The sequence below is a fragment of the Arachis ipaensis genome, chromosome B4 (assembly GCF_059453495.1).
Source record: "Arachis ipaensis isolate K30076 ecotype BB chromosome B4, ASM5945349v1, whole genome shotgun sequence".
NCBI lineage: Eukaryota > Viridiplantae > Streptophyta > Magnoliopsida > Fabales > Fabaceae > Arachis > Arachis ipaensis.
In genome coordinates this window covers 137,751,590-137,823,678 of record NC_142439.1, presented here as the reverse complement: position 1 = coordinate 137,823,678, position 72,089 = coordinate 137,751,590, and the positions used below count along the sequence as shown (strand labels likewise).

Below are 72,089 nucleotides of genomic sequence, written 5' to 3'. Positions count from 1 at the left end.
AACAAAAACACCAAAATATAAGATAAAGAATCATCCAAATCCTAAGAAAAAAAACATCCAAAACATAGGAAAAAGAATCATCCAAAACTAATAAAAAGAATCATCCAAATCCTAAAAAAAAAAAACATACAAAACATAGGAAAAAGAATCATCCAAAAATAATAAAAAGAATAATCCGAAATGTAGAAAAACGAAACATAAAAAACTAGTTAAAAAAATAATTCAAAACCAAATAGGAGGAGGAGGAGAAGAGTCGCAGGGTGGTCGACAACGACGTCTTGGACGACATGGTGTGGACAGTGGGGAGACTCGCGGTGGTGCGTTGCGACGAGTGGAGGAGTCGCCATGGATCAGAGTAGTTGATCGCGCGTCGCGAATGGAGACCTGGTGGTGGCTGCATCGCGACGAATGGAGAGTCGTGGGGTGCAAGTGGCTAGCGATGGGGAGTCACGAGCGACGAGGGTGCGTCGGGCGAGCGATGGGGAGTCGCGATGGAACGCGAGTAGGGTGAAGCAGAAACGCAATGGTGGCGTAAAGTCGGTGCAGCGGCGGCGCTAGCGGCAGCGCTAGCGGCGCGAGGACAAAACCGCGGCAGCCTGGGGCATTGGAAAGAGAAATTAAGATTTGTGGTTTTGTATGGTAAATGGGAGTGAAAACTAATTAGAGTAAGTTTTGATTCAAAAATACCGTTAATGTCAATTAATCAAATTTTAAATTTAAAAAATAATTTAAAATTAATTATTATTAGTTGAGTTGTTCAATTCTTAGTTAGTAAACTCTTGACTTCCTATATTTTTCTTTAAATTATAAATAAATATTATTTAATTTAAACTAATAAATACGAATTAACAAATTTAAATAATAACACTGAATTTTAAATTAAATACTATTATAATTTGAATTTAATATAATTTTAAACGTTACGATATTGAACATTGACAAATAACTAAGTACTATGATTTGATTTGATCTGATTAGGATCATATCTAGATTTTATTAACATAAGATACGAGTTTAATTGGATATTAAAATTCATATAAATTGACAAATAAGTACCATGATTTGATTTGATTAGGATCATATCTAAACTTTACTAATATAAAGTACTAGTTGAGCTATTATATTTAATATTATTTCATTTTAATTCAAACACTATTTAATTTAAAATATAAGATGAAAAATATAAAAATAAAATGAAATTCAAACGAAAAAATTTAAATTCAAAAAATAAATTTTGATAGATCCACAAACATTTTAACATAATCGTTATTTCATCTTTATCTTTATATGGGTAGTAATTCACATAAACAAATAATGAAATAAAAGCTAATATTATACTAATGTCTTAAATGCAAATAAATTACATACATGTTTCGGTTGTATATTTATATAAATCGAATTAATACACTTTTTTAATATAAATTAAATCAATTGAATTTAAATTAGTAGATATATTTATAAATCGAATTTATTAGGTTCGAATTATTATAAAAAACGATTTTAGTGAAATAGTCCATAGTAAATCAAATCAATGAGTTTCGATTTAAAGTCCATAGTAAATTGAATTTAGAACCCATGCTAAATCGAATTGAGTAGATTCGATTTATAGGAAACGTAGCCCACAGATAATTGTGTGTCTATATTTTTTTTTTTTGTGAAATAGGAGTCGAAAAACCAAAAACAAGAAAAGAAAAATTAACAAGTGACTTATATTTGATGGGACAACAACAAAAATATGTAAGCCAAGGAGAAAATTCTGTCCCATTTTGACAAGATGATTCGCAACAATATTTCCTTCTCGAAGAGTGTAACTCCAAGCAATGGTGGGAATGCAACGGGAAAGAATTCTAATATCTTCTACGAGAGGTGCAAACGGATGACTATCAAGGCACCCATTATTGATGAGTTTTAGAGCTGCCAAGAAATTAGATTCTACATGATATTTACGTATCTATTTGTAACTGCTAATTGAAGACCATAGCTAATGCCCCAAAACTCAGCATGCATAATAGTACAGCTACTAAGGTTGCATGAAAAAGCTTTCAAGAAGCCTCCTAAAATGATTTCGAAAAATACCTCCGCAGGCAGCATTATTAGAGTAGCTCAAAAAGGAGCCGTCAACATTAATTTTAATGGTGTTCTCCTGTGGGGGCTTCTAGCAGATATATCGACTAGTCGTGTGTTTATATAAACAATTCCAATTCACTTCTTTCGAATTACATTTTACAACTACTTTCACCTCCAAACCACATCCAAGAGAAAAAAGTTAGGCAACACCACAAGATTCAAAATTACGGACATAGAGGACGATCCAAATTATATTTGTCAGTTGGATGAAATTGTCCATATTGCTGATAGCATCAATGAAGACATTAGTGAATAAAATTTATTTTCACCAGGATAGATCAAAAATATTAGTAATATTGAGTCGATTAGAGTATTTGTTTATAAGTGATAGGCCGATAGTTAGAATTTTTAAATTTTAAATATTAGATTAATTAAAAATTAGAATTTTAGTTAAAATTTAATTTAAATTATAAATATCAGTGATAATAGTGATTTAGAATCGTAATATATTTTACATTAAAATTCTTTTTATTAGAATTCTCCGTATATTAATTTTTATTTTTTTGAATTTGTTGGAAATATGAGTATTGTAAAATTATTTGTTTGAGTTTTGAGTATTTTATTTGTTATTGTTTGTTTAGTGAAGTGTTTTTATTAATTATTATGGTCCATAGAAATTGTTAATTGTTTTGTTAATTATTACTTGCGGTGGTGAATTTTTGAATTATTTGAAAATGGAAAATAGAAAACGCTACCTTGTAAAGCCATAAAATGTTTTCTGTTTGAAACTAGAAAAAATGAAGTCCACGCTTGCTATTTCAATTGTTTTAAAACTGAAATACTATTCTCGCGTTCTTTCCAGGCGGTTACACAAGTATCGGGTGTAAGGAACTATAATTAATTAAAAAATAAAAATAATAAAATATTAAATTTAACGGCTGAGAGATCACATGTTATGTGAATTGTCACAGCTGACAACCCTGACCACAAAACAAAAAGAGAAGGAGCATGGAGAGGAAGCAACTGGGCATGAATGACATCCTCCCTCCCGAGCTCATTCACGGAATCCTTCTGAGGGTACCCGCCGAAGACCTGTTTCGCCTCAGATTCGTTTCAAAACTTTGGCACTCTTTCATTTCCGATCCAGACTTTGCGGAATCGCATTACAACCTCTACTCTGCCGCATCTTCCGGTTCGGTCTTGGTAAAAGACCATACTAATGCATGCTGTGTTTCCTTAGACACGCTATTTGATGTTACAGCAGCAGCACCACCAACATTCAAAGTGGTATCTCTCCCTTCCAAGAAGACGCCATGTTCTCTTTTTCGTCTCTTGGGATCCTGCAGAGGCTTTCTTCTCTTAGAGGAAAAACCAGCTAATTTTCTTGTTATATGGAATCCACTGACCGGATCCAGCAAAACAATATCTTACTCTCATATCGCCTCAGAGATCCAGCCCGATGATGCATTTCGATATGGATTTGGTTTCGATGCATCACGTGATGACTATTTAATAGTTCTATCTTGGCTTGATAACTACAACCAACACCGCTTAGTTTGCTTTTCGTTGAGAACCAATTCATGGATTAATCTCGATGCAGCACTTCCCAAATCCATCAGTAGGCGGAAGCAGCAACTTTCTGGGTGGTTCTTACATGGCGCTATTCATTGGTTGTGTTACTCTAGTAAAGACTGCATTGATGACGGTATTCTTATCTTTGATTTGAAGGAAAGGAGTTTCTCCAAGATATCTATGCCACAACAACTCGTAGGGGATTATCCCATCTATCTCACCATATTAAGAGGGTGCCTAGCCTTGTATTCGTATGACATTGACAACCATAAAACTGAGATATGGGTTATGAAAGAATATAAAGTGCCGTCATCTTGGATTCTAATGTATGAGATTCCTTATGGTAACAATTTACCTCTATGCATGTCCAATGGAAATGACATTATTGCGTTAAATTTTATTCCCCGGTATTGCAAGATAAGGTTTGCTAAATATAACGTCAGTGGAAAGCTTCTAAATTATTCTCCTCTACCTCTTTCTGAATATTATAACTTCCATAGAAGTTTCTCTGTATATACAGAGAGTCTCTTTCCATTCCCCTGTGACATTAAGGATAGGGATAAGAAGAAGAAAACTGGTATGTAAACTATTCTCCTATGCTTTGCACCCTATATCTTTGTGATTAATGAAAAAGTACCAAACAAGATGCATCATGCATAAATTTGCATTCAGATATGAGATTTGACTATTGATGGTATGAAATTATAATTTATCATTAATCACTTTCTTGCTTCTTACAGTACAGTCTTATGGTGAGGCTTAAGGTTTAGCTATGTTTTCATGTCTAAAGCTGTGACCTTTTCCCGCTGATATTCTTTGCAGGCCAAGAATGTTTTGAACAACATGATGATGTTGCCAAAGATTAGAATGACAATGGGGTCAAATAAAGGAAGAGAATATGGAGCAAGCATATTAGTGAACAACGAACATACAGGCCAACAACTTAGAGTTTGGAAGTATGATTTTCTTTCCAAATTTCGCATTGTTAGGTATGCTGCGGACACTAATAACAGTCTTGTGTCGCTGTTCCTTTTCCTGTTTCTTCTTGGCTTCTATCCAAGTAGCATTACAAAAAAGACTACTTAACTTACTAGCTCCTTCCATTTTCATTTTCATTTTCATTTGGTTGTTTAATAGCTAGAGATGAGGTAATAAATGCTTAAATGTTAAAGAACAATCATATGTCAGAATCTGCTGTCTCCGCATTGTATCTGAGACCTTTTCGCAGAACCATTTTTAATTCTATATCATAAAAACTAGTCATACGTTTGTATGAGAATTGAGAAGGATCTAAGTTAGTTTTATACTATCTGGTGTGAGGTGCTGCAAGGTGCATTGGCTTTTGGGATTTATAGCACACTAAGCATCAAGTTAATTTTGTTGAGATATTTAGTTTGAAATTTTTTGAAGTCAAATTTATTAAAAAAACACTAAACTTTCTTTTTTACTACACTTGTTAAACAACTATTATTTTTTATTTTTTATCATTATGATGACGATTATTTTTTAAAATTATTTAATTTGCATATTACATATAATATAAGGGATTTTACTGATATATATAATTTTAAAAATATTTTATTTAAATATGTAAATTATTTACATATATCAATAAGTAAAATATTTATTTTATTGATTTTTTTTACTGCGTTTAGAAGGAAGACTATGACTCAAAGATTGAAATTAAAAGACAAAGAACCTAAGATTGAATTATATCAAATTTATATGAGTTTATCGGTTATAAATTATATATATACTCAAATATAGAAAGTCCGCCCTGTTTCGCCAAAAGTCCGCCATCTAGTGGGCTGGCCCGCCCTGCCCCGCCTAATAAGGCGGTCCTGAATTTCTCTCCCACCCCGCCTAATGGTAGGCTGATGGACTCTCCTTTTTTTTATAAACCATTAAATATTAAACAATATATATAATTTCACAACCATTTTAATAAATTTATAATTTCTAAAAATATAAAAAAATTATAATTTTTAAATTCACACACATTAAAGTCTTTATAATTATAAATATGTAATAAACATAATTATAAACTAAATTTTTTGAAACAAAATAATAAAACCAACATTGTCTAAAGTAAAATAAATATTATCCAAAATATATAATTAAATATTTTCAAGTTTATAATCAATCAAACATAAAACATAATCCAAAATATAACTTAGAACATCTTCAATTATCATCTTCACCCTCTTGTAGATCAATAACATCATAAAAATTTACAAAAAAATGACCCTGACAAAATAAAAGTTTGGCCCAACGAAAAAGTCTGCCCCCCGCCAAAACCCATGATTAGGCGGTGCGGAGGTAAGCGGGCTTTTTAAGTTTGGCGATTTCAAATTTTCAACCCAACCCATCTTTTTGGCGGGTTATGCGGGTTAGTCCGATGGATTTCAACCTGTTTGCCACCCCTTGTCCCCATCCATTTTCGCATGGCAGGTCATGAGGATTTCAAGAGTCCCCAGTATGGGTGGCAATGGGTAGGATAGGGTAAGGTTTGGAGTCAACCCTAACCCTACCCGCGGGTTGAGATTTTTATATTAACTCAACCCTACCCTACCCGCGAGTTGAGAATATCTCAACCCTAACCCTACCCGCTCTTAACCCGCGGGTACCCGACTCTACCCGCGGGTTACAAAAAAATATGCAACATTATTAAATAACTTGATAATAATTTAAAATAGAACTGACTTTTATGTAAAAAAAGTTTATTAAATTATCAATTAATGATCTTCTTTTAATGACTAAGGATCTTTTGCACTTAGTGAGAGGTATTTGATTCAACATCTACTTAGAACATATTTTTATATAAGAATATAACATATACATATATAGGGTGCGGGTTGGTCGGGTAGGGTTGAGGCTCAACCCGTACCCTACCTGACCCACACGAAAATCCTACACGTACCCTACCCTACCCGCTGCGGATCGGGTTGGCAACCCTACCCGACCGGGTGGGATCGGGTTAGGTACCCGTGGGTAGGGTACATATTGCCACCCCTATGACCCCATCTAGTCCCAAAATGCGAGTAATCCCTGCAAATACCTGCTTTGGTTGTTTTTGTGATAATCCCTATTGCTAACATTCATTGGTTCGTGACGTGGAGCTATTCTAGCCACTCAATAAATTCATAAATAATCAAAGTTTAGGTTATATCATTTTTATAAAGTCACATGTATCCTTGTTATAACAATATTAATAGAAGATAAATGGATAAACACTAAGCTATTATTTGGATATAAGATAAAAAATAAGAGGAAAAAAAATGGAAAGAAAGAAAATGAGAGGAAAGAAAATGAAAAGAAAATTATATTTTTTTGTATGTTGCTTAGATGAAGAAAAAATGAATGGAAAAAAAATAGGAAAAAAAATTTCTTTTGCTTGGATGGAAGGAAAAGTAAGAAGAGAAAAAATTATAATAGAGTAAAATTATATTAATGTTTTTATATATTATATATAAATTATAATTCAAATGGTAACTCTGTACTTTTACTCATGTTTGCACTTCTGCATAAGTTTTTTTCGCAAATTTGAAGAGAAAAAATTTACATGAGCTCCACATACACTTTTATGTTTTCCATTCAATTTTTTTGTTGATACAAAAAATAAAAAATTGATTTTTTCATCCATTTTATTCTCCAACATTTTATTTTTCTATAAATTCTTCTAATCCAAACAATGCATAAATAACTCATATTTTTCATATATATAATAATAACTAATATTACATATTAGGTTATTTTACGTTGATAAACTAAAGTCACCCCAAAATTACTTGAATCACCCAAATCCCAAAATGTTACCTAGTTGTTTCCATTTACATTTTTATTTAGATCGAATTTAATGAATTCAAATTAGGGTAATAAGAAGTAAATCGAATCTATAGGATTCGAATTACTTGACATTGTAAATTGAATTCAAAGAATTCAAATTATGTCATCCCCTACTAAATCGAATCTATAAATTTTGATTTATATGGTCCATGCTAAATCGAAGTAATAAGGTTCGATTTATACTCACTTAGTAGCAATCCAGCTCATTGTAAATCGAATCTCCTTCATTTGATTTAGTAGCATAGATAGTATCCAAGTAATTCGAATCTTATAGATTTGATTTACTACGGAAACACATAATTCGAACTTCATAAATTTGATTTATATAGATATATAAATTGAGACATGCACATAGCCTTTTTTATTTTGGGGGATATACGTAAAATTGGTTTGTAAATAGTTTATAAAGGTGATTTATCCCACGTATTATAACTTGTGAAATCATAATATTTTGAGAAGTAATATATAGACAACTTGAATGTTGATAAGTCCGCAAAATTTTAGAAAAAAAATAAAAATATAAAAAAGTTACATATTGATCCATAATTTTTTTTAAAAAATTTATCCATAGTCTATGATTAATAACTTTAAAATGATATATGTGTTATTTATTTTAAATATATATTTTTTAGTTTATAAAGATTTATAATTTTGTTATCGGCGATATTAGTAGTTATAGAGAGATTTTTATCTTTAAATAAATTATAGAGAAATTAAAAATAAAATTGGTTGCTATTTTTCTGACAATCCATTTAGTTTTTAATTTAAATTAAAATTAAATTATATATTCAATTTATATTTGTTTATTTATCCTAATGATTGTATATAATAGATAATATATTTGAGCATGTTTTAAAAGAAACTATTGAATTTTATATAATTGAAAGTTAACAATGAAATTAAAATTAAGATGAAGTAAAATACAATAAACATATGAGGAGTGAAAGTAAAATAAATAATTAAAAATAAGGTAATAAGATAATTAAAAAAGTAAAAAAAAATAGAAAAATAATGTATGTAGTTGATAAAAATACACTGTAAAAAAAATTAGTATAATCAATGAATATAAAAGATGAAAGACAAAAATAAAGATATATTTTGTTAAAAAATTCAAGAAAAATATTGTGAAGAAGAACTTATTAATCAAGTTTTATGAAAATATTATAAAAAAAATTAAAATGTTAGTAAATAAAATAGTAACTTCTTTAAGAACTATTAACAAAATACATAAAAGCACATTCTGATTCCTAGGTATAGAAAACAATAAGAGAATAATTTAAATTAAATTCATTTATTTTATTTTTTATTTATTATTTATTAAATAATTTAATATTTATTTAATTTTATTCAAATCAGATAATATAATTGATTAGTTATAATTAATATTGTTCACCTTAATGCTATAATTGAAACATATTGAATCTCTAAAGGTAAAATTAAAACTAAATATTAAAGATAACATTAAAATAAAAATGTATTTGCTATCTTGTAAATTTTTTTTAATAAAAATCTCATTTATACATCTTTAAAATGTATCATTTTAATACAATGATATTTTTATTAAAAATAAAAATTATGATAAATATCTCATATATTTGTTAGTAGATTATATATAAATATTTTTTGAAAAATATCACTTTTATTATATGAAAATAACTTAAATACCTTTAAATATGATTATGATAATTTATTAAGTATTATATTTTTTTTTACTAATTTATATTTAAGAATTTACCTCTAACTTTTAATTATAGTAAAAATGTAAGATATGATGCCAAGAAAAAAGCTAAAGCGACATAAATTTTTTACTAAAAAAAATATATTTTTTTATTTTTTAGACGCATATTTATTTTTTTAAGTTATACATTTTATTTTATACAAATTAATGACAATTAAATGTACAAAAAATACTAATTAATAAAGAAATAAAATTTAAGATAAACATGTCCTGAACAAATTGAAATAAAATAAAGACTTTTAATTATGATCATTAATTTTAATCACATATATTTACTTTAAGATGTATACTTCAAAAACTTAATATATTAATATTTTGTATTTTTATTTCTCAATTTTAGACTATCACAAACATTAGTTACTCTTCAATAATGACAATGCTTTTAAAAAACTAAACATAATTAAATGATCTTAAAATTATATAATAATTTTTAAAATAACAAAAAAAAAATACAATTACCTAAAATATAATATTTGTGTAATAACTGAAATTTAATTACCAATATAAAAGTAACATATAAAAATAAGTGTTTAATTAAAGAATTTAATATTTATAATAATATGACAAAATAAATTAAAGTTTGAGTTTAACCATAGCAAGCGCTCAAGTTTAAATTTTCATAAATTAATTTATTTTTGTTAAAGTAAATTGCGCAATAAAAAATTCATAAAAAATTCATATAGAAAATAATTTATTTATAAATACAAAATTGAAAAAATTATTCTTAAAATTTGAATATGCAGATAAAAAAATAAATTATAACTTGTAAAAATTATCTCTAAAATTTATTACAATAAATAATAAAACTATAAAAGTCATGTATCTATATAAATTAAATTATATTAAATTATAATATATCTAGATATTTAATCAACCTAATTAATTAGTTTGTAACTGATTTGATTTAATAATTTAAAAAAATTTGAATAACCATTTTTGAAATATGTCAATCTAAATAATGTAGATTAAAGATAAGAAAAATATAACTATATTATATAATACAATATAATATTTCTAAAAATTTGTTTTATAGCAGATCTAATGCCAAGATATTTATCATCGTCTGTGGTATAACCTAATTTCATAATTATTTAAACGTTGTTTTTATGAAAAAATTGCATTATTTATTATGAAAAAAATATTTACGCACTATTATAATTTAAATAGAATATGAAATAGATATTAAACCGATTTCTCTTAATAATTATTCAATCACAAATATCCATCAAGGACATGAGATTTAAAAGCATACAAAGTAAATATAATAGAACTTTTACACCACCATGATAAGATGATTATCATAAGTCTTTTTAGTATAAATTAAACAGCACAACATATAATAATAAAGAAACAATCAAATTCAAAAAAGTTATAGAACACCTATCATACACTATGACTGTTAGTATTGAGAAAGTTTTAACCATTTATTCTTTTACTAGCTAGCTATCTTTTTATCTACTCTACACTTTGTCTACGAATATGTTAAGGACTAAACCTATGCTTTAACCTTTCAAAATCCTGTATATTCTTGCCAAACACAATATTATTATGCTTTTTTCTTTATAGAAACTATTGAATGGAAGAACCGTTGGTAAAAAGACGAGGTTCTCTTATAATATGTATGACTTTTTATGATAATAAAATAAAAATAAAAAGCATGAAATAATATTGTGTATATTTAAGTTAATTTTAATCTTTTTTAATAACCAGATTTATCATAACGTAACTGATAAACAATGATAGTTAATACGGATTGGATATGTTTTGAGTATGCTATTCATTTTATGATTTTGTACTAAATTGAGACATTTTCAAACTATAATATTTGTCAAACAAACGATTAATGAAACACTCATCCATACCTTCTCATTTTGAGTACATTTATACATAAAAAAAAGAGTTGAAATAGCAAAACCGATAAAAATGATGATTTTTATAATTTTGTGTGGCTATTTATATATAGAAGACCAGAAGACCATGATTATCTAACAAAATTAATTTTATTTATTGCATTCAATTTGAATAAGTAAAAAATTATCTTATTTTAATTTAGTCCTTAATTCACATGATTTAAATTTAGCTCAATAAATATGATTTAATTTGATTTAATTATTAGTAAAAAATATCTCGAGAACCAATTTTATATAGATTTATTATTTTAATGATTAATTAATTAATCTAATTAATTAATTAATACAGATAATTAGTATAATTAATTTGATTTAATAAATTAAAAAAATAAATTAAAAAATACTAATAGAACATTAAAAGAAATAAATTAAAAAATACTACCAAATCACATTAATATAAATTATAATAAATTATGTAATAGTTAAATATCTAATCAAATCAATTAGTTGATATAGTTAATTTATCATAATAAATTATATTTAATGAGTTAAAAGAAATAAATCGCTAAACACTCTCATAAGCATGTCACGTCAACTCCATCATTAAGTGCAAAACCTGATTTTTATATAATAGAATAGATAATAAATAGAATATATGAGAATATGATATGTGACATATTTTAATTATGAAATTGGTATTATATAATAGATTTTTTCTAAATCCTTATTGCTTGTTCGTTGCTAATTTTTACGTAATTACTTAATATTTTTCGCCTATAAAACTATCGACTACAAAATATTATGATTTAATTAATAAGAATGATGATATTAATATTTTTTCATAAGTCTTGTTATTATTTATAATTAGAAAATAGCCATAAATAAATTTATTTCCTTAATGAATGTTAATTTTGTTGCCAAATTCTATATTACCTTTAAAATTTTAGCGTAATTGAGTCTAATTTTTACATTTTGAAATAAATTTACTCGAAAAAATTAATATATAAATCACATTATTATTACAAAATTACTTTTTTAACATAATTAGTAGTGCTTATTTGAACCATTAAATTTAGCTTCTAATGATATTAAAGTCAACCTATTTTATTATCTTGTACCTTCAAAGAATTTACATGACTGACATAAAAATATAACAATTAAAAAAAATTCGTTACAATGGGTATATTCATTTTAACAAATATTTTTTATCTAATACTATAAAAAAATACATCGGCCACTTCGAAAAATTGAGATATATTCACCAAACAAACAATCAATAAAACACTCATCCATACTTTCTCATTTTGGGTACATTTATACATAAAAGAAATTATACATAAAGAAAAAAAAGAAGAAGAAAAGAAAGAGTTGAAATAGCAAGAGCGATAAAAATCACGATTCTTATAATTTTGTGTGGCCATCTATATATAGTAGACCAGACAATTATGATTATCTAACAAAATTAATTTGTATTTATTGCACTCAACTTGAATAAGTAAGAAATTATCTTATTTTAATTTAGTCTTTAATTCACATTATTTGAATTTAGTTCAATATATATGATTTTATTTAATTTGATTTAATTATTAGTTGAAAATATCTCAGTTGCCTATTTTATTCAAAGATTTATTATTTTAATGACTAATAAATTAATCAAATTAATTAATTAGTACACACAATAAATTTGGTTTAATAAATTAAAAAATACTAACAGAATATTAAAATAAATAAACTAAAAATATTACCAAATCAAATTGATATAAATTATAATAAATTATATGATATAATTGATATAGTTAGTTTATTGTAATAACTTATATTTAATGAGTTAAAAGAAATAAATTGAAAAATACTCTCATAAATATACTACGTCAGCTCCATCATTAAATGTAGAAATCCGATTTTTATATAATAAAATAGATAAATAAAATAAATGTTCGATTTGTTTGGTTTAATTATAACAAAAATAACACAATTTAATCTAATCGATTATATATGTTAAATTTTAATTATTAGAATCTGCTATTAAAACTTCTAGGATTGGATTCATAAGGTTTTGACATGAAAAAAGAAAAATACATTATGCAATCTGCAAAATAAAACATCTAAAGTTTTACATAACCAACTAAGAAATAAAACATTAACATCTAAAGTTTTGCATAACCAACTAAACTTCATTTGCACTTTTCAAATGTTCTTCCCCATGTGTCAAGCTGTTCACTTGTATGTTGCCTCCTAATTCTCTTTCTTTGTTTGATGCTAACCTTTAGCAACATCTTGTTGTTCAAAAGTATTCATGGTGAACTTGATGGCCTGCACAAAAAAAAGCTCAGTAAAAGACAAAGTTTTAGACATGAAAATAATCTAAACTTCAAAACTGTGCTACAAGCCCGGACTACAGGAAGCAAGACAGTGATCAATGACTCCTAAGCATTGATAAATTCAAATTTCAGCATACAGAAACAAAAGTTACATTTGATTGGAACTTGATGCAAAATGCAATGAAAACTAACAGGAATAGCTTCGTGCAAAGCATAGGAGAATAGTTACATACTGATTTCCTTCTTCCTCTTCTTCTTGTTATCCTTATCCTTAGTGTCACTGGGAGTGGCAAGAGACTCTCTGTATACACAGTATTGCGTTCACGGCAGGGAAGCTGACAACACAGACTTTTAAAATGCTTGAGCAGGTCTCCTCTGACATTATATATGAAGTATCCTGTTTTACCACACGAAGTATAACCTCTTCCAATTATATCCCTATTACTAGATAAGCACAGAGGCCGGAAATCCTTGCAAGGAATCTGATAGAGTGTCCAAGATGAGTGCACTTTATATTCTTTCATCACCCATATGTCAGTGTTACCGCAATCATCATTGCGAGAATACAAGGCTAGGCAGCCTCCGAGTAAGGCAAGACTTGGATAAGACAGTTGCTTCGGCGCAGATATAGTTGAAAAAGTCATTTCCATGAGATCAAAGATAACAATAGCATCCCTGTAATCTTTAAGATCGCGAGGCACCCAATGAACAGCGCCATTAAAGAACAACCCCTCATTATGCCAGTGATAAAAACTCTTAAAACCCAATAATTTGGGGACTGCAGCATCAAGATTAATCCATGAATTGGTTCTCAAGGAAAAGCAATCCAAATGATATTGTCCTTCGCAATCGCACCAAGCTACAAGAAGTAAGTAATCATTCTGTGATGGATCATAACCAAATCCATGCAGATATACATCGTAGGCAATCCTAGGGCCAGGGGGCTTACTACGATGAACAATATGAGAGTAGGATATTCTTTTGCTGGATCCAGTCAGTGGGTTCCATACCACAAGAAAATGTGGGTCTCGATGGAAGAGAATAAAGCCTCTGCAGAATCCCAAGACAGTAAAATGAGAACGTGCTTTCTTCTGGAAAGGGGGACACACCACTTTTTCTGATGCATCATTGTCGTCTAAGTAAACCAAGTAAGCCATAGTGTCGTTTTTCATGAAGAAGCATGCGTTGGTGACAGCGGTAGAGTGGTGAAAATGCAATTCAGCAAAGTCACGATCAGAAATGAGAGAGCACCACAGCTTGGAAACGCACCTGAGGCGAGCGAGATGTCTGATTGGCACCCGCAGAAGGATTCTGTGAATCAGGTCAAGAGGGAGGATGTCGTGAATGCTCTTGCTCTTGTCATTCATCGTCTTCTCCATGGTGGATTTCTCTTTTGCTTTGTTCACTGTGTGCTTCAGCCTCTTCTTCTTATGCATGCTTGGATTCCTGAGCTTTTCGCAATTCATATACCAATTCACTCAACTACGGTTCCGGGACTTGAAATTGCCTTGAAAACCTAAAACTAAAAGGGAAAGGGTTAGTTTTGGATTGGCTATTGGAAAAAAAATTATCTTCTTAATGGGTCCATAAAAAATATCGTATCGATATTTTTGTTCCAAACAAATTTTATTAGTTAAGTTTCTGAATTCAAAAATGCTACTTATTCTTTAAAAATTAGAGTTTAGCACATCTACATAACATTTATTTTTACAAAACTCTCAATCATATATAGTTGTGCAAGTAGAATTACCTTAGACGAAGAAGGATCGTGACGGTGGAGGAGACCTAGAATGAAAGAGGCGTGCGGGGGAGCAGCGGGTTGCCTATGGAACTGCGCATCGCGGATGGAGAAGTTCTTCGCAGGGGGAGAGGGAGCTCGTCGCGGGAGGAGGTGCGCAGTGCGGGAGAAGACGAACTTGGCAAGGAGAGGAGGCACTGCAGCTCTAAATTTTTAGTTACCACAATAGAGAGGTGACTAGTTAAAATCTGTGTTTAAAAGAATATTTAGAATTTTATTTAGGTGAAGTCTCTAGTGTTTAAAATATTAATGGCTAAAGATGGCCAAGAGTTGACCTTTAAATAAAATAATGACATTTGGTGGATTTAGTTTCACAACTTTTTAATATTCTTAAGGGTGGTTAGAAGTGTGCAATAATTATTAGAAAATTATCTTGTGGATAAAATTGTCATTTGAAATTATCTTAATGTGTTGTTGGATCTTAGACAAAAATATTATTGAATCATTATACAAAATAAAATCAAAATTGCTCAAGTATAAGGTCCAATAATTTTTTTGGCACAATTGTAAAATAAAGTTTATTTCTTCAATAATTTATTTTTTAATTTGTTTGTATTTCTCAAAAAAAAAATAACCGGAAAAACATTATGATACCCTAAAAATTTTATTACGGGAACAAAATTAGTATTTTTTTACGAGATATATTTGTAAGCTTTATTTTTTTTATATTTGTTTAAAAAATTGTTTGATTGTGAGAGTGTTCGTGTTTTTTTTAATAATTATACAAAAAAAAATAATAATGAATTAATATAAATATATTAACATTTGTAAAATATATGTTATAAACATTAAAGTCAGCTAACAGTATAAAATATATATTAGAATATAAATACATATTTATTATCTATTATATACTATTAATTTTACAATCAAAATATGTCACATATCACTTTTTCATTGCAATTAAAATCAAATTTTTCTCTCCAAAATTAAAGAGCTCTCTCTCTCTCTCTCTCTCTCTCTCTCTCTCTCTCTCTCTCTCTCTCTCTCTCTCTCTCTCTCTCTCTCTCTCCTTCACTCATTCTATCTCTCTTATATATCATTATCAATTACTAATTATAAATTTGACTGTACCGTTAAAATATACAACATGGCATTCGCTAATTACAGTCAAACAAAATTAAAATTTTAAAATTGAATATAGCTATATTATATATTATATTTATATATTACTAACTAATTTAATAATTAAAATGTGTCACATGACACTCTTTTATTAAATTTAGAGAAAATATTTTCCTCTAAAATTACTAAATCTCCTTCTTACATTCTCTTATCTACCTCTTTTTTTTTTCTATTGCTCTCTATCCTTCGCACTCTATATATAATTTATAATTTATATTAGAAATTTGACAAATTAAAATGTGCCACCAAATATTCTTTTATTGTAATTAAAATAAAAAATTTTTTAGCTTCCAAAATTAACAAACTCCCACTCCCATTCTTCTTTTTTATCTTTCTCTCATTCTCTATTTTTCTCTACCATTTTGTTCTACAAAAAATAAAATTAACAACATAATATAATTTAAATAAAAAATCTTATTATATATATATTTTTTTATTTAGCTTTAAATTTTTATTACTTATCTTTTTAATCTATGTTTTCACTTTTTTTTTCAAATATTTATTATATATAATTTAAAAAAATACTAATATTGTGATTAAAAGTTAGAATTGATATAAATTTTTTTATGCTAATATCTAATTATATTTATATATATATAGAGTAACAAATATTATTTTTAAATAACAAGCATAAAAATTAATTATTTTTATTTGTGTAACAAACTTAACACTTAATTAAATATAAGAGTATACAAGTTAAATTCTTTCAAATTTTAGATAACGAATGTTAAAATTAATTATTATTAAAAAATTAAACTCTTTCATATGAAATACTAAAAAACTTATTGTTAATTTTGGAAGCTAAAGAAAAATTTTATTTTATTACAATAAAAGAATATTTGACGGCATATTTTGATTTGTCAAATTACTAATATAAAATATAAATTATATATTGAGTGCGAATGATAGAGAGAAACAGAAAAGAAAGAGAGATAGATAAGAGAATGTAAGAAGGAGATTTAGTAATTTCGGAAGAAAATATTTTCTCTAAATTTTAATAAGAGAGTGTCATATAACACATTTTAGTTATTAAATTAGTTAGTAATATATAAATACAATATATAATATATAGCTATATTCAATTTTAAAATTTTAATTTTATTTGAATGTAATTAGAGAATCCCATATTGTATATTTTAATTGTCAAATTTATAATTAATAATTAATAATGATATATAAGAGAGATAGAATGAGTGAAAGAATGAGAGAGATAGAAAAAGGTGAGAGAGAAGGGAAGAATTCTTTAATTTTGGAGAGAAAATGACATGTGGCACATTTTAGTTGTAAAATTAGTAGTATATAATAGATATAATAAATGTATATTTATATTTTAATATGTATTTTATATTGATGGCTAACTTTAATGACTAATTTTAGTATACACATAGTATAACCCTTTATTTAGTGAAGTTTTAGTCTTACATGGAATGGTTAATTTCATTGAAAAAAACTTCTATTATAAATTTTACACAAAATCAATTCTGCAATCAAATCACAAAAATTTATTGAATGATTAATTTACAAAGAAAAAGAGATTTCATTATTTGAACCTAAATTTAAAAAAAAAAAATTGTGATTGTTTAGCTTGAATTTTGGTCTTTTTAAATTTATGTTTTTTTATCTCTCTCACACAATTACATATTGACATGTACTTTTTTTTTATATTATATAAAAGATAACCAATAAAATATAATGGCATAAAATATTTACAAAGACACTATTATTAAACATATTATAAACAATATTGTCAACATATTAAAATAACAAAAAAAATACTTTTTAATTATTAAATTTTCTGATATGTTAATTAAGTTATTAGAATTTTATTAATATACTTAATTTTGCAAATGTTAATATATTTATATTAATTCATTATTATTTTTTTGTATAATTATTAAAAAAAACACTCCCACAATCCAACAAATTTTTAAACAAATATTAAAAATAAAGCTTACAAACATATCTCATAAAAAATATACTAATTTTGTTTCCTTAATAAAATTTTTAGGGTATCATAATGTTTTTGACGGTTATTTTTTTTAGAGAAATAAAAACAAATTAAAGAACAAATTATTGAAAAAATAAACTTTATTTTACAATCGTGCCCAAAAGAATTATTGGACCTTATACTTGAGTTTTTTTATTTTATTTTGCATAATAGTTTAATAATATTTTTGTCCAAAACCCAACAACACATAAGATAACCTTAAATGACAATTCTATCCACAAGGTAACTTCCTAGTAATTATTGCATATTCATTTAACCCCTTAGAATATTGGAAAGTTGTAAAACCAAACCCACCAACTATTATTATTTCATTTGAAGGTCAACTCTTAGCCATCTTTAGTCATTAGTATTCTAGTCACCAGAGACTTCACCTTTTATTTATTATGTATTAGTGTTAGAAAATTTTAAATTTTAAATTTTAATTTAGTTATTCTATTTTTTAGATTTATTTTTAAATTGAAAAAATACTAAATATATTTAAATGTGTTTGTTCTAGTTTTTTTTTAAATTAATATTAAAAAAACTAAATAAATGACAATATTTATAGAATATTTAGTTGTATTATTTTAAATTTTATAAAAATAAAATATATAAGTCCTACTTTTAAGAAGTTATTTTGGAAAGTGTACAAAATAGTAAAGTTAGATTTATTTAGTATTCCTATTTAATTCAATAACAAATCACTCTAAATTAAAATTTTTTATTCAATATATTTTTTATTCTCACATTCTAATTATTGATGTGATTCCCTATTTTTATAAGATTGATTACGAAAATATATAAAAGTGTTTACTATGATATCTAAAAATTATTGTCTGATTACTACAAAAAATAAATAATTAATTTTAAATCTAAAAATATAAAAATTTAAAAACTTAAATATTTAAAAATAATTATAAAAAATAAATTAAATTAAAATTAGACGCTTGACCATCTATAAAATAGGAGATCACATGTGAATTGTCACAACTCACAACGCACAACCCTAACCAGTAACCACATAACAAAAAGAGAAGGAGCATGGAGAGGAAGCACATGGGCATGAATGACATCCTCTCTCGGGAGCTCATTCACCGAATCCTTCTAAGGGTACCCGCCAGAGACCTGTTTCGCCTCAGATTCATTTCAAAACTTTGGCACTCTCTCATATCCGATCGAGACTTTGCGGAATCACATTACGACCTCAACTCTGCCGCATCTTCCCATTCACACTTCTTCTTGGTTAAAAACTGTACTCATGCTTGGTGTATTCAGCTCGACACGCTATTTGATGTTGCAGCAGCACCACCAACACACAAAGAGGTATATCTCCCTTCCAGCAAGAGGCCATCATTCCCATGTTCTCTTTCTCGTACCATGGGATCCTGCAGAGGCTTTGTTCTCTTAAACGAAAAACCAGATTTTCTTGTTATATTTAACCCAGTGACTGGATCCAGCAAAACAATATCTTACTCACATATTAAGGTCCCGCACCATGATATAATTCGATATGGATTTGGTTTTGATGCATCACGAGATGACTATTTAATAGTTCTATCTTGGCTTGATAACTACATGCAACACCGTTTAGTTTGCTTTTCGTTGAGAACCAATTCATGGATTAATCTCGATGCAGCACTCCCCAAATCCATAAGTAGGTGGAAGCAGCAACTTTCTGGGTGGTTCTCATTGGTTGTGTTACTCTAGTCAAGATTACATTGATGATGGTATTCTTATCTTTGATTTGAAGGAAAGGAGTTTCTCAACGATATCTATGCCACAACAACTCGTAGGGGATTATCCCATCAATCTCACCATATTAGGAGGGTGCCTAGCCTTGTATTCGTATGACATTGACAACCATAAAACTGAGATATGGGTTATGAAAGAATATAAAGTGCCGTCATCTTGGATTTTAATATATGAGATTCCTTATGGTATGCCTCTATGCATATCGAATGGAAGTGACATTATTGCGCTAAATTTTACTCCGCTGTATTCCAATGTAAGGTTTGCCAAATATAACGTCAGTGGAGAGCTTCTAAATTATTCTCCTCCACCTCGTTCTCAATATGATTATTTCCCTGAAAGTTTCTGTGTATATACAGAGAGTCTCTTGCCATTCTCCAGTGACATTAAGAATAGGGATAAGAAGAAGAAAACTGGTATGTAAACTATTCTCCTATGCTTTGCACCCTATTGCTTTGTGATTATTGAAAAAGTACCAAGCAAGATGCATCATGCATAAAGTTGCATTCAGATATGAGATTTGACTATTGATGGTATGAAATTATAATTTATCATTAATCACTTTCTTGCTTCTTATAGTCCAGTCTTATGGTGAGACTTAAGGTTTAGCTCTGTTCTCATGTCTAAAGCCGTGACCTTTACCCGCCGATCTTCTTTGCAGGCTAAGAATGTTTTGAACAACATGATGTTGCCAAAGTTTAGAATGACAGTGGGGTCAAATAAAGGAAGAGAATATGGAGCAAGCATATTAGTGAACAACGAACATACAGGCCAACAACTTAGAGTTTGGAAGTATGATTTTCTTTTACAAATTTCGCATTGTTAGCTATGCTGTGGACACTAATTAAGTAATAACAGTCTTGTGTAGCTGTTTCTTTCCCTGTTTCTCCTTGGCTTCTATCCAAGTATCATTACAAAAAAGACTACTTAACTTACTAGCTCCTTCCATTTTCATTTGGTTGTTTAATAGCTTAAATGTTAAAGAACAATCCTATGTCAGAATCTGCTGTCTCCGCATTGCTATTGATCCTTGTATCTGAGACCTTTTCATAGAACCATTATTAATTCTATATCATAAAAACTAGTCATACTTTTGTATGAGAAGAATCTACGTTAGTTTTATACTATCTGGTGTGAGGTGCTGCAAGGTGCATTGGCTTTTAGAATTTATAGCACACTGAGCATCAAGTTAACTTTGTTGGGATCTTTAGTTGAAAATTTTTGAAGTTAAAGTTCTTAAAAAACACTAAACTTTCTTTTTTCCTCGGTTGTAGGAAAAAAATGTCTTTTTTGTTATATATCTTTTTTATATGATCTTCTTGTTTGGGGAAATTTACATAGATGCTTTTCTTCAATTTTTCTTCTTGTCCAACTAAGATATATGAATCAATATCTTGATTAAATGGCTGCATATTTTGATGCAAGAATGGAGCATTTTATTTGTCGTTTCAAGAGCTATAGATGAGGTGGAAAATGTGATAAAAACTATTTTTAGTGTGTGAAGGTAAAATTGGACTTGCCTTTGACAAAAAAAACTCCGGAAAAAATACATGTTCAAGATTTCAACTTATGATTATCATTTGTCAGCTAACTTTTATTAAAAATACAACTTAAAGAAGAAAAGTGATTGAATCATGTTATTGTAGTAATAGTAATATATGTGGAAATAGATTTTCTTAAAATTTTTATGGTAAGATGTAATTTTTTATTGTTTAATATTTTTATTTTTAATTCTACTTAAAAAATATAAAATGAGCAACCATGCTAGGTTTATATTAAAATCTAAGGAATGTTAGGGGCCAGCAATTTTGGTGTTTTGTAATCATTAATTGGCCATCAATAGTATTTTTAATGGTGTGAGATTACATCTAATGGTAAGAGATCACTCACTTTTATTTTGATGGTTAAGTGTTGGCCAAAAAACATAAAAATTGCTGGCCCTAGACTTTTCCTTAAAATCTATTACTAAAATTAATCACTAATATAGAATATACAAATACACACTTAAAATTAGTTAATCTATCTTCTATCTTCTATTAATCTATTAATATATAATAGGAGTGTAGTAGTGGTCTTTGGTTGACATGTGGAACATCATTTGCTTGACAAGTGTATCTCCTAATTCAATGACATGTGGCAACCTAATACAACACAACAAAATGAGTCAATATGTAGAGTAGTATACCAACCCAGCCCAACCTCAATGGATATAAATCAAAGATTTCAAATTATAGTATAAAAGGTATTGACAAATTATAGTATAAAAGGTATTGAAATAGTTTCTCACCAATAAACACATAGCAATTTAATTTTTCTCAAAGCTGCGTAAAAATGTCTGAAGGGTATGATATGCTAATGAATGTCAATGCCAAGAAGCTTGAATGGAAATTTCAGATGTATGTTGTTCGTATATGGGAAAATCCAAACAGGTACAACCAAAAGGAAATTAATAGCATAAAGATGGTACTTCAAGATATTAAGGTAAGCTGTTAATTTTATTTACTTCATTTCAGTTCGTTGTTGATCAATGAGATTCTTATGGCAAATGAATTTTTTTTCCCAGGGAGGAAGGATCCAAGCGTCAATCAATAAAGGTTTATTCAAGAAGTGGAGGGGTTTTTTTTTAGGAGTTTAAAATGTACACTATGAGTAACTTCATAGTTGTGAACAAGATGGAGAAGATTAAAACAACAAGAAATCGGTGGACTTTGAACTTTTCCCACAGAACAGTTGTGGTTCGCGTGGAAAATCCAAGTTTTTCTCTCGAACCCTTCTGCTTGAAGCCTATCCCAGAGCTCCTTGCTGCCGAAAAGCTTGATGATTCTCAACTATTGGGTAAGCAACTACTTTGTCTGTTTCTTTAGATAGTAACCATCCTTTCCAGTATCTTTCATATTGTGACTTATTTGGTATCATTCATTGTTCGTTAGACATAATCGGGGAGGTTGTTGGGAAGGATGACCCAAGGGATATAATCACAAGCAAAGGAAAGGAAACAAAACATATGGTGGTTGTGATAGCAGACCTAGAGTAAGTTTCTTGAATAAAATAGACAAGTTTTGTGTTGTTTGAAACAGTATACATCAGTTTAATGTGGATTTGTATGATTTTTGTGTTTAGCAGTAACAACAATCTTGATTGTGTGTTATTTGGTGACATGGTCGATCAAATAGTTCCCCATCTTGAAGATGGCAGGGTTGAACCACTAATAGTGGTGTTGCAGTTCTTTAAACCCAGCCGATGGAATGGTATGCATAAACATGTTAAAATTCCTAACCCACTCCATTAGTACAAATGGTTTGTTTACGAAAGTTGGTATGTGATAAACCCATGTTTACTAAAGGCAAAACTAATTCTTATTGTTCATGTTTTCAGATAAGGTATCGGTTCAGAGCCACTTTGATGTCTCTAAAATACATGTTAATCCTGACATGAAGGAAGTACATGATTTTCGAAAAAGGTTTGTCTAACAATCAATGAGAAGCACTTTTTTCTGTTGTGTTCCCAATTAACGACGTTGTTTAATGGAATGAATGTGCAGCTTGCTTGGCAGTGTAACCTCTAATTCGGTCAGGATTAGTCAGGTATCCGGTCATGGTGTGCAATCTGGTGCTGCAGAACTGAAAAGAGGAGGTGTCGTAGTGAAATCAATAGAGGACGCACTCAATTCAACAGAGGTCAAATTAGCTAACACTGTTACTAATAACTAAGTGTATTATGCATTCATTAAACACAACAATGATGGTTTGATACTTACACCTGGGCTTGGTGCAGGAAGGTCCTATATGGATTGGCGGAACCATTGTCTCTATCAATGCTGACAACAACGATTGGTTTTACAAATCGTGTAGGAAGTGTCCAAAGAAAGTAGAAACCCCAATTGGAAATCGATATGAATGTTCCAAGTGTGGTCACACACATGGCAGTGCATCCCTTAGGTGTGAGAGAAGACTTAATTTGGATGCCTTTAATAGATTTCAAAGAATAATGTTTTCAAGTTTCAGATGCAGTTTAATTAATATTAACTTTCTTGCATGAATTGTAAAGAATTGATCCCATTTTATTGGTCTACTAAACTATTTGGCAAGGGAATTTATTAAGAGGAAATCCTTTTTGACAATTGGTATTGCATATTTTATAATAGGTACAAGGTTGAAGTTATGGCCTATGATGGAACAGGAAGTATAACTATGCTAATGTGGGATAGAGAAACAACACAGCTTATAGGGAGGCAAGCTGAACAAATCAAGGATGAAGATGTTTGTTCAGCATATATCCCTTTCAGATATCAAATTTTTGGATTTTTTGTGCATATACACTAATTGTGATTTGTTCATTCTTTTAAATTTTCAGTGTTTGGAAGGGGAAGGTTACCCCCCAACTCTTGATAACATGATGGATAAAAAGTTACTCTTTAAAATTAATGTCAAAACAGCCAACATCAACAAGCATGACCAGGTTTACACTATCATGAAGATATGTGACGATGAAGACATTGTAGAAAAAAATTGCCCTATGGAATTCATCAGCAATCCTTCTGACGTCTTAACTGTATGTATCTTCTATATCTATTGCTGTATAAACTAATAAACATTCAAGTCAGAAATTGGCTACAATATCTAAGAAGAATTATTGTGTGCCTTTGTGTAGGAGAATGGGATCAGCAATTCAATGGATGTTTCAGCAACTGTGGCTAATCTCAAGTCTGATAATAATTCTCAGTGCTCTGTGGTGTGTATTTAAAGTTTTACATTAAACATATGAAGGACATCTATGGATAATTAGTTTATTGTCAACTAACCCAATATACACGTATGTATTCCACAGGATGTTGTGGAGGATTCTGTCACAAGCCTCAAGTGCAAGACCCCAATTAGGAGAGCTCTCAATGGGTAAAACATGCAGTGTCATTGAACATTGACAATGAAGAAGATTTCCAACTCTCCACTAACAAGTTAGGCCAAAAGGGTGGCAAGAAGAGGCAAAAGATGCAGACCATTGAATGTGATAATTAACCCTAATCAATATTTGAGTATAGTTGGGAAATTACACATGATGAGTTGCCTTTTGGTTATATAATATATCAACCAGTATTAATTTAAGTTTGCTAGCGTTTTGAGTCCTAATGTATGCCTTAATGAACAAGTTATTTGGGTCTTGCACAAATATTGTAATATGTGATAACCAGTATTGATTTATATATGCTAGCATTTTGAGTACTAATGTATGTCTTCATGGACAAGTTATTTATGTTTTTTGATAGTATTGCAGTATGTATTGTGATGGATTAAACACATGAATTAAGACTTTGGCAGGTACTAATAGCAAGTATAAATTATCAACAATGTCTATAGATTTATAAAATTCAGACGTCATACTACCATAAGCAAGGCTTCTATTTCATACTTGAAATCACAGATATAGCGCCTTATACATGTCTGATATAAATTGATCTGCATGACTATATAAATGCCAAATGAATTTTAATTGCTAGACCTAATGGATGTCTGATATAAAATGATCTGCATGACTATATAAATGCTGAATGATTTTTAACTAACACACAAAAATGAAACACCTAATCCATTTAGGACTAAATTTTAACAGGTTAAAACTTCATTAGATTTATATAAACCCAAATTGTAGTGAATAATAGTAGACTGCAATTTCCCAGAAATATAATTTTTTTCCAAAATCATGTCGTGTTTTGTTTTCTAACATTGAGAATAAGAAAGTTCACAATGGTGTGATCTGTTGACTTTATAAATCTTTGCAGGATACTCACTGCACATTGCCTAAGAACTAGACCCATGAAAGTTTTGAAGTTTCATCTATATTTCAACCTATCGATATAAAAGCATTGACGTTATTCATAGGTAGAGTGCATTTGATGTGTAAATGAATAGGAGGAAACACAAATAGATAGTCACCACAGTTAATGTTAGTGCAAAAAGTATAGTATTAGTTTAAATATGCAACTAATTTGGTAGAACTTACTTAATGCATGGCTTCCATTTAGGTGAATTAAAAGAAAAACTCCAGTGCCTTCGTCATGCCTGATAAAAAAAGGAAGGCTGATTGGTGTCATGAAAATTAATACTATCATGGGGTGGACCAAATTTAAATTCAATTAATCAATCCTGGTGATTAGCCAACAAATTTGGGCTCATCAATTATAATTAATGTATTTCAGTTACTTAATTAATATAATTAGCTTATACCATTTGATATCTATCTTAATAAAACCTTAAATAATTTCTGATATATTTGTCGTGTAGTAGATAAAACCTTATATCGTTATCTACATGTCCTAATGATTCAAACAAAGTAACATTGGATGTAGTAGATGTTCCATTACAATAATGATAGCTATTCATCTAACTTTATTACTTTCTGATATATTTGTCAGCATATACACTAGCCACTTAGCTTTTTTTGTATACTAATAAAATAATCATAACTATTTAACTTCAAATTTGCATATCCATACAATTGACTTTTGTTTTAGTCAGGTAATAATTTATAGAAAGCAATCAAGTATTCTAGGAATCCACATATGACAAGGCATCGATAAGATTGATAATCATCAATCTTCAAACTCTGGGGAAGAAATTTGTTCAACATTGACCAAGTCCAATAGTCAGGAATTCCTAAACATATGAAAGTATAGCTGCACACAAAACGTTTCCTAAATAGTGAATGGGATGCATGCATAGAACTTTGGATAGGGAGATCAATTTAGTTCGTTATGAGATATTAGAAAATTTTCCTAAATCTATGAAGCTAACTTTGAACTTCATCAGGTTCATATCTCGATGTTAGTCCTGCTACATGTGTCATGCCAATTATATTTTCTTTTTCAATTCCGAAATCAAAACATGGCTAATGACAATGAAGAATATAGCGACACCCCATGTACAGCAAAATATCTTCTCCATGGAAAAAATAGTTCGACATACCATAAATTTTTAATAAAAATATTACTTTTTTATTTAAAGGATTGATTAGCCATATTAAATTAGTTATACCTGTGAAGATTAAAATTCGTAGAACCCACTTAAAGAAACTTACTAAATACATCATGTATATAATGGCAGTTTAAGTATTACCATTTTTTTGATGCAACTGATTTTATTATTGACTTTAGTTAGCGTGTTCTCAATACATATGACAAGCCATCGATAGGATTGATAATCACCAAATTTCAAAAGCTAGGGAACAAATTTGTTAAAGTTTGACCAAGTCCAATAGTAAGGAATGCCTAAACATATCAAAGATCCCGCTGCACACAGACCTTTTCCTAAATAGTGAATGATCTGAATCTATATACCATTGGATAGGGAGATCAACTGTGTACGTTATGAGGAATTAGAAATTTTCCTCAAATCTATGAAGCTAAAAGTTTTCTCCAAATCTATGAAGCTAACTTTGTACTGCATCAGGTTCATAGCTCCATGTTAGTCCTCTGACATTTGAAGATTCAAATAAAATTGCACATTTCAATGCGAAAATCAAAACCTTGCTAATCTGAATGAAGAAGGCAGTGAGACCCAATGTACAACACAATTAGGATTGAATTATAAATAAAGTTGTGATTATTCCAAATTAAATTACGTATAAATATAGTAATAATTAAAAATAAAGTAGTTTTCAGTTTACGATTATATATCTATTAATATATAATAGTTCCTTTTTATATATAAGGTTGTGATTATTCCAAATTAAATTAATTATATTTTTTTAGATTGAAATTCGTAAAAACCCACTTAAAGAAAGTTACTAAATCCGTCAAGTATGTAATGGCAGTTTATATATTACTGTTTACCTTAGGAATTGATTTTATTAATGACATTTTATAAAAAAAATAACTCTTATAATATTGGATAAAAATATTATATAAGTAATAAATTTTATGTATTAAGAAAAGTGTTTAGGGTTTAAGTCTTAGTACTTAGGGTTATGTCTAAAATGCTTTATGGTTTATTTTTATTATTGACTTATGTTAAAAAATAGTCGAGCTGCATCATAGGTTTAGGAAGTACAATTTTTTTAGAAAAGTACAAGTTAAAAATTTTTCCTTAAAGAAAACCAGTTGTGGTTGCTGCAATTCATATGCTTTATAGGCAGCAGAACTTGAATATACAACAAAGGAAAATCTACTAAACAAGATAAACAATACCATGTTACACCATATTCAGCTAAGGCACTTTAAAATGAAACCATTTGCTAGGTTAGGGCTAGATAAAAAAATTGTGATTTAGCTTTTGAATTCCCAGTTAGGTACGTGTCCAAAAGTGCAGGTATCTATGCTAATGACCAACAGATAAACTGTTCACATGATGGGTTCACAGAGCTATGTGTCATTGGAGATGATGACACATACCTTATTAGTAAAAACATGTGCTGAGAATAGAGTCAAAGGATAAAGCAATTTTGAATAAAGCAGTTATTCCTAAATAATAATCAATTGTGAGTGATCATTGGTCAATAAAAGGTATGTGTGGATAAAAACTCGCATCAATGCAAATATACAACCGTTTAAGGAGGTTTATCCTAAGCAAATCATATCAAGTAACTGCTGGACAAAAAAGGTTTGAACCTTATTTCGAGAATTACTTTCATAAAAAATTTTCTTAAAAAAAAAAACGAAACTTAGGCTATACTTATATGATATTTCAACTAATAATTTATTAGGATGGATTACAACAGCATGTATGATATAAATTGATCTGCATGACTGTATAAATGCCAAATGAATTTTATTTGCTGGCTTCTATTTCATACTTGAAATCACAGACATAGGGCCTGGTGCATGTCTGGTATAAATTGATTTGCATGACTGTATAAATGCCAAATGAATTTTAATTGCTGGACCTAATGCATGTCTGATATAAAATGATCTGCATGACTATATTGCTGAATAAAATTTAATTAATAGTAGACTCCATTTTCCCAGAAATATTATTTTTTTCCAAAATCATGTCGTGTTTTGTTTTCTAACATTGAGAATAAGAAAGTTCACAATGGTGTGATCTGTTGACTTTATAAATCTTTGCAGGATATTCGCAGCACATTGCCTAAGAACTAGACCCATGAAAGTTTTGAAGTTTCATCTATATTTCAACTTATCGATATAAAAGCATTGACGTTATTCATAGGTAGAGTGCATTTGATGTGTAAATGAATAGGAGGAAACACAAATAGATAGTCACCATAGTTAATGTTAGTGCAAAAAGTATAGTATTAGTTTAAATATGCAACTAATTTGGTAGAACTTACTTAATGCATGGCTTCCGTTTAGGTGAATTGAAAGAAAAACTCCAGTGCCTTCGTCATGCCTGATAAAAAAAGGAAGGCTGATTAGTGTCATGAAAATTAATACTATCATGGGGTGGACCAAATTTAAATTCAATTAATCAATCCTGGTGATTAGCCAACAAATTTGGACTCATCAATTATAATCAACGTAATTCAGTTACATAATTAATATAATTAACTTATACCATTTGATATCTATCTTAATAAAACCTTAAATCGTTATCTACATGTCCTAATGATTCAAACAAAGTAACATTGGATGTAGTAGATGTTCCATTACAATAATGATAGCTATTCATCTAACTTTATTACTTTCTAATACATTTGTCAGCATATACACTAGCCAGTTAGCTTTTTTTGTATACTAATAAAATAATCATTACTATTTAACTTCAAATTTGCATATCCATACAATTGACATGTGTTTTAGTCAGGTAATAATTTATAGAAAGCAATCAAGTATTCTAGGAATCCACATATCACAATGCATCGATAAGATTGATAATCATCAATCTTCAAACTCTGGGGAAGACATTTGTTCAACATTGACTAAGTCCAATAGTCAGGAATTCCTAAACATATGAAAGTATAGCTGCACACAGAACCTTACACTAATTAGTGAAAACATGTGCTGGAAAAGGAGTCATAGGATAAAGCAGTTTAGCATAAAGGAGTTATGCCTAAATAATAATCAATTGTGAGTGACCATTGGTCAATATAAGTTTTTTATGGATAAAAACCCTAAACCCTTGCAAATACACAACCGTTTAATACGTTTAGTTTATCCCTAGGCAAATCATATCAAGTAAGATCTTATCACAAAAGGTTGGAACATTATTTTCAGAATTGCTTTCATCAAATAATTTCTTAAAAATTAAAGAGATATCAGGCTATACTTATATCATATTTCAACTAATATCATATTTCAACTAATAATTTATTAAGGTGGATTACAGTAGCGGTTTATTTGTGAAGAGACTAAGTCACCTATATTTTTAGTTACAATCACATTTTATTGGTCTGTTGAACTATAGAACATTGATTATAACAATAGAAGATTCATTAGTTCATGGTTCACTTAATTGCTTTATCAATCCCATTAGTAGCACACTTCTTGAAATATCCCAACTATGGTGGTGGATATCATATTAACAGAACTGCTATGCTATAATAATATAGATTATAATTAAAAGATTATGCTAAACCAAGTTGTTAAGTATTAAGCACTACTAATACTCCATATATTGAGAAAAGATATCTGCTAATGACATAACTATGAATCTAGCACCTTCAAGAAACATTACTTAAAAAGGACAACTTGGTGGGCTGAGTTTTCTCTTAAGGAATAATATTAGAAAAACCAATAATAATTATGTTTCTGCTTGAGTGGGATTCCAACATATTTTACCATATATCCCCTAAATTAAAATACATTATTCATATTAACTCATATTAATAGATGTTTTATATAGCTCTTTTGCCTTGCAATAAAAAAGTATTTGTTTAAAGTAACCACGCCCACGTCCTTATAGAAGGATTAAACAATTCTGCACATTCACACCATATAAACTAATTATATAAATAGGTTAGAGTAAACTGTTGTGTGGTATTCCAATTGAGTGACCATTCCTCTAAGTCACTAAACCCCATTAGCTAAACGTTCAACCCCTTTACAGCCACAATGAGTGATATCCCACCAAAAAGATGCGATCTTCCATTCCTGAGTGATGATATTATCTTGAAAATCTTTGTGAAAGCAGATCCAAAGACAGTAGGAAAGTGCAGAAGTCTGAGTAAAGCTTGGAATTCTAGACTATGCACCAACTTATTTATCAAGCAAAACTATAAGGAAACCAAAGACAAAGACTGAAGCATCATTGTTGGGATTGGGTCCCCCCCCCCAAGTGATCAAAACTCAATGTGGTTTGTTCGAGCCTCAGTTGATACTGGGCGGCAGTTTAATTTCAATGTGCCGATAGAAATCAACCATTATGGCTTCTACTCGATCATAGGCTCCGACCATGGAGTCATTTGCTTGAGGATTTCCATGGGGGTCTCAATTCTAGGCTACTTATGTGGAATCCCCTCACCCGAAAGAGGCGTTTTGCACCAGACGAAGCTAGCAAGCACTGCTACCACGTTGTATCTCTTTATGCCTTTGGCTATTTGGAAGATAGTGTGGAATACCGCATTGTGCATGTACACAAGCGACACTACTCTGACAGCACCATGTCTTGGAGTATTTATAGTTCAGTGGAAAGGGGGTGGACTCATGAAGGTTCATTTGAAAGCAATGTTCAGAAGCTTGGACCCAAATCTGTTGTGGACAATGGCGTCATTTACTGGATAGGTTGGGAACGTCCTAACTTTCCTGAGCCAGTAAGCATTATCACACTCAATCTCAGGCACAGATCTTTCCATGAGGCTACAATACCTGCAGAGGTGAAATCTGAATATCATTCCCTAACTCCCTTTAAAGAAGGTATAGGATTATTAACCTATCACAATGTTGGATTGTCAAGACAGATATTGGTTTGGGAAATGAAGCAAAATGGGGAACAAAATCTTGATTGGGCTAAGATGATCAAGGTTACTGGGCTTGGAATTCCATACAGTCCTTCTTTATTAGTTGGTAAGGATATCATATCCGTAATGGAGACTAGGAATGGTTCTAACTGTTCAAATGACACTGAGAGGACTGATCTACTTATAACAAAGCTGAGGTTCATGGAAGCAAGAAGAGTCCACCTAACGCACCGATTTTGGCAAGAGCACGTTAATGTAAAGACAATCACTCTGCACTCCAATGGACTGTATATGGTTTAGTATATCTTGATGAGGGTGGGATGAGAGTATAACGATTCCGGTTATTTTGTTTTGTGCCACTTTGTACCTAGACAATTTGTCTTATATGATAGGCTTTGTCCACTTTCTTTGATTTAGGAGTTATTTCCTTTTTGTTTACAAATTATAATGTAATTTTATCAATGGGAGGCAACCATGGTAATAGGAATGGTTTATCAATTTGGGATAGCCTGAAAGATTAGTAGCTTTATTTTGCTAGATTTATTTATGTTTTCAAATTCAAGTCAATATCTTATGTATTAGCAATATATATGTAATGGTAAGAGTGGATTGAAATGATATATTTATTGTTAATATATATCTTATTCTGAGAAGTATAGTGAAATGCAAGCTAACACACCAATGAATCTTGAATTAAAAAAAAAAACACTCACTAATCTATATATTGACATAATCTAATTAAGGAAATGATCACTAATCCATGTATGACAATTATAAAACATAAGTGTTCTATCAAATTATGTTGAAACAATAATTAAATAAAACTGTGATCATTACTATTATCTTTTAAAAAGTTATTTATAATTAGCTTTTACACACAAATCGATTTTTAATTTTCCATGACCATTACTCAGATTATTTACAAAATATAGCTAGGACACAGAGAAATTGCTGTGGTCCCAAATTGAGGGGTTATGCATATAAGGGTTTAGATTTTGGGGAACTCAAATCAAAACACGAAGTTTTAGCAATATCATGTAAAAGGCAACACCAATAAATTTATACTAAGATGAGTCAATAACAAAAAAATATCATTCAACTTCAAAACTAGACTTTGGAAAAATAAATGAAATAATGGTCTTTTTATGCAAATTCTTAACACAATGCACGTGAAGTTTGGCCACTCATGAAGTTATACTTCAAAATAAGCAAGAAAACAACCTTAGTGAAAACCTGTGAGAATATTTTGCTTCTGTGGACAGATAACAAAAAATGGAGGATAAGATGACCAGCTTACTTAATTCACAGCACCAGTCTCCACACGACATGACGACCAGAACCCCCCTTACAGAAATCAGGAGCAACTCTCATACAAAAATTGCAGGTACGTAAGATATACTCTCATACATGGTTATTGAAAAATATAGGCACAGGTCACTTAGTTTATTAGTAGGAAACATCAGTAAACAAGAGAGCAAATCTTTTTGGTGTTATTAATAATAATCTTTTCCATACCACCATGTGTAGATGAAGATGAATATGTATCTCTTAAAAATAAAAGGAAGATGAACCAGCATGACAGCAATGATCATGCAAACATCACAAACCACCAAGATGTGAATTATATACCAACGGAATCAGTTCTCCAGCAAGATGGCATTCAAGAGATCAGACAAGGTAACTAATTAATCAACCAAAATAAATAATAATGTAGATTCTTTGACCAATATAAGCCACTTGGGGGGTCAATCTAAACCTTAGTAGATTAAATTTTCTTGCAAGCTAACAACTACCTTAATATATACTTCACATAGTGCTCGCTCAAACAAATATAGAAGAGCCCTTTCATGAAGGAAAGGAAAACAACATTTGCCCAGATTTCAATGTCATTGGTATTCAAAGAGAAACCAATAGTCAGGTTGGACAAAGAAAATTCCAGAATACTGCTTACCTGACAGTTTTGGCAACGAATAGATGGTTAGTAGATGCAAAGTATGCTAGGAGGGAACGAGCAATCAAACTAGCTAAGAAAAGACAGCGTACTGATGGAGCATGTCAACAAGGTAATACCCTTTTAATACTTAATTTAAGTTAGAGACTTTATTTTAACGTCTTAGTTACATATACATTAGAGGCTTTAATTTAAGTTATATATATATATATGTTCATGTATTGGATTAGATTTAAGCTTAAGAAGTATATACTTATACTGAATGCATCTGGACAGTGAGGAATCTTGGACAAACTATGGGAATTTTCCATTAACTGCTGAATGTAAAAAGCAAAACACATTAAAACCTGGGTTATATAAACACATACAGGTGCCAAAAAATTAGTGCAGATTTTCTTAATGCATTTACTTTGTCATGTGGTCAAAAAAATTATTGTTACGATAATTTTCATTCATGAAAAATATGGTGGCAGGTCCTCCATTCAGGCACTGATGTTTTCATATTCTTATCTACAGGACAGTCACAATTCAATGGAAGAAGCATGGAGGGACTTAGCCAAACAAGGGGTTCTATACCATTAAGTAATTACTATTTAGATACAGATTTAAAAGGCTACAGAATTTTTTTCAAAAAATACTCGGGTTAACCTTGAATTCGTAATGCAGGCACTATAGATTGCGTACATAACAATGCAAAGAAAATGTATGAAGAGGATAAGGAAAACAGCCTTTATTTTGTTAGTAATGGAAGGAATGTAGACCTAGCCATAAGGGTGGGAGAGAATGTCAACAATGGACAGTATAATCTGAATGAGGTTCCCCTTCAATCAACCGATACATTAGCACAAGAAATTCCAATGATAGGTAATGAAATACATTGTAAACAATTCACCAAACACTTATCTACCAGTACATATCGGGTAAACAAATTAACTTTTGGATATTTAGACCTTGCAAAGCATGCTAGGATGAAAAGAGCATCGAAACGAGCTCAACAAAAACCTACCAGTGTATCTCAAAGTAAGGAAGGTAAAATTTATTTTGTATGACCAGATAACATTCAACCTGAATTGCTGAAATGATATATAGATAATCAGGTTTTTGGTGCTCTTAAAGAGAACCAATTTGTATCTCAATAAAAGAGAGATCTATTTTTGGTTAACAGGTACAGCAGATATAACTATATCGAACCAAAGCAACATGGATTGGACTGCAATTCAATGTAAGCTAAATGAATTAAATCTTTATATTATTACTTTAAATTATGCAAGAGATAATTATAGTTAATGATGGAGACAGTGCATTTCAAAATACAGATTCAAGTGGTCCAAGAATAATTCAAGATAGATTGGACTCAGTTCAATCTAGCAAGACAAAAATATCAAATACTATTAGTGTGAATAGTATGGCGGATAATAAAGCACAACAGAAGAACTATGCACGAGGTACATGAAACACTGACCATCCTTTTTTTTAAAATATAAATGAGGCCATACTTCTTTTTTATGAAGATAATGTTGCCTATATGTGTACTAAAACTATCAAACCAAACAGAAGAATTTAGAAATGCCAGGAGGAGCAGAAGGTTAAAATTAAATGCTTCAAGACAAAATGAGACCAGAATCCACAACCAAGGTATTCATAATTAATTCTTTTAAATTAGGAGTTAATAATATATCTATATGAAATTAAAATCATACCCAACCAACCACTTTTCTGTGTTGTGGATAGTATTTTTCAATGCTTAGGATCTGTTCGAAATTGGTAAGGACAATTGTTTGTTATTTTAGATATATCCTCCTATAACTATTCATAGCCAGTTTATGAGTAATTGACTAAGAATCAAATAAACATAGAAGTCAGTGTTCATTTTCTGATCATATTAATAATAGGATTAATGAACAACAGTCATTAGGTTATGAGCAGATTTCTACATTTCGTCTATTAGTAAGAATGTGTCAATTATCAATAAATTCATTAACATAAAACTAACATTGTGAAATTTCTTAAAATGATGTAGGTACAAGATCTGGCCTAAGATCTTCTAATACCACTAAAAAAAAAATCTAAAGAAGGCGGTACGTACTAGATAAAACATGTTTTACTGACACAAATATAAAAAATCTAAGACATTCCTAATAATATCGTATCGACTTAATTAATCCTTCTTGCTGCTTGCAGAGTATGTACACATGGGGGATGCAGTGTATGAATGTGAGCATTGTAATGCTCTTTTCTGGTATGACGAAAGGTCAAACAAAAATTAAAACACAGGCCAACCTAAATTCACTCTATGTTGTAAAGGAGGACAAGTCCAAGTTCCACTTACAAGAAGCTCCTAAAGTGTTGTATGAGTTGTTATACGGTAATGGTCCAAAGAGCAAGCATTTTCGTGAAAATATTAGATCTTACAATAGCATGTTCCAGTTCACATCCATGGGCACGAAAATAGATCGTGGCAGGAATAATTCCAGAGGACCACCAACTTTCATTCTCGTTGGTGAGAACTATCATTTAATGGGTAGTCTCATACCACCCGAAGGAAGTATGGCCAAATTTGCGCAATTATATGTATTTGATACACAAAATGAAGTCCAAAACCGCATGGCTGCCATCAGGTTTGTCATCTTTTGATTAACGCATTATTAATTAAAATTTTCACAGCCAAAACATTGTAATTTATATGCTGCTATTATAATATTATACTTGATTTGCTGCCGTAGGGGTGAAGAGAACAAGCAGATTCATGAAGATATTGTAAGAGATTTGAAAAAAATGCTTGATGACAATAATATTTTGGTCAAGGCATTTCGTACGGTCAGGGATTCAGTTGCTAAGGATTCAAATAACTCAATCAAGCTTAGGCTACTCGGCAAAAGAAGAAAGGATGGTAGAAGATATAACTTGCCCTCAACCGATGAAGTGGCTGCTTTGATTGTTGGAGATTTTGATATAGATAAGACTGATCGAGACATTGTAGTTGAGACACAAAGTGGAAGATTGCAAAGGATCAATAAACTCAATCCAGCTTATTTGGGATTACAATATCCTTTGTTATTTCCTTATGGGGAAGATGGTTACAAAGAAGATATACTTCTTAATAAGCGGAATCATAGTGGTGGGAAAGGACGACAAGAGGTGTCCATGAGGGAGTTTTTCGCATTTAGGATTCAAGAAAGATTAGCTGATGGATCTCCCCTCTTATATGCAAGAAGACTATTCCAACAATTTTTGGTTGACGGATATTCTATGATTGAATCAACCAGGTTGAACTATATACGTCAAGAGCAAGATAAATTCAGATGTGAAATGTACAAGGGAATAAAGGAAGCAGTTTTCAGTGGAGAAACAACACCATCATCATGTGGCAAACGTATTATATTGCCTTCTTCATTTACGGGGGGTCCCAGATATATGATACATAATTATCAAGATGCAATGGCTATTTGTAAGGTGGTGGGTTATCCTGATCTTTTCATTACCTTCACATGCAATCCTAAGTGGCCTGAAGTTGAGGACTTTCTAAAGGACAGAGAGTTGAATCCCGAAGATAGACCTGACATTGTTTGTAGAGCTTTCAAGGCAAAACTAGATACTCTAATTAAAGATATTAGAGCCAACAAGATATTTGGAAAAGTGAGCGCAGGTAAATTTTTACTAATCTTACTAATCACAGTCACTAGAAACCTTTCATGTTATCAATATACGTATTATTACACATACACTATTTAATTAAATTTTCATTAATGGATTTTGCAGTTGTTTACACAATTGAATTTCAAAAACGTGGATTGCCACATGCACATATACTACTATTTCTCCATAAGGATGACAAATATCCAACAGCAAAAGACATTGACAGAATTATATCAGCTGAGATACCAGATAAGAAGACAGATGCAGATTACTTTGAAGCAGTGGAGAAGCACATGATGCACGGCCCGTGTGGTTTGGTTAAGAAAGATTCATCGTGTATGGAAGATGGTAAATGCATTCGTCACTTCCCAAAGAAATTTGTTGATAACACAACCGTCGACGATGAAGGTTATCCGGTATGTAGACGTAGGGAAGATAGAAGAACAATTAAAAAGTCTGGCATTGACCTTGATAACCGTTATGTGGTCCCTCATAACAGGCTCTTACTTATGAGATATGGGGCTCATATAAATGTTGAGTGGTGCAACCAATCAAGGTCAATAAAGTATTTATTCAAATATGTGAATAAAGGACATGACCGCGTCACAGCCTCATTCTATAAAAGTGCTACATCAAACACCGAGTTGGATGAATACGATGAAGTGAGCATGTATTATGATTGTAGATACATATCTCCATGTGAAGCAGCCTGGAGAATTTTTGGGTATAACATCCATTATAGAGATCCTTCTGTTGTGAGATTAGGTTTTCACTTACCCGATGAACAAAATGTGATATTTAAAGACCATGAAAATTTAGATGATGTGGTGAAACAAGCATCCATCAAGGAATCTATGTTCATTGGATGGTTTCAAGCAAACAGGGATTATATGGAGGCTAGGTCATTGACATATGCAGAACTCCCTACAAAATTTGTATGGAAAGCAAAAGATAGGGTGTGGTTGCCTCGAAAAACACATAATGTTATTGGAAGAATCTTCTTTGTGCCTCCAGGTTCGGGTGAAAGTTACTACCTCAGACTACTCCTTAATTTTGTGAATGGACCAACTTCCTATGAAGATATCAGAACCGTAGATGGTGTTGTTTATTCCTCATTTAAAGAGGCATGTTATGCACGTGGTCTTCTAGATGATGACAAGGAATATATTGATGCAATAGAAGAAGTTAGCCATTGGGGATCTGGAGCGTATCTGAGAAAGCTCTTTGCTACACTTTTATTTTCTAATTCAATGGATAGACCAGAACATGTATGGGAAAAAACATGGACTCTACTATGTGATGACATACTTCATAGGCAGAGAAGACTACTTGATAATCCAGGTATCAATTGTTACTTCAATTCATGTTTATCATAATTAGATATTTTCGCTATCTCAATAGGTAAAAAATGATATTTTAGTAATTAATCAATAAATTTTATCACAACAGTTTTGCTATTCCAACCAACCACAATATAATAATGAAGTAATTTTCATGAATCTGTATATTTGTATAATTGTGTAATGTTTAATCAAAATACAGTTGCAATAAATTTATAGGAAAATAAAGTAAAAGGATAACCAATTGATGGTGAGGGATAGGAATTTGTGACAAATATATCACTAACTTAAAAAAGAAGGCTCTTATGCTAATTAGACTAACATTTTTAATTTGTAATAAATTGTCCTGTCCTGAAAAATTGTGTTATCAATTGTAAGTCAAATCAGATACTTAATATGGTCAGCTTGGCTATTACAATCCTTATATAAGTCATAGAGAAATTTTTCCACACATAGGTGAGTTATTACATTGCACTGATTTGGATTTTCCTGTTATGCACGCAGATTTAGTTCTTACAGACGATGAGTTGAAGGAGCTAACACTCATACAAATTGAAAATATGCTAAACAGTTACAACAAGAGCCTTAGAGACTACCCACCAATGCCAGTACCAGATATGAGTCAATGTTCGAACCATCAACTAATAGCAGATGGCGTTAACAGGTTAATTTGTGATGAACTGCGGTATGACAGAAGGCAACTAGCCGCGAATTATATTACTTATCTGCAAAAACTGACAGATGTGAAAATGATGGTGTACGAAAAAATAATGGAGGCAGTTCATAGTGGGAAAGGTGGAGTATTCTTCCTATATGGTTATGGTGGGACTGAAAAAACTTTTGTTTGGCAAACATTAGCTTCTGCATTGAGATCTCAATCACAAATTGTACTCACGGTTGCATCAAGTGGGATAGCATCACTTCTATTACCCGGTGGCAGGACAGCACATTCACGTTTTGCAATTCCACTCAATTTGGATGAATTCTCCACATGCAATATAAGACAGGGGAACGCCTTGGCTGAATTGTTGATAAAAACAAAACTAATAATTTGGGATGAGGCTCCTATGGTAAATAGGTACTGCATTGAAGCTCTTGACAGGATGATGCGAGACATTCTAAGATTCAAGAATGTGAACAGTGAAATGGAGCCATTTGGAGGAAAGACAGTCGTATTTGGAGGTGATTTTCGACAAATACTACCAGTGATCCCAAAAGGAACTAGGCAGGAAATCGTTAATGCCACAATAAACTCATCGTATATTTGGAATAGCTGTCAGTTGTTGACCCTCACAAAAAACATGAGATTGAGAGTAGGTGATTCCACTGAAAGGTCACATGACTTGAAGTAATTTGCTGATTGGATTCTAAGTATTGGTGACGGAAGTTATGGTACACCTAGAGATTCAGGTGAAAGAATTGAAATCCCAGATGACATTCTGGTAAAGAACTGGGATGACCTAATAGAGGCAATCTGTAAGGTAACCTATCCAGAACTATTTTCAGGGAAAAATCCTGATCAACATATAAAAGACCGAGCAATACTTGCACCAACATTGCAAATTGTGGAAGAAATAAACAATTACATGATGAGCTTAAATCCCACTGAAGCACATACCTATTATAGTTCTGATAAGGCATGCCCAACAGAGTCTAATAATGATTTACTGGCATCCATACACACTCCTGAGTTCCTGAACACAATCAATTGCTCGGGTGTTCCAAACCATCAGTTGACATTAAAGGTTGGAACCCCTATAATGCTACTTAGGAACATTGATCACTCGGCAGGATTGTGCAATGGTACACGCTTAGTTGTCACCAAGCTTGGAAAACACATCATAGAAGCACAAAGTAGCACAGGAAAAAACAAAGGACAAAGAGTGTTCATCCCAAGAATGATTTTAAGTCCATCCGATCATCGAATACCATTCAAATTCCAACGGAGACAATTTCCTATAATGGTATCTTATGCAATGACTATAAACAAAAGTCAAGGTCAATCATTGTCAAAAGTTGGACTCTTACTCAAAAAGCCTGTTTTTACGCATGGTTAGCTATATGTTGCAGTTTCTAGAGTCACAAACAAAGAAGGACTTAAGATACTACTAAGTCATGATGAGAAGAAAAAGAATGAGACGGATAATGTGGTATTCAAAGAAGTCTTCAGGAATGTTTGCTGAATGCATCAACAATGATCTTTGATATAAAAATGAGTTGAGTTATTTTTGAAATAATGTAACCAAACTGAATCATGGATCTTCAGCACTTTGTCTGGTGGTAGAGAATGTTTCTTTAAGATACTAATCAGTTTGAATCATCTCCGTGCACAAATCAGGTACTTAATACCATTTTGTCCGACATATTGTTAGTATGACCATTAGCAACATTTTCCTTAAATCCAATTATTCCTTGAAACTTTCATGTTTAGAAAACTAAAGAGGATGAAACTATGCCTAGGTTGCACATGTTAGATTATATGTCTTATATCTAAAAAGGATAAATGAATTATAATTGATATTTACTCGATAATAAGGATAACACCCTAAACTCAAGTATCATCACAAAAGAGATATAACACAACAAAATAAAAAACTAAATAGGTTAAACTAACCTCAATCTGTGTCATCCATCACAGAGGTTGCTCCCAACAAGATACTTCAGTCTTCAGTAATTAAAAAACCAGCTTATAATCAAATCTAGGAACTTGAAAAATAAATTCATATCAGAATTACATTTAAATATTTTCTTTGTCCGATCCCTAAGTCACAAATCATTGATTAGCAACATTGATTAGCAACAATAGCAACATTGTAACTAATAAACTTGCAAAAGCAATAGACTGCAGTAACCAATAATTTTGATTTCTAATGTTAAATGAATATATTTGTACTTGAAAGATAACAAAGATAAACATAAATAATATCAAATCATCAAAATCACTTTAAGGAAAATATTATCCTTATTCTTAGGTAAGTGAACAATGGGAAACTTGAACGTTGTCAGCCTAGATAGTTGCCTAGATTGTGATTTTGCAATATATATAAATTTTAAGCCACTGAATATTTTGAGGCCAAAAGGATTGACATTAAGAAAAGAAAAAAACCTAATGAATATCATGAACGGAAGTTTTTCACCATTGTAAATTAAGACTACTCATACATCAAATTAAAGAGCCTAAGGCCCAAAACAACAACAAAATGCAAGAAATATAATTAAGCGTATATTCTTATTGGAACATCTTGCTAAAACATGACAAAAGATTATATTCTTTAAAAAATATGTGGAAAAAGAATATCTTGCTAAACCAACCTGTTATTCTCCCATTAGTACCTGATTCATACAGAAAAAAAATGCACACTAAATTTAAGAAATGCTCACTAAATTTAAGAAGTAGAAGAATCTTTTTAGGATTTCAAACAAATTAACTACCATTTGTAAATTCTTATTGAAATTAAAAATATACAAACGGGCAGGATTCACCATATCAGAAGAAATAAGAATATTTCACAATGATTAAATTCATATGAAAGGAAAATCAAATGGCATATAAGACAACTCATTTTTTGAAGTTTTCATTTCCTCAACTGAGTAATAAATTGAAGACTAATTAGAAGATTGTCATTAAGTATCCTATTCTGCATCTAAAAATTCAATCTCTATCAACACGGCTTAGCAGAAGTTATCAAAAGAACACTAGAAAAATCATAAAAAAATTAAAATTAAAGCAAATGTGCTTTATAGCATTCCTAACACTTAACATAGTCAGGCCCAAAATGAAAAACATAGAAATCCAAAATTGTAACAAAGAAAATATACACAAAAAATAATGAAAATTAAATAAAATATAATAGAAAACCCATGAAAGGTACACCCTGTTGATATAATAGGCACCAATAAAAAAGCAAAATTGATTCCCTAACCAAGGATCAAGATACAAAGCTTTTAACATAAAGGCTTAATGCAAAGTTCAAAATAACATATAAAATCAATGTCCAAAACATCTAAAACTTTTGGATAAATATACAAATCACTCACTTGGATCTTAAATCTTCTTGAACATCTCAACTTCAGCCTCCAGAACACTATCTTCTTGGATTTTACTATCTCTCGCAAGTCCTCTAATCAGAAAAATATGAAAAGTCCCTGCAAAATTACCAAGCGCCATAACAGATTTTCACTATAAATAATAAAAAAATAAGCATATTAAAAGTGGCGCATATAATATTCACGACCTCATAGTGATTGGATTTAGTATAAGGGCTCAAATCTCTCCCAATTTGTCCGTGTTAGCACTTTGAAGTAAGTCAAGAATGATATGCATATAACTATACATTGAAGCTTATTACTGAAATATAAGTTCAAACTTCCATTTTTTTATTGGAGCAAAACAAAAAATATTATTTTAGTGTTGGATCCAATTAGTCAAAATAAAATGATATAACATTCAAATATTTTTATCCTTTCTTCTCTACATGTCATATTATTTTAAAAAATATTATTTCAAAATTCAATTCAAATTGTTTATTAATTTTATACAGTAGTTAATAAATACATATGTAATTTCTCAAATTTCTATTGAAAATAAAAAATTTGGTACCTAAAAACTCATAAAATTGCCACTGAAAATAATAGCTTAACAGTCTCCCATGAATACACCAACAATATATCATTTTGACACTTTTAAATGACTCTTTTTATCCTTATTCAAGTGCTATATTATATTATCTTTCACAATCCTTTACCTTTAAGGCATCTTCATGTCCAATTCTTCCATCCGGATGAAATGTTATTGAGTGCACCCCTGCTCATAAGAGAACCTTTATGGAAACATTCTTACAACTGGCACAAAAGAAAACAAATGTTTAAAACCAAGAACATACATAGAGAAAAAGATCATTAGCCTATGAAATGATATTGCCATTCCAATTTTATTATACATGCATATCAAGGAGAAGCTATGATCAGTACCTCTTCCATGGTAGTGCCAATATCAAGTCTGTGCAATTCATTCAGTGAATACTATGCAGTGAACCTTTGATGCCAGAATAATTTCACTAAGAACAATTTCAGCAGCCTTTGAACTTTCAATAGCCACACTGCCTTCAGTATTCTGACATCAACGAAAACTCTTTTAAATTCATATTATAGAGTGTTTATTTTGGAATCTTGAACTAGAGATGCTTACATACTGAGAGTATGCACAGATTAATGCACACAAAAATATTCAAGAATTTGGCAAGCATAGGCTAAAACAAATATTGTCATACGGATAATACAAAATCACAAGATGCTACAATTACAAATAGTGATGCAAAAAAAAATAAGCGATCAAATTCCCAAACAGTTGTAACATTACAATTCACAGATTATTCCAATCATCCATTTGCAAACTTCACTCATAAATCCTAAAAGAATATCTTCGCCGCAAAAATAGAGTGGATACAGACAGAAAATGCAAAACAAAGAAAAAAGAGAGCAACTTTTTAGCCACAGTACGGTGTTCAAAATATATATATTGCTCATAATCAACGCTATGAACTTCAAAAGTAAATCTAAAGAGGACGGAAACCTGAAATTTCAAAAATATACGACACAAAAGCCACAATTGGCCATCGACACCAACTGTTTCTTCCCAAACATCATCCATACTCTTAGCCTAAAATTCAAAGAAAAAATAAGTCTCAATAATTGTATATGTATATTTGTATTTCTACAACATACCTTGAGGTACATCAGTTATTCCGCCAGAAACTAATGTTTCAAGTCATTAAGAACTCTCATTGAGACTCTTATCTTAGAACTTTAGCCACATCAAAGTTTCCATTCAGATCAAGTAATAAATATTACAAGTAAAGTAATGAACCTCATTATGGAGATGAAATATAATTGCAGTTTTCTTTCTTTAAAAAAGTTTCTATTTTTCTGCAACTTCATATAATTTCAAAGAAAGCTGCAACTTCACAAACCTGCTAAATCCAAACCATTAATTAGTCATTTATTAGCAGAACCAGAATAAGATTAATCAACTTAGTATAGAGATTACTAATTATATTAACTATATTTACTTTCTACGGTGATTTAATATTACTTTTAAAAGATTTCTGAAATTATTCATACTATCTAAATATTCACGGTATCCATGTACAATCTACTTATACTCACAATTTAATGTTGAGCATCATACTATCATAAAGATAAATTTTTTTTCCTCCATAAATATTTAAAGGGAATCCGTTTTATAGTTGCATGCATAAATCAAATAATGGTATCCGTTTCAAATTAAATTTACCGTAAATTAAACCAAAATACAAACTTATCATCAGTTCTAAAAAAAATAGATATATATAACAAATAAAAAGTACGATCAATAGATAATCAACTAAAATAGAAAAAAAAAATAATATAATACAAGCTTGAGTTACTTCTGAAAAGTTAACCCATATTAAAATAGAAGCTCCATGCATCTACTTTTTCAACCCATTTTAAAATAGAAGCTCCGATGCATCTACTTCTTCAGGAAATTAAAAGAAAGGGGATTAATACGTTGAATAAACTATACAAATGTATAGAGGATAATAATATCATCTTTACGCAAAACTTCATTTACACAACTTTATTAGTTTACCTTTTGCCCAAATTCGAACTCTTTAAACATCTTCTAAGCCAACAAAGCTTCTATTCGAAAAAAATAGTCAGCAGATGAAAAAACCAAAGAGACGGAGACTTAATTTAAAGGAATATTTTAGCCTTTTTGTTTCTGAAAAAACCAAACATCTTTCTATGCCTTTTTGTTTCTCTTGATGGATGTAGTAGGTAGGATAATTAATTATGAAGGAATGCTTCTTATAAAGAGTTAGTGGATTTCAATAAAAAGGTGGATGAACCTTCTTCAACTAACAGCTATAAACATTTAAAACACATCATAAGGACAAGTGTTTGCTTCAAATAAATACAAAATTATTTAATTCTAACTTCACCCATTTTTTTTACTTTTGATTATAAATTTTTTTATTTCTAATAAAAAGGTGATTAATCAAAATTCAATTAATCATATCCTTATACATTCAAATACCAGAAACTTTTACTTATCTAATATTATTAAATATACCAAATTCGTAATTATAGTTTTTATATTACAATTTTTCTTAGTCATTGATGTGTATTGATGATTTTTGTTACAGTCTTGCACATGCTCTATTAACTACTTATTAATACTAATACTAATATATATAAAACCTTTAAGTTTTACACTAATCACGTCTCCACAAATCTCTATTATAAAAATATGTGTGTTCTAAGTTCTAAGTACCAAAAGAATAACTAAATAAAATAAACTAAATCTTATAATATTAAATAGATAAAACAACCAACACTAATAATTGTTTATGTTCAACATAACACCGTAAAATATTTAATATATGGATTCTTACATTAAATTTATTGATTATAATTAAAATCTTGAAAATTTATCATAATTGTAATTTATGATATTAGATAAAATTTTCAGAAATATAATATATTTTGAAATGTAAAAAATAAATTTGATTTAACAGGATAAGATTAGGTAATTTAAAAATTTTAAACTTTGAAAATGAATGATTTTATGTTAAAGATAAAAATTTTAATTCATAGATAAATATTAATCAATCTATTTCTCATATACAATTTTTTGTATATAATGATTTTACATAAATATAAAAAATAACAATTAATAACTTAATAAAATAATATATAAAATATACGTTATTTAAAAAAACTCCTAAAAAGCAAATAAAATTTATTATTTATATATAAACTTTTATGTGTATATTATATTGAATAACAAACTAAAAAAAAAACAAGATTATGGGACAAGCCGCGCGAAGCGCGGGGAACACACTAGTATATAATAAACAACTAGTGCATGTCTAGGTGATCGACAAGTGTCATGGCCATTTAAATGACACATGTCTCAGCAAGTAAAATTACATTATCAACTAACAAAGTAAAATGTAAACATTAAAAATAAAAGGGTAAAATAGGAATTGTAGCTGTCAAAATAATAGCTTTAAAAGAATATGTTTGACAAAAAAAAAAAAGTTAATCCGTCAGACAAAGTAGTAGAAACTTCGAGTTAAACACCAAAGTGGTCCTTGAGATTCACGAAATGCACCGATTTAGTCTCTGACTTCCCGATTGCACTAATTTAGTCCTCCAGATTGGAAAAAATGCATCAAGGTGGTCCCCCGCATATTTTCCGGTCAGATTCCTTACCGCCGGGACTGACGTGGCGAATGAGTGCCACGCTGGAGTGTCCAACGGTTGGATGATGTGGCAAATGAAACTTGATGCACCAATTTTATCCCTGATTCCTTTTTTAAACCCTAACTCAGAAATGGCGCAGCACATCTTCGTCTTCTTCTCTTCTTCGTCTTTTTCTTCTTTGTCTTCTTATTCTTCTTCTTCTTCTTCTTCTTCTTCCCTGTTCATTCTCGTACCCATTGCTTTGCTGGTTGGAGGATGGTTGGACGTGCAGATGAAGGAGAGGGAAGTTCTCTGCGATCAAGCACAAGGAGGCCAAGTCAGAGTAGAGGCACGCGAGTACCAGAGCGGTGTGGGTGTGGGAAACGTCCTGTGCTCCGATGGTCTGGAACGGAAACCCACCCAAATAAGCCCTTCTTTGGATGCCCGAATTACAACGTGAGTGTTTCATGAAGATTTGTTGCTGACTAATTTGATGGTAACAATTAAATTTCATGTTCACAGAGTAGTGGAAGAAAATGGTGTGGCTTCTTTCGATGGGCAGACATTGGAGAAGATGATAAAGGAAATTTGGAAGACACTGCTGCATACAACAATGAAGAAGTGAGCGTCAGTCTTGCTTTGAGGATTGGCAATTTGGAAGCTGAGTTAAGGACCCAGAAATATATGATACAAATGTTAGGATTGCTGTTTTTTTCTATCTTAGTTGTTGTTTTAGTTGTGATGTTAAAAATGTAAGAACTTGTTTTACCTGTGATGAGAAAAGTGTAAGAACTGTGTTTAAAAGCATCTGTTAATGAATGTATGGGAACTGTTTAACTTATTGGAGTGTTATTTGTAGATAGATTTTACAAAAATAGAAACCAAACTGAATGAACAGAAGATGTAAATTGATAATAGTAGTTGTAGATTATAAACAAGACATTGTCAATGTTACATAGTTGCAGTTGTCCACATAAGGATAAACAGACTGAAACAGCTACCAAAAAGCACAATCTCTGTTAAATTATCTACTATCAGAAAATCAAAATAAACCATACAGTCTACATAAGAGCCATTCCCTTAGAGAAATAACAAAAAATCCAAAATATCAACCAATGCCCAAATCCCATATATATTGTTAAAGCAGCTGCTACAACATCCCAATCAAGGGTTTTTCTTCCTTGGTGCCTTGAACTGTGGTGTTGGAACCATCTTCATGAACCTTGCCAACCTTGAAGATGTGGCTGCACTTGCTCCTTGCATGGGATCGACAGAAGTACTTACTGGTTGTGGTGTGGTCTTCCGTTTAGTTGGCAACTTAGGTGGCCTTGTTGGTGGTGGTGGTGGTGCCTGCTTGAAGTGTAATAAGTTATATGAGTTACTGTGAAAATGGGAGTTAAATATAGGATTATAAACAACAAATCATTTGGGACCTTTTATACCTCATCTTGTGTTCCACCATAGCTTGGTTGGGATAATTCAACCTCTTCAGCTTGCGGTCCAGACACTGGGGGTGGAATGTCAGCTGCCGGTGTTGCCGGATTGGTACTGTTGCTTGCTTCAGGTGCTGGTGTACTCCCAGTAGCAGTAGCTTTGGCCTTTGAAGCTGCCACAGCTGCTGCTGCAGCCGCAAGAGCAGTAGCAAGCTCATCAGCTCTCTTCTGTTTGCATCCCCTCTTGGTGTGGCCCTTTACACCACAATATGTGCATGTGAATGGCTTGAGCTGTCTCTTTAGGGTAACAGTCTGCTTAGCTTTCTTGTTTACACTAGGACCCTCATCAGCGTCCTTTCTTCTTTTGGTTGTGAGCTTTCCTGGTTTCCGTTTGATGTTAGGAGCCTGGGGCTTACTATATGCTGATTTTTCCCACATGGATTGACCCGGAAGAGGATTGATATAATGTTCGTAGGTCTTCGCGTATGAATCCATTGTGACCAAGGGGTGGCAGAAATCCTCTGGTCTCTTGTTCACCCGTGCAAGAGCAGCACAAGCATGGACACAGGGAATGCCTACAGCAGATCAAACAGAACGCAAGACAAGTCCAGATCATGTTAGTTAACAGTTCAGGTAAAAATTACACTAAAATGAATCTAATGATAATGCAAATGAAGATAAATAGAAAGAAACAGAATTAGATGTAAATATAACAAAAATTACCTGTTAACATCCAGAATTGGCAGGTGCAAAGTCTTTTGCCTAGATCGACAACCATGTTTGTTGGTTGTCCATGGACCTCAAACTTCTCATAGGCTTCATCCCCAGTCCATATAGGTACCCAGTTCTTTGACTCTTTCCTTACCTTTTCTAACCGGCTCTGAATAACTGGAGGAAGTTTTCCGATGTGGTTGTTCAACTTTATCTTGTTCTTTGCAATGGACCTCATAACGAACATCCTTACCTCTTCAAGCAGTGTGATGATTGGCTTGCTCCTAGCCTCCTTGATCCTTGCATTGAATACCTCACAGGCGTTATTGCATATATTATCCAACTTTGGCCTGTGGCTAAATTGAGACTTCGTCCATGAATGCCTAGGCCACTTGTTAAGGTATGTCCATGCTTCTTCACTGACTCTTTTGATCTTTTCCATGTTGCCAATAAAATCTTGAAAGGTGGTTGACCTTGCAGCATCCCAAAGGAGTCTCCGCAGCTCAAGATCCTTCCACTGTTTGTTAAAGTTACGCCACAGGTGCCATACACAGAAACGATGGTGGACCTGTGGCATGACCTCTTCCACAGCCGAAATCAACCCCTGCAATTGATGGAAAGATATAGCAGACACCAAACAATAACCAATACCCAATCAGCCTAACTAATCAATAACCAACCACCCTAAATAATCAATAACCAATCAGCTTAAATAATCAGTAACCAATCACCCTAAATAATCAATAACCAATCAGCTTAAATAATCAGTAACCAATCACCCTAAATAATCAATAACCAATCAGCCTAACTAAGCAAACCACATAACAAATCAAACTACTTAATTAAACAAATACCCTGAATTTTCACACATACTACAAGTGATTTCAGCAACTTGCAATTATCCATACCAAATAAAACATAGAATCAAATAGTTTATACAATGAACTAATATACATTTTGCTTCCAATATAAACTGGCTAACCTTCTGCATATCAGAAATGAAACACCACCCGTTAGCCTTATAGTCTCCTAAGTCTTCGTGGAGTAACTCCAAAAACCATTTCCAGTTCTCCTTATTTTCAATGTTGACTATAGCCCAAGCAACCACATAAATGTGGTGATTTGCATCTTGTGCGACAGCTGATAATATCTGTCCACCAATCTGAGTCTTCAGAAATGCACCATCGAGGCCGATTAAAGGTCGACAACCAGCTTTAAACCCGTTCTTGCAACCACTCAGGCAGATATACATTTTATCAAACATTACTTGGCCGTCGGGCAGTGGAGTAACCCCAATCTTTACAGTGGATCCCGGATTGGTCTTTAGCAGCGTTTCAGCATAATCCCTTAACAAGGCATACTGTGCCTTTTCATCCCCGTAGACAATATTTCTTGCATCAGCCAAGGCTCGGGCTAATGAATTCCTATGCAGTATGAGATCACACTTAGACCTGAAGTATGTTGCAGCCTCACATTGCTTGAAGTTGGGGTACTTTCTAACCTTCTTGACCAACTTACTTGCCAGCCATGCTCTGTTTGCAGCCCTATTAGAATTCTCTCTCGGACATGTATGATCGTCATAAAAGGTCTTGATTTGCCAGCAAGAGTCCTCATGATCCCTTGAGGCATAAACAACCCAGCAACACTCTTCCACCTGGCACACTGCCCTACACCTCACATTGTCATTCTTTACAAACTTAATCCTTCTACCCTCTTGAATAGTAAACTCTCGCACAGCATCCCTGAAGTCTTGTTTAGTATTAAACTTCATTCCCACTTGCAGTTGCAACTCACCAAATCTCTGTCCCTCCTGGAAGATTGGAAATTCATCCGATTCTCCATCAGATTCCAATTCATCTTCAGAATTAGGAGGAGTCTTCATCTCCTCCGAGTGCCAAGAGTTGGCACCATCAGACTCTGCACCCGGGTCAAGAGCATCATACATAAATCCCCCTCCTGGACTTCCTAAAAAACCAAGGTCCACCTCTACATCAGATAACTCTGCCACAATTGCATCATCATCTTGCATAATAGTGTCTTTATACATCTTTTCCTTTCATTTGGCCATGGCTGAGGCCTTCTGAACCTTCTTGACCTCTTTCCTAATTGGTGGTTTAACCAATTCATCATCACTACTAGAGCTGGCCTCATGCACAGGGACATAAGAGTCATCCTCTGAACTCCCTTCATCACTGCTGGATCTGTTTCCAGTTAAATCCACATGAAAAGTTTGCTTCCCTTTGTTAGCACTCCACTGTCCCCTTGCCTGAGATCTTGTGATTCTTTTAGGTGGGTTAAATTTGGGCTTGGTTTTGGAAGTAATATTGGGCTTGGGCTTTGGTTGAGTTTTCTTGGGCTTCGGGTTCTGCTTGGGTTTTGGATTCTGCTTGACAGTTGGGGTTGTATTGGGCTTTGTAGTGGGTTTTGGGTTGGATATATGATGGAGTTTGGGGTTCTCATGATCAGCCATGGACTTGGTGTCATCATGCATAGGTTTTGTGATGGGAGCGTTAGCAGGAACTGGGATTGTAGTTGGACTGTTTGGAATGGGGATTGGGGTTGGAGGATCTGGGTCAGGATCAGCTTTGTCATGTGGCATTTCATTTAAGGTATCCTCAGGGGTGTTCTTCTTGTTTAACTCACTACCAGGCTCCTCTTGTTGAATATAATCCAGACATAGCACATCTTCTTTCCCCTCCAACAGTTCAGGTGTCGAAACTCCATGTTCGAAATAAACATCGACTACGCCATCATTCCTCTGTGCATGGAAGCACATCTCCCTTAATTCATCATCAGTGGTCAGAGCTCTCAATCCAACCTCCAAGCTCCTCTCCGGAACCAGCCACCAACACTCAACTACCTTGTCATATCCCAACTCCTTGAAATAGTTCCTGATGAAGAAGACATCAAGTGTATCCTCATCTAAATCACCTAAGCAAGCTCTATTATCAGGTGAGTAAACCAACTTTCCATCACCATTCTTCTTAAACGTTCCACCATGATGGAACATTATATCCAGCAACTTCTCCATCTGTATCGGAAAAAAAATATACAACATTTTTAATAAAATATAGAATCCGCAATCAACAACAGAGAGGAATTCCAAAATCCCTAACTAACAACTACTTCAGTCATTATGCCATTATAGAAATGCCCATATTTTCGGTTTGAAAACAGAGCATTCCGATTACCCCTACCCGCACCACCCAATGCAAAAACCCTATCCACTATCATAGCATCCATGGTTTCCAATCAATCTACACCAAATTCCCAAGTAAAATCCATAATGAACGATACCTTACCACTACGTAGAACAGAAAAATACTATGTAATATTCTGCATGCCTACCTCTGTCACAGGGGATTCCACGCAAAATCTTTGCTCCTTCCTTCACCGATCTTCAGCCAACGATGAAGAGGTTCCACTGAACTCCAGAACTCCAAATTGTTTCACTTCGAAAAGTCACGCCAGGAGTCTAGGATGCCAGGGTTTGATGCTTTCAGTTCGCAGGAGATGAAGAAGACGAAGTGATCTTTGAATATTGGGGGAGGGGGTTTGAAAGTTTTGTAGATGCTGAGTTGAAACGGTGTCGTCTGTTAATGGGTTTAGCGCCAAAACCCAAAACGACGTTGTTTTCTTTCATCCAGCGTGGCACTCATTCGCCACGTCAGTCCCGGCGGTAAGGAATCTGACCGGAAAATATGCGGGGGACCACCTTGATGCATTTTTTCCAATCTGGAGGACTAAATTAGTGCAATCGGGAAGTCAGGGACTAAATCGGTGCATTTCGTGAATCTCAGGGACCACTTTGGTGTTTAACTCTAGAAACTTCAAAGCATATAAGATTGAGAAGAAGTTTTTGGCTATGAGCGGGTTCTTTCTCTTTTTGGGGTTAAAGTTCAAATTTCAAACACAATTTGAATGAGCATTCCAAATCAGAACTATTCTTTTATTCTTGATTTTTTGTTTCTCTCTTGCTTCTTTCTTTCGATCTGGGCGCTCTCTCTCTCTCTCTCAAAAGAAAAAAGAAGGAGCTCACCGGTGATGGAAACAGTAACTGGCATAGAAGATAGAGAATGGGCGAGCTCAGTGCTGTGGGTTAGCAGAGCGTCTGTCGAAGAAAAAAGAAGACGACGAAAAAGAGGCTCCGAATCTGTTTCCGGCAAGTAGCAAAGATGGAGAACAATAAATTAGAGGTGGCGGTGGCCGTTGATGCAGCTGCAAGGAGAAAGAATAGTGGCACGGTGAGCGGTGTTACTTCCATCAGAGAAGAAGGAGCAGTTGGCAACAAGTTGACGACTTCAGTCAAAAGAATGGAGAGCTCCGAGATCCTGTCGTCGGTGGTGTGGCAGAGGTAATTTTTCTTCTTTAAAAGCATAAATTTATTTTCTTTTTTTTTTAAATTACAGAAAATGCCATTAGGGTTCGGGATGCACAAAGGAAACGCCGGAGCTCCGGTGCAATGTTTAGAAAAGCGTTTCGGTACTGTAATTTTGCGGTGTGGTATTATTAGTATTTTATTAGAATGTTTACATAAGTAATTTGAAAACTTGATTCTTTTTTAAGGAACAACTTCCCTGACAAAGCTCAAGGTGTGAAATTTGCTGGCAAGGTGCTCCGGCTGAAGCTGCGACGGGCCAAAACGGTATGAGTGATGCTTCTGCCTTAATTGCTATTTTTTTACCTTTCTTTTATTTATATTATATCATTTTTGTCTCTTCTTTAATTTGTTAAGTTTAATTTTTGGATGGCAAACATTAATATTTAACTAAGTTTATATGTATTTAACTAATTTTGTTCTTCCTTTTTCTTCCATAACTTTTGTATATTTGGTTTTGAGTTTCCTTTAAAAATGAGTTTCCTTCCATATATAAATATTGAAAACTCAATGGCACATAGATAATGCAAATGGTTAAAGTCATGTATTACATGCAGTATTTTGTGAATATCCAGCAATAATACTCATAATAGTTCATAAATTCTCTGCTTTAATCTAGCTTTTCTTCTGCCATACATGCATAATGAATGCAGCCTTCCAGTTTTTCGTTTGCATTGTAATTTTTATGAACTCAGTCTATACAGTTCTATGTTTTGGTTTGTTGGCCGTTTTTTAATGATTGAACTATACTTTTGACTATTTTCTATAACTATAACAACTTGAAAATTATATAGATTTTCTTTCCCCTATTCTGAGAAGCAAACATTTTTTAGTTAACTAATTGAAACATTTTTTTGCTCTCTCTTGCCTTTTGTGTTGTTCCTCTCCCTCTAATTTAAACTTTTATGTGTATTCAATTTTCATGATTTTATTTTCAGCTTAGATAATATTGCTTAAACTGTTCACCGTTCAATTTTCACCATTACATTGATCCTTGGAGATGTAGTTGTTGTGCTACTAATAATCTCATTTTTAATTATTATATTATTTGTGCTATGCTATTCTTTCAGAAATTGCTTAAGAGGTAAGTTAGAAAAAGCAAAACATGTCCCGAGTGAGGCCAATCAAGTGGCACCCTCAGTTGAATTGGTTAGGTAAACATCTTTTGGATAAAATATTGAACATGATGTATTTTGTTTTTATTATCAAATGTCAGAGATGTGTTATTCTCTATTCTCTATGACTTGGTGTTTCGGTCTGATAATCACTTAGTACACAATTATTAGCATAATTTCACAATGATATATATGCAATGGAGGGGAGAAGAGAATAGATATAGATTACACACTAAGAATCACAGTTTTTGGGTATATATAAATGAATGATCATATCAGTTAAAGAATAGATTCATGGACCGAATTCTTTTAATGTATACAAATGATTTTTAGGGCGATTGTATAGTGGTAAATAAATCATCCGGGTCATTATATGCTTTTAAGATCTTTGAAAACACACTTTATATTAAAGATATTTAACTACAGATTATATATTAATTATTAAAGTGATTTCTTTTGGAAGCCATGGCTCGGCCATGTGATCTTATTTTATAAGATTTGATGGTGCTATAGTTTCGGTAAAGGATGTATGTTATGGAAATTAAATTATATTAATGTCCCGATCATAATGCTTTGTTAGAGCTTGATCCGGTGACTTTTGGCTCATAATAGATATCTGTGTAAGATTAGGAAAGGAATATTTGGATACTCACATCTAGATGTGTTTCTGACTTATATGTGATTTGGAGTTGGCTTAATTACTTTTGATATAACGCATATTGGTGTAAAGCTGAACCCAGAAGAGAAAAAGTAAATGAATGATGTTTTCATAGGTAGAATATTCAATTCATCATCATGAATAAGTTTATGCTTCAAACGGCAAATGCTTCCAATTTTATATTAGGGACCATATATGGTTAATGGTTTAGTTGCCAATAGCACCATTGCCACTTATATGTTGTCTCACTTTGAATTTCAACATGTATTCATGTAGCACTGACGGTTGTTTTAATCGATAAACATGTTAATCTCTTCCTACAAATATTGTTTTTCATTCTGCGTCTCAAATTGACTTGCCCAAGGATTATTTCTTGCGAAGTTATGAAGATGTCATGTTCATAACTTAGAAAAATAACCATTTATAATTTTGTATTGAAGTCATATGCCTTTTCTTGCTTATCTGCTTTTCAAAGAGTTGTGTGCTGATTTGTCTGTATATTATAACTCGATTTTTTCTATTTGAGGTTTATAATTTTGGCTTTAAAGATCAGATTACAACATTATTTGGATAGGGTTCATTGCTTATCGTAGATAATTCTAGGCCACAATTTCATGATTTTGGATAAGTATATGTTGCATTGTTTAAGGTGAAATCTAAAAGGGGTTTGAGTTTTGGTTGCAATTAGGATTCATTAAGTGGAATATGGTTTAAGAAGTTTCAAGTAGTTGCATATTTAGAAAATGAATGGTTTTACTTCATTTTTCGACTTTCTTTTTAAAACTAGCTCAATTTCATAGACTCTTTGTATTTGACGATCTAACCTGAAGCTTTATTCAGTTTAATCTACTTCTATTTTGTTTTCTTTTGCTTTGTTTATTTGAGTTTATTCTTTCTTTTTCTATGATTGTTTGTATGAACAGATGGAGTGTCATTTAGTTAGGGCTTTGGTGCTATTGTGAAATCATTTCAAGCTTTACTCTTTGTCGTTCATTTTTGAAGCTGCAGATACAGTTGGTTTAGGAAGTTCTCTGGCTGTTGTTGCAGAACAAAAACGGCCCCTTGGATTTTTATGTTAAAAAAAGAGAAGAAAAGAGAAAATGCTTAGTCCACAGATGGAGGCATTTGGTTTAGGCAGTGACTTGACCACTCGTTGATCGCTCGGTTGATTTTTTGCTTAATTTGCAATAAGGATAGATGTTTTGTGTGTGAATTGCTTTGGTAAGAACAATGCCTTGAGATGAAGACTACTTTGTGTTTTTTTTTGTGTTTGAATTAAGAAAATACCCGGTTGAAAGCAATCTTTTTTTATTGGGATTGTCCATGTTCCTTTAAAAGAAGAGGTTAGTTTAGTAATTTCATCTAATATCAACAACCTAGAAGAATTGGTTTTTGATAATTGGAATATGCAAAATAAATCTTTATTTGTGGTTTCTAATTGTGGAACTTAGGTAAACTTAAATAGTGAAACTCAACTCAAAATCGATTCAGTGAGTAGACATGTAAACTATAGAATTTGATTAGGAGAACTTTTTGGTATCCACTGCATCATTGTAGCTGCAAGTTATGGCTGTTTGTATACCTTTCTTAATCAGAACTAATAAATGATCCAATTTGTCCAATACTGATTTTGCAAGGAAGTGGATCTGAAGTGTGTGACTGCCAAAAACAAAATTGGCTGAAAGTAGATGACATTCAGGTTGTATCTGTTGAAGTAGATCTCAATTCTCTTCTATTTTGCTGAAAAACTTAGTTAATGCACAGTCATCTTTGACATAAAAATTCATAGACTTAAATATTAGCCTCCCAGTTATGTTTATATATTTTTTGAAAGTTTCTATAATTTTGTTTTGGCTTGCTCTTGAAAAGTTACATTTTTATTTAAGACAATAATATAAGGAAATAGAAAACAAATAGAAAAAAAAAATGGGCCTTTTTTTCTCCTACCTTTCTTATGCATGTGTCCTCCTATGTTGTCTTAATTGTGTGTTTTTACTTGAAATGGCAGTTAGTACTATTGATTTTGGGACCAAAGTTTTAGAATTTTTGACCTTGCGTGAGAATGATGATGCACCACAAATGCACCATCTATTCCTCCTAACAATCATCAGGTATGGACATTACTTTCAATTTTGTTACAATTTTTGTCTTTTAATTTATGTAATTTTGAATCATAGATCAGTATTAGTGTTATTATTATTCTCGGATTTTGAAAAATTAAGGATTTTTATTTGAAATGCATAATGATTTTCATATTATCTTTAAACCTAAAGCAAGACCTTTATTACTATTAACACCAAAAAGAACATAATGATAATTATGAGCTAAAAAATCAGGATAGTAAGTTTGGTGTTAGCTGCAATCTTATAATGTTTGGTGTTCTCTTAACTTATTTTCTTATTGTATTTAGGCTTTTAGTAAATTTTAAAATTCACTTGTTCCAATAATATTTTACTGTTTGTGTATAGCAAAGCATTGATTTAGTGTGTGTATATATATATATATGAATCCTTAACAATAAGTACTTAAGGTGCTAAGGAGATAGGTTCTTTCATATGCACTTATGTAAATGTTTTTATTTGTGTGAAGAAGACTCATTATACAGGTTCATAATAACTGTATTGCTCTCTTTTGATTATTATTTGTTTCTAGGTTCTACTCTCTTTTTATTGCTTATTTATTTAATTGTTTTCTTTACACTCTTAAAAGCTATGTAATATAAGAAGGCAAACTAGGATGTGAAGAAAATATACGTGATTTCTTTTCACTCATTAATTTAACATTTTTGCTCTAGAATATATTTGCTACTAAAATCATAATTTCTTACATGATTGTAGGCATTATTTTTCTTATATTCTTTAACATTGTTGCCTATGCATAAGATTTTGAATTTCTGCTGTACTTGATACTTGGTAGTTGTTTTATTTCAATTAAGAAAATGGTTGCTTTTTTGTTTCAAGGTTTAGACTAAACCAAAAACTACCTTTGTTTCAAGGAGTTGTGATGCATACCGGAGGTTTCAATAATGGTTACTCCTTCAAATAATTTTGCATGTTATTTGAGTTCAATATATCATTACTTCATGTTTATTTTGTTCATTTGATTGTTGTATTTTGTTAAATTTGTGATCAATACCAAAAATGAAACTCCGAACAAGAGAGCTGTTGAGTGATTATAATTAACTCTATCAGGAGTACCAAGAGGTGCAAATAAAGAAAAAGGTGCAATTTAGTGGGAATGTAAAATAAGGTGGAATTGTGATTAAGTGTCTAGCTATATGCTACTTGAGTTTGTAATATTTGTAAAAATATTAGTATAATACTAATAGAATAGAGAGTCAAAGAGAGATTATATATATATATATTTTTATATAAAATTTACTTGCATTCAATGAATAGCTGTAAATAGTAACATATTTGAGTCTATTTGGGTTTCAATTGAAATATAAATTTATTTTTTTATTTGAAATTAAATGTAAAACATAAATTACTATTGAACGAGTATACAACCTGTAAATAATAGATTGATTTTGAGTTAATAGAAGAACAATATTATTTTTTTACTGATGTAAACTCTAGAAAACTTTATTGGCATTTAAAAATTTATTTAACTAATTTTATTTATTTTATTTTTTTAATTTATTTTGATATTGCATCTTAAAACTAGGAAGATATTAATACAGTACTATAATAGATAACCAAAAAATATTATATTTTTTTATAAAATTTATTTGCATTCAATGAATAGTTATAGATACTAACATATTTGGATCTCGGTTGAAATATAAATTTATTTTTTTATTTAGAATTAAATATAAAACATAAACTACTATTGAATGAGTACAATCTGTACATAATAGAGGTAGTATTCTAAACTATAGAAGAACAATATTATTTAGTTACGAATGTAAACCCTAAGATGCTTTATTGGCCTTTAAAAGTTTATTTAACTAATGTTTTATTTATTTTATTTTTTTAATTTATTTTGATATTGCATCTTAAAACTAGAAAGATCTAAGTGTCTTGGAAATGTGATTTGATGATTTTTTGTATAGCAATTGTAAAATTTTAATAATTAAAATAAAATAATACATAGAAAGGTTAATATGTATTTTTTTTTGTTATAAAAGATTTAAATGTGAGTATATGATTAGTCTCTTATATAATTTGAGTATATAATTTTTTTTGTGAATTCTATTAAATAGGTAGAGAGATTCAAGAGACATGTAAAGAATGGATCATAACAAAATTTTTTATTTTTTATTAACTCATTATTTTTTATAATTATTATTTTTTGTTATTAATAATAATCTTTTTTATAGAATGAAAAAATAATATTTAATCTTATATATAATTGAATTTCATTTTTTATTTTTTTTTTTAATTTTTGTGGAGTTGATGATAGTGGTGTATATTATTACTAATTTTTTAAGGAATATTTGTCTTTTTATTTTTAGGTATTGTATAACTTTTTTTTATGGAAGAATTAAAATAAATAAAACAGTCTGTTATCATGGAAAATAATAATTCAATTATTTTACAATATAAATCAAATATGATTTTTGAGATTGTATCTTTGTCTCTAAACTTATTTAATTTATTCGGTGAGCTTAATTCTCTTAAAAAACATACGTAAGAATTTAAAATGATCATATATATGATAAAAAAATTTATGTTACACTCATTTTTTACTATTTAATTTTTTTATTTTGATATTTAGAGTAGAATAAAGTCAAAATTATCATTACCTAGTATCAAATATTCATATACATAAAACTACAAATTGTTGTTTATTTACAACTATAATTTACAAAAGTTGTTTCTGTGTTAGTAAAAAATTGATATATTCTAATTTTACACTTTACCTGTATACGTCAAAATTTAATATAAGACTCAACTGACAAGAGATTTATGTAATTATATAAATAGTGAGATATATTAAACATAATTTTTTGTCTTTTATTTAACGTGTTTTGAATTTAATTGTAAACAAATTTTTAGAATTTTGAAAATTTTGTAGATGATATTATAGTATAGATAAATTTAATATTTTTTTAAAAAAAAATGACATTTATCTTTGTATACTTCATAAAAAAGTTATATGATTAATAGATTTTAACTAAATATATATAAAGCACTAATAAAACAGGAACCAAAAATATATTTATATTTTTTACATTAATTCTAATAATTTTATATAAGGAAAAAGATATTACTTTCGTAGTTTTATAAATAAATTTGTTGATTTGGATGATAAAATTATCTATTATTTTTCGATAAAATTAAGTTAGTTCAAATATAAATTAGTTGTTACAATTTGCTATTTTTTTAAAACTTGATACAATAAAATATTACATAAAATTCGTTTTTTTAAAAAAATACATTACATAAGAGTTTTTTAAAATAATTTGTTAAATTGAAATTAAAATACTATTTTTTTATTTAGTAGATTTTTTAAAATTATGAGTACTAAAAATATGTCTTTACTCTTTACAAATACATACACTTAAATGTTATATATTTGGTAAAACAACCCGCGCTGTCATTTACCTAGTTCCAGCAATTTCCTAAAACCCCAGACATAAACCTCCCAAGTCACCGAATTTTTAATCTCAAAAATTTTTAAATTAAATGAAATTGCTTCCATTTTGTATGTTGGATACGCATCAAAATGGGAACTTGATGAGAGAGACACCGGACAAGCAAACGGTGACAGCGCCTCTTTCAGAGGTGAACTTGTTGGAGATATCAGCGACGTATTTGGCCAGAGACACCGCAAGCTCCTCTTCTTCGAAGACCTCCACAACCATATTGCTCTTCTGGGTCTCCGCCATCGACGATTTCAGAGGTGAAAAAGGCCAACTTTTGTGTTTTGGAGTAACCCAAGAGAGAGAAAGCTCAGGGAAGAATGGGGTCGAGAGAATCTAAGCGAAAAAGAAGTTGGTGGAAGTGGAACATGAAGTGGGGTTGGGTTGGTGAGAGGAGCGAAAAGGGGTTTGAATCATTTTGGGGAAAAAACAAAAAATACAGAGAAGTTACGAAAATTTACATTTTAGATAGATTATTTCTTAAAAAGAATACTAATAATTTTTTTAAAAATAATAAATATGAATAAAATAGTTTAAATTAAAATTTTTTATCTTAATTATAAAGATTAATTTAAAAATAATGTATTTATATCTGTTATTTTAAAATATTTTATTGATATTTTTTTAAAACTAATTTATATAAAATGTAAATTCTCATAGATTTATTTAGGATAATTTGGTAAAAAAAATAAAATTGATGTAGAAAAGGATGATTTTATAACGTTTTATAACGTTGGGGATGATTTTAATAACTAAAAAAGGTCGAGGACGATTTTGATTTTGACCCTAGACCTTGGGGACGAAAAAAGTACTTATCCCTAAAAATAACTATATAAACGCTTCAGCCTTCAAGATTATTCAATTAAAAATTATGTGTAACAAAATAAAAATAAAAATGTAGAAACATTGTTTACAAATTAACTATTTATAAACGTTATTAAGTTTAATTATTTATGTTTAATAGTATTTAATTTGAAGTCAAGATAAAAATTTATATTCAAAACACTCTCTATCTTTATGCATTAAAAACTATTTTATTTTTTTAATTTTTTAAATTATCTTTAATTTTATTATTTTTTTTAAATTATTAATTTATATTTTTATTATATCCCCTTACTATATCAAACACTATTCTTTCTCTTACTATTATTCTCTATACACTTCTCATTTTTTTTAGTGACACTATACACTTCTCATTGCCATTATTATTAGTGACACTATACACTTCTCATTGCCATTATTATTACTAGCGGCTCAACAGTCACTAACGTGCCTGTTCAGCCGCTTTTCTATTATTTTTAAGAAATTAATTTTATTTTTTTATTATATTATTCGCTCTTTAAATTTATTAGATCACTATTTTTTTATTTTAATATTGACGTGATCTTATTTATATCATATTTTAGTATTGGTGTTAATATATTATTCACCCTTTAAATTTGTTAAATAAGTATTTTTTTCATCTTTTCAAAATTAACGTAGCCTTAGTTATATGATATTTTGTTGAAATTAAAATTACTATAAAAAATTTTTAAAATGCTAAATTATAAAAGCACACATTAAAAATATGTACATGTTATTGGAAAAAGATATAGTTAAAAAAAACCGGAAAAGCTCTGCATACAAGCGATTAGGGCTTGTAAGCATTACAAGTCAATTAACCACTAACCCCCCAAAACGCGCTCCTAGTGTTACGTCCCTTACACGCGCTATATAACAGATTCCGCGTATATATAACTACCAATTTTAAGAGATTTGTTTCTGAAGGTTGTGGTAGGCGTAGAGAAGGGGGGTTGAATCTATGCCTTCCTTTTTTATTGCTGTTATTACCCTTTTAAAGCAAACTTTCAATTTAGGTTATGTTTGAACTCAGCAGCGGAAATTTATGAGACAATTTATTTTTGTCTCATGAATATCAGAAAACAGAACTCAGCAGAGAAGAGAAAAGCTAACACCAGCATGTATCCTGGTTTAGTTGCCTTGTGCTATGCAATCTACATCCAGTCTCCTCCACAACTATGGAAGAATTTTACTATAGTTAACAGTATTACATACACCAATTTCACAGGATTGACCCAATCCTTTCACACTCAAGTTCTAACCTAACTTGACATTGGCTATACTAATACCTAATTATTCACTCTTAGTGCTAACCCAACTAAGAAAGGGATACCTCACAGGTACAAGATACAAGACACATACATACCTAAAGAAATCAGAAAATAACTCTAGGCTTTTCTCTCAAGTGTTTCTCTCAACCTTTTTTTACTCATGGCTTTTTCTTAAGCTTTCTCACAATGCCTTTTCTCACAAGAAATTACAGAAAGATAAGCATAGAAAAGTACATTACAATCAGTAAAACATGAAGGAGATTGACTTCATCAACAGCCTCTTCGCTATGTGCAAAACCAGATTTGCAAACCTCAGCTTGAGTTCTTTAGTATTAGCCGAATGCTTGTTTGAAAGAAAGTATTATCCAAGTAGAGGAACTCCTTTCTCAGAACACAACTCTCAAACTCTGGTTTTCTCTCCTTGGTTTCTGAATGAACAGCAAACCTCTTTTTATTTCCTAGCATGTGGTTTAGTTCTTCTTCCAAGGTTAACACCTTGAGCCTTGAGCTTCACCAACCCACAGAATTACTTTTTCTCATTAAACCTTAGAGTAGAAACTTTGCTTCCGACTTCTTCATCTTGACCGAAAGCCACAAAGCAGTAACCATAGAAATCTTCTCATGGTCAACTTGATCTTAGCCATTGAGAAACTACTTGGTCCCCAAGTATCACTTGTGACCGTAGATGTAAAGCAGAATAGGGCAGAGAACAACTTTCCCTTGAATGCCATTTTCAGATTGAGCAGAGAGTTGGGAAGAAGAGAAGAGGATCTGATGCATGCAAGATGAGATGGATTACCTTTAACCTAAGCTTGATTTGGTTTGGATTTTCCGTTTTAGCTTTTGTGCTTCAAGCTTAAACTTTCTCTCTCTTGCTTCTTTGGTTACTAGCTTAGGGAGGAAGCTTTTTCTCTCTTTCTCTTTCTTACTTTTCTGAAGCCTTGATATGACTTGATTAGAGATGAGAGGAACGTTGCTTCTGGTAAGGCAAGATGGTGGGAATTGAAAATCAATTCGGGCTTGGATCGGGTTCTTCTCAAGTTCAGCCCGTTGGTACCTTACCTTGCTTCTTTGAAGAATTTTGCTTGAGATGAATGACTTGGGCTTGTCTTTATTTTCACTTACCATTCAGCCCAATAGCATATATCTTTTGTTTGATGTTGGGCTGCTGCAACACTTGTTTTTAGCCTGCATCACTTATCAAAAATAATCAAAACTAATTGGGTGATTAGCCCACTAATCAAATGTTTGTCATCATCAATTCTATTAATTAATTTCTTAACTCAACAGTTTCCTTCTTCGTTCTCCTTCTTTTCAAATTTCTTCGTTCTTCTTCTCGCGCGTCTTCCCCTACTTTTTCGATCGTTCTTTTCCCCTCCTTTCTCACTGGTTTGTTCTTCGTCATTGACGTGAGTTCCTCTCTCTGTAACTCCAGCTTCGTTTTCTTTTCGATTTTTTGGTTTCTGAAATCAAAGTTTGAACTCGTTTTGAAGATAATGGATGATTCAACCTCAGATTGTCAGCTGAATCAGGGTGAAGTGGATTATGAATTTGAATCTAACGAAGTTCCTGAGGTTTGATTTACATACGATTACTCTGAATTTTGTTGCAGTTATTTGTATAGCATTGTGTAGCTGAATAATTCGTGAACATTGATTGTGAAATTAATGTGTGAACATAAATCTGTGGATTGAATCTAATGTATTAGTTTTGATTAATTATCTGAAATTTATAGTAGACGCTCGGGTGCAGATCAGAATTTTTTGGGTGTATTTTAGGGGGAAGTGTGGGTGTATTTACAGTTTATGGCTTTTTTTGTTATTTTAGTTGAGTTGTTGTCGTTCGGGTGTATTATATCAGACATGATTGGGTGTATTTTTAGTTTTTGACATGGTGTATTCTGCAGCCTCTCTCTGTTGTTGATGACCAGTTTGTTCCCAAGGTTGGAATGTCCTTTTCCCACCCTTGAAGATGCTGGAAAATTTTACAGGAACTACGCCAAGGCTGCAGGTTTTTCTATAAGAGTTTGGAGCACAAATAGAAAGGAAAACGAGATTAAGAATCAATTGATTAAATGTAGCAGAGAGGGAAAATGAAAATCTAAAATATCTCCAACCGAGAAGACGAATCCGACAGCCAGTTTAAACTGTCCTGCAAGAATTTATATACACACATTGAAGGATGTTGGTGCTTGGATTATTTCAAAGGTTGTGCTGGATCATTCACACCCTTGCTGTCCAAGTAAAGCAGAGATGCTCAAACAGCACAGGGAACTAAGCATGTCCATTCGTTGTACAATAGAGAATAATGAGGAGGCGGGTATCAGACCAAGAAAAACTTACCAATCATTTGTTGCGGCTGTCGGGGGTCATCGCGAGTTAAATTTTATTGAAAAGGATGTGAGGAATTATATTACGAGAGAAGTGCGTAATATTTCTGAACAAGAAGATGCAAAGGAATTCTGGAAATATTTGTTAAGAATGAAAGAGAAGAATCAGAATTTCTTTTTTGAGCTTGAACTCGAGGAGGATCAATTGATTAAGCTGGCTTTTTGGGCCGATGCAAGAAGTAGAGCTGCCTTTGAGTATTTCGGAGATGTTATTTCATTTGACACCACCTACAATACAAACAGGTAATAAACTGTTCCTGTTTATGATGCTAAATTAATGTATTTTTATGAATCCGCTGCAGAGGTGTATATTGGGTGTTTTTGGGTATATACAAAGCATTTATTGGGTGTACGTAATGATTTTTCATTATGCACTATGGTAATTTGTTTCAGGTATAATTTGGTTTGTGATTCTTTTGTCGGGGTGAATCACCACGGTCAGTCAACACTTCTTAGATGCTCTTTGATGAAAAACGAAGAAATTGAATCATTCAAATGGTTATTTCAATGTTGGCTTCATTGCATGGGAGGAAATGCTCCGAAAGAGTTTCTCACCGATCAATACGCATCAATGAAAAGGGCTTTAGAGGCCTGTATGCCAACAACAATTCACCGTTGGTGTATTTGGCACATCATGAAGAAGATTCCAAGCAAATTAAATGGGTACAAGGGACATGCAGAAATTGAACAAGAAATGAGCGAAGTTATTTGGAACTCTCATAGTAAAGACTTATTTGATAGGAATTAGAATGATTTTTTGCTAAATTTTGGTCTTGTAGACAACAAGTGGCTTTCAGGTAATGTTTGTTTAAAATCTGCAGCAGAGGTGTAAATTTTTTTTTCGGGTGTATTTATAGTCTGTGTTTGGGTGTATTCTGTAGATCTCTATGAAGACCGTCATATATGGGTTCCAATCTATCTGAATTACCACTTCTGGGTAGGGATGAGAAGCACACAAAGGAGCGAGAGCATGCATTCATTTTTAACAAGTTTATTATCCGGAACAGCTCGCTTATTCAATTTGTCAAACAATACGATAATTGCCTCAAAAGCAGGGAGCAAGCAGAGAGAGAATCAGATGCTGCAGATTTTCATACGATCATACCGTGTCCGAGATATTAGAATCTTCGTAGTATAAGTTAGAACCCATGGATGGCCATTCTTGAGATCCGGAAAGTCTAAACCTTGTCTGTGGTATTCCGAGTAGGATCTGGGAAGAGATGGCTGTGACGAGCTTCAAACTCGCGAGTGTTGGGCGTAGTGACAAACGCAAAAGGATAGTAAATCCTATTCCAGTATGATCGAGAACCGACAGATGATTAGCCATGCAGTGACAGCGCATTGGACCATTTTCACAGAGAGGATGGGATGTAGCCATTGACAACGGTGATGCCCTACATAAAGCTTGCCATGGAAAGGAGTAGGACTTATTGGATGAAGACAGCAGGAAAGCAAAGGTTCAGAGGAACGAAAGCATCTCTATACGCTCATCTGAAATTCTCACCATTGAATTACATAAGTATCTCTATCCTATTTTAATTATCTTTTAGTACACTATAATCTCTTAATACATTTGAATCCGCCTGACTGAGATCTACAAGGTGACCATAGCTTGCTTCAAGCCGACAATCTCCGTGGGATCGACCCTTACTCACGTAAGGTTTATTACTTGGACGACCCAGTGCACTTGCTGGTTAGTTGTGCGAAGTTGTGACTAAGAATTAAGATTATGAACATGCGTATAAAGTTTTCAGCGCCGTTACCAAGGAATGAACCGTTACGATTTCTGCGCACCAAGTTTTTGGCGCTGTTGCCGGGGATTGTTCGAGTTTGGACAACTGACGGTTCATCTTGTTGCTCAGATTATGTAATTTTATTTTATTTTATTTTTAAGCTTTTTATTTCTTATTTTTGAAAAATACAAAAAAAAATTTCTTTTTTGTTTTTCCCAATTAATTTTCAAAAAATACAAAAAAATTTTACAAATTCATAAAATAAAAAATATTTTTTGTGTCTCTTGTTTGAGTCTAGAGTCAATTTTTAAGTTTGGTGTCTTGCATATTTTTGTTTTTCTTAAGAATTTTTGAAAATTCATCATATGCTATTCATGATCTTCAAGTTGTTCTTGGCCAGTCTTCTTGTTTGATCTTCATATTTTCTTGTTTTATGTCTTTTCTTGTTTTTCATATGCATTTTCAATTTGTTAGTGTCTAAGCATTGAAAATTTCTAAGTTTGGTGTCTTGCATGTTTTTCTTTTCTTAAAAATTTTCAAAAATAAGTTCTTGATGTTCATCTTGATCTTCAAAGTGTTCTTGGTGTTCATCTTGACATTCAAAGTGTTCTTGCATGTTTTCTTTGTTTTGATCCAAAGTTTTTATGTCTTGAGTCTTTTTGATGTTTTTCTCTTTCCTTATTAAAATTCAAAAATCAAAAAAATATCTTTTCCTTATTTTACTCCTAATTTTCGAAAATTGCATTGAATTAGTCAAAGATTTTCAAAATCATATCTTTTTTTTAGTCAAGCAAAATTTCAATTTCAAAAAAAAAAATTTATCTTTTTCAAAAATCAAATCTTTTTCACTCTTCTTCTTAAATTTTTTTCAAAAATTTTAAAAATTAATACTAACATTTAATATTTCAATTCAAAAATTTCAAGTTTGTGACTTTCCTTTGAAGAAAATTCAATCTTTAAAATTCTAGAATCATATCTTTTGGTTTCTTGTTAGTCAAGTCATCAACTTTAATTTTTAAAATCAAATCTTTTTAATTTATTTTTCAAATCTTTTTCAAACAAATCTCTTTCAATCATATCTTTTCAAAATTTGATTTCAAAATCTTTTTCTAACTTCTTATCTTTTCTAATTTAATTTTCAAATCTTCTTAATATCTTTTCAATCATATCTTTTTCAAAAATCAAATCTTTTCAAATTGTTTACCAATCATATCTTTTTAATTCATATCTTTTTCAAATCACATCTTTTTAAAATTCTAATTTCAAAATCTCTTTCTAACTTCTTATCTTTTTAAATTTATTTCTTATCTTTTTCAAAACCACCTAACCACTTTTTCACTCTTAATTTTCGAAAATTACCTTCCCCTTTTTCAAAATATTTTTAATTAACTAATTGTTTTAAATTTTCAATTTAATTTTATTTTTCTGCTTAATTTTTTGAATTTTAACTAATAAATAAAATAAAAACAAAAATATTTTTCTTTTCTTTTTAATTATTTTCGAATTTTTCTCTTCTCCTTCTTCTATTCTTCTCTTCTTCTACTCACATAAGGAATCTCTATACTGTGACATAGAGGATTCCATATTTTCTTTTGTGTTCTCTTCTTTTTCATATGAGCAGGAACAAGGATAAGAACATTCTTGTTGAAGCTGATCCTGAACCTGAAAGGACTCTGAAGAGGAAGCTAAGGGAAGCTAAAGCACAACTCTCTGGAGAAAATCTGACAGAAATTTTCGAAAAAGAAGGAGACATGGCCGAAAATAATAACAATGCAAGGAAGATGCTTGGTGACTTTACTGCACCAAATTCTAATTTACATGGAAGAAGCATCTCAATCCCTGCCATTGGAGCAAACAATTTTGAGCTTAAACCTCAACTAGTTTCTCTGATGCAACAGAACTGCAAGTTTCATGGACTTCCATTTGAAGATCCTTTTCAGTTCTTAACTGAATTCTTGCAGATCTGTGATACTGTTAAGACCAATGGGGTTGATCCCGAGGTCTACAGGCTCATGCTTTTCCCGTTTGCTATAAGAGACAGAGCTAGAATATGGTTGGACTCTCAACCTAAGGATAGCCTGAACTCTTGGGATAAGCTGGTCACAGCTTTCTTAGCCAAGTTCTTTCCTCCTCAAAAGCTTAGTAAGCTTAGAGTGGATGTTCAAACCTTCAGACAGAAAGAAGGTGAATCCCTCTATGAAGCTTGGGAGAGATATAAGCAACTGACCAAAAAGTGTCCATCTGACATGCTTTCAGAATGGACCATCTTGGATATATTCTATGATGGTCTGTCTGAGCTATCAAAGATGTCACTGGACCATTCTGCAGGCGGATCCATTCACTTAAAGAAAACGCCTGCAGAAGCTCAAGAACTCATTGACATGGTTGCTAATAACCAGTTCATGTACACTTCTGAGAGGAATCTTGTAAGTAATGGGATGCCTCAAAGGAAGGGAGTTCTTGAAATTGATACTTTGAATGCCATATTGGCTCAGAACAAAATATTGACTCAGCAAGTCAATATGATCTCTCAGAGTCTGAATGGATTGAAGGAATCATCCAACAGTACTATAGAGGCATCTTCTGAAGAAGAAGCTTATGATCCCGAGAACCCTGCAATAGCAGAGGTGAATTACATGGGTGAACCCTATAGAAACACCTATAATACCTCATGGAGAAATCATCCAAATTTCTCATGGAAGGATCAACAAAAGCCTCAACAAGGCTTTAATAATGGTGGAAGAAACAGGTTTAGCAATAGCAAGCCTTTTCCATCATCCACTCAGCAACAGACAGAGAATTCTGAGCAGAATCCATCTATCTTAGCAAATATAGTCTCTGATCTATCTAAGGCCACTTTAAGTTTCATGAATGAAACAAGGTCCTCCATTAGAAATTTGGAGGCACAAGTGGGCCAGCTGAGTAAGAAAATAACTGAAACACCTCCTAGTACTCTCCCAAGCAATACTGAAGAGAATCGAAAAAGAGAGTGCAAGGCCATTGATATAATCAATATGGCCGAATGCATGGAGGAAGGAGAGGACGTGAACCCCACTGAGGATGACCTCATGGGACGTCTCTCAAGCAAGAAGGAGTTCCCTATTAAGGACCCAAAGGAATCTGAGGCTCATATAGAAACCATAGAGATTCTACTAAACCTCCTTCTGCCATTCATGAGCTCTGAAGACTATTCTTCCTCTGAAGAGGATGAAGATGTAACTGGAGAGCAAGTTGCTCAATATCTAAGAGCCATCATGAAGCTGAATGCCAAGCTGTTTGGTAATGAGACTTGGGAAGGTGAACCCCCCCTTGCTCATTAGTGAACTAAATACATGGGTTCAGCAAAATTTACCTCAAAAGAAACAAGATCCTGGCAAATTCTTAATACCCTGTACCATAGGCACCATGATCTTTGAGAAAGCTCTGTGTGACCTAGGGTCAAGTATAAATCTTATGCCACTCTCTGTAATGGAGAAGATGGGGATCATTAAGGTTGATGATCATGTGGAGTCACAAAAACTACTGAAAAATAAAAAACAGAATGAAAAACAGCATTAAAAACAGCACACCCTGGAGGAGAGCAGTCTGGCATTTAAACGCCAGAAACAAGCATCTGTCTGGCATTTAACGCCAGAAACAGGCACCAACCTGGCGTTTAACGCCAGAAACAAGCATCTACCTGGCGTTAAATGCCAGAAACAAGCTACATTTGGGCGTTTAACGCCAAAAACAGGCAGCAGTCTGGCGTTAAACGCCAGGATTGCACAGCAAGGGCATTTTTGCACGCCTCAATGGAGCAGGGATGTTAAGTACTTGGCCCCTCTGGATCTGTGAACCCCACAGGATCCCCATCTACCCCACCCCTTCTTCTCTCCTCTTCACACCTTTTTTAAACTTCTTCCCCAAAATAACCTCCACCAATCAAATTCAAACCATCAACACACCTCCATCTCTTCTTCTTCTCACCCTTTCTTTCTTCTTTTGCTCGAGGACGAGCAAACATTTTAAGTTTGGTGTGGAAAAAGCATTGCTTTTTTTTTTCATGACCACTAATGCCTCAAGGGATGCACTTTCCTCCACAGAATTTTTGGGAGCAAATCAACACCTCCCTAGGAGAATTAAGTTCCAACATGGGACAACTAAGGATGGAGCACCAAGAGCACTCCATCATCCTCCATGAAATTAGAGAAGATAAAAGAGCTATGAGGGAGAAACAACAAAGACAAGGAAGAGACATAGAGGAGCTCAAGAGCACCATTGGTTCTTCAAGAAGAGGAAGACGCCACCCTCACTAAGGTGGACCCGTTCCTTAATCTCCTTGTTCTTAATTCCCTGTTTTTCAGTTTTTGAGCCTTGTGTTTTATTTATGTTTGTGTCTTTACTATATGATCATTTGTGTCTAAGTGTCTATGCCTTAAAATTATGAATGTCCTATGAATCCATCACCTCTCTTAAAGGAAAAATGTTTTAATTACAAAAGAACAAGAAGTACATGGTTTCGAATTCATCCTTGAAACTAGTTTAATTATTTTGAAGTGGTGACAATACTTTTTGTTTTCTGAATGAATGCTTGAACAGTGCATATATTTTTTGAATTTGATGTTTATGAATGTTAAATATGTTGGCTCTTGAAGAATGATGAAAAAGGAGAAATGTTATTTGATAATCTGAAAAATCATAAAAATGATTCTTGAAGCAAGAAAAAGCAGTGAATACAAAGCTTGCAGAAAAAAAATATATATGCAAAAAAAAATGGCGAAAAAAAAAGAGAAAGAGAAAGAAAAAGCAAGCAGAAAAAGCCAATAGCCCTTAAAACCAAAAGGTAAGGGTAATAAAAAGGATCCAAGGCTTTGAGCATCAGTGGATAGGAGGGCCTAAAGGAATAAAATCTTGGCCTAAGCGGCTAAACCAAGCTGTCCCTAAC

The 72,089-nt window shown here is 31.6% G+C and overlaps 5 protein-coding genes, 1 long non-coding RNA gene, 1 other non-coding gene and 1 pseudogene across 22 annotated transcripts; 3 read left to right on the top strand and 5 right to left on the bottom strand.

The window, feature by feature from the left end:
• Positions 1–3,075: 3,075 nt before the first annotated feature.
• Positions 3,076–4,792, top strand: LOC107638090 (F-box/kelch-repeat protein At3g23880-like). Its single transcript, XM_016341265.3, has 2 exons — positions 3,076–4,216; positions 4,462–4,792. The coding sequence occupies exons 1-2, from the start codon at positions 3,076–3,078 to the stop codon at positions 4,503–4,505; spliced, it is 1,185 nt and encodes a 394-aa protein (XP_016196751.1). The 3' UTR covers positions 4,506–4,792.
• Positions 4,793–13,250: 8,458 nt separating this feature from the next.
• On the bottom strand, positions 13,251–15,312 carry LOC107638089 (F-box protein CPR1-like). Its single transcript, XM_016341264.3, has 3 exons — positions 15,145–15,312; positions 13,628–14,916; positions 13,251–13,386 (listed from the first exon to the last, which is right to left on the bottom strand). Exons 2-3 carry the CDS (start codon positions 14,858–14,860, stop codon positions 13,333–13,335), a joined length of 1,287 nt encoding a protein of 428 aa, XP_016196750.1. The 5' UTR covers positions 14,861–14,916; positions 15,145–15,312; the 3' UTR covers positions 13,251–13,332.
• A 4,033-nt stretch (positions 15,313–19,345) lies between these two features.
• On the top strand, positions 19,346–20,477 carry LOC148569404 (F-box protein CPR1-like). The gene is made up of 2 exons (XM_088485025.1): positions 19,346–19,996; positions 20,055–20,477. The coding sequence occupies exons 1-2, from the start codon at positions 19,346–19,348 to the stop codon at positions 20,475–20,477; spliced, it is 1,074 nt and encodes a 357-aa protein (XP_088341151.1).
• A 1,271-nt stretch (positions 20,478–21,748) lies between these two features.
• LOC107635132 (uncharacterized) lies at positions 21,749–45,663 on the bottom strand. Of its 16 annotated transcripts, XR_015881369.1 has the most exons (10): positions 45,453–45,660; positions 44,691–45,338; positions 44,397–44,483; positions 43,796–43,937; positions 43,570–43,666; positions 42,863–42,970; positions 41,439–41,530; positions 29,333–29,391; positions 26,051–26,109; positions 21,749–22,194 (listed from the first exon to the last, which is right to left on the bottom strand). It is a non-coding gene; the product is annotated as an uncharacterized LOC107635132 (long non-coding RNA). The 16 variants fall into 16 exon arrangements; XR_015881363.1 differs by having other exon boundaries at positions 43,796–44,483; positions 45,453–45,661; XR_015881359.1 differs by having other exon boundaries at positions 44,397–45,338.
• LOC148569403 (uncharacterized) lies at positions 33,224–41,007 on the top strand (annotated as a pseudogene).
• A 2,551-nt stretch (positions 45,664–48,214) lies between the features above and the next one.
• On the bottom strand, positions 48,215–49,771 carry LOC107637165 (uncharacterized). Its single transcript, XM_016340607.2, has 3 exons — positions 49,207–49,771; positions 48,493–49,058; positions 48,215–48,400 (listed from the first exon to the last, which is right to left on the bottom strand). The coding sequence occupies exons 1-3, from the start codon at positions 49,769–49,771 to the stop codon at positions 48,215–48,217; spliced, it is 1,317 nt and encodes a 438-aa protein (XP_016196093.2).
• An 87-nt stretch (positions 49,772–49,858) lies between these two features.
• LOC148569402 (uncharacterized) lies at positions 49,859–51,241 on the bottom strand. The gene is made up of 2 exons (XM_088485023.1): positions 50,149–51,241; positions 49,859–49,878 (listed from the first exon to the last, which is right to left on the bottom strand). Exons 1-2 carry the CDS (start codon positions 51,239–51,241, stop codon positions 49,859–49,861), a joined length of 1,113 nt encoding a protein of 370 aa, XP_088341149.1.
• Positions 51,242–69,309: 18,068 nt separating this feature from the next.
• On the bottom strand, positions 69,310–69,413 carry LOC148569401 (small nucleolar RNA R71). The gene has a single exon (XR_015882470.1). It is a non-coding gene; the product is annotated as a small nucleolar RNA R71 (small nucleolar RNA).
• Between the last annotated feature and the right edge of the window lie 2,676 nt (positions 69,414–72,089).

Coding starts and splice junctions, on each gene's coding strand:
- LOC107638090 (XM_016341265.3), top strand. CDS start 3,076: ATGGAGAGGAAGCAACTGGGCATGAATGACATCCTCCCTCCCGAGCTC. Junction 4,217..4,461: donor GGATAAGAAGAAGAAAACTG/GTATGTAAACTA, acceptor TATTCTTTGCAG/GCCAAGAATGTTTTGAACAA.
- LOC107638089 (XM_016341264.3), bottom strand. CDS start 14,860: ATGAATTGCGAAAAGCTCAGGAATCCAAGCATGCATAAGAAGAAGAGG. Junction 13,387..13,627: donor GAAGAGGAAGAAGGAAATCA/GTATGTAACTAT, acceptor TTTTTTGTGCAG/GCCATCAAGTTCACCATGAA.
- LOC148569404 (XM_088485025.1), top strand. CDS start 19,346: ATGGAGAGGAAGCACATGGGCATGAATGACATCCTCTCTCGGGAGCTC. Junction 19,997..20,054: donor TTTCTGGGTGGTTCTCATTG/GTTGTGTTACTC, acceptor TTTGATTTGAAG/GAAAGGAGTTTCTCAACGAT.
- LOC107637165 (XM_016340607.2), bottom strand. CDS start 49,771: ATGCCACAGGTCCACCATCGTTTCTGTGTATGGCACCTGTGGCGTAAC. Junction 49,059..49,206: donor CCAATTCTGGATGTTAACAG/GTAATTTTTGTT, acceptor GATCTGCTGTAG/GCATTCCCTGTGTCCATGCT. Junction 48,401..48,492: donor ATGGTGGAACACAAGATGAG/GTATAAAAGGTC, acceptor CACTTCAAGCAG/GCACCACCACCACCACCAAC.
- LOC148569402 (XM_088485023.1), bottom strand. CDS start 51,241: ATGTATAAAGACACTATTATGCAAGATGATGATGCAATTGTGGCAGAG. Junction 49,879..50,148: donor GTTTATATTGGAAGCAAAAT/GTATATTAGTTC, acceptor TTGATTATTTAG/GGTGGTTGGTTATTGATTAG.